Source organism: Sebastes umbrosus, chromosome 17 (assembly GCF_015220745.1).
Source record: "Sebastes umbrosus isolate fSebUmb1 chromosome 17, fSebUmb1.pri, whole genome shotgun sequence".
Taxonomy (NCBI): domain Eukaryota; kingdom Metazoa; phylum Chordata; class Actinopteri; order Perciformes; family Sebastidae; genus Sebastes; species Sebastes umbrosus.
In genome coordinates, this window is record NC_051285.1 from 16,442,983 (window position 1) to 16,500,879 (window position 57,897).

Here is a 57,897-nt window from a genome sequence, read left to right on the forward strand (position 1 = left end):
CCCTCAGAAGGCGCTTTAGACTACCACAAGCCACCAAAATTGTCTATAAGAAATCATTTGTCCCAAGCGCAGTTAAATAATTAAATCATCAACAGTCCTCCTTGGTGTGCAGTTGAAGCTGCATAATAGACATGAGCTGGAGCTCTCCAGGCCCTACAACCCACAAGGACAGCACCATTCTTTTTTTTTTTTTAAAAAGGAAAAAAATAAAAAATAAAAAGGGGGAAAGATAGCTGACTTAGATGAGCAAACCCCCTCCTGAGGGTCTGTGGGTTGCCACCTGCACCTCAGCTTGTAATTACACCCTAAAGGAACGACTGGAAAACATAACGCAAAACACAAATACAGAAACCATGGTCATTTGTTTGGTGCTGCACCTCGGGGTGGCAGACTGCAGCTCCTCTGTCAATACTTGCGTTTCTATTCCGCTCCCTTGTGGGTCCTGACCCCTATTTATTTATTTATTTGGTTGTTGTTTTGTTCCCCTGTGCTCTACACATAAAAGGAAGGATATCTGTATGTGTATGTATAGATATTTGTGCATATGTACAATATATATGTGTATTTAAGAGTAGATATTTGTCATATATTACCATCTAGCCTCATTCAATCCCAATAACACACCCGTTATCCACATCACACACATTCTTCAACCTGCTTTTGTCCACTTGTTTTGTTTTGTTTTGTTTTGTTTTGGTTTTGTTTTTGTACTTTGTTATATGTTTTTCTCTGTATAATATCTTTGGTCTTTTGTATATGTCTTTTTATATGTTAATATGTATATATATCTATGTATATATGTATATATAATATTTATGTATATAATATATGTGTATATATATGTATATATATATATATGTGTATATTTATATATATCTATATAGATATATTATATATATATATATATATATATGTGTGTGTGTGTATATATATATGTATATATATAAATATATATATTTGTGTGTGTGTGTGTGTGTGTGTGTGTCCCTGCACATGTCTTCACTTGTTTTGTAATCACTTCATAACACAATAAAAAAAAAAAATGATTACATCATTAAATACATTCTTAATCCCCCTCAACCCCACAATGCGCTGAATTTGCAATTTGTCTAATTATTGCGGAATTTTGCACATTGTACATTTGTAATAGGCCTTACGGAACTGTATTTGATAGCATATGATTGAAGTCCAAGCTCCTCCAATGTTTTTATTTTGTCTTAATATTGTCATATATGTAACTCATGTTGATTGTGGTGAAGCCAAAGACAATTTTCCACGTTGTGGACAATAAAGTTTCTAACTAACTAACTTACCGACTGCAAGTTAAAGTTTGGGAAAAATGAATTTCATTCATCAGGACTGATGATCCGATTTGACTTGTGGCAGCTTGGAAATATCAGCAGACAACCCCTCAACTCAACTGTCATCACATTTTGATTCAAATAATACTAAATCCTGATTGGTGCATAGAGATGCGTCACATCCCCATTTTCCAACTGAACACCACCCACCTCAAAAATGTTTACATAGGTCCCAATTGCTCACAGTAAGAAGCTAACTGTTTATGTGAGTTTTCAGGGCTTTCAAAGTTGACGACTAAAGGTAGTAGTATTGCTGCTAATAATGTGGACGGTGTACACAGACTGTGCCCTTGATCTTAGCAGTCAGAGGGTTGCTACTGTATAACTGCTTCGTTGCTGCTCACCAAGTTCAGAGAGCCTGTCTCACACTGCCTACATGTACCGGCATGCTTCGCACATCAGTGATGAGTCAGTTGTGAATAATCAAATTCTTTTGAAAGGCTGTTTGGTTACTAATAAAAGAAAAAGAGAGCTGTTAACATTGCTCAACATCTTTCAGGACACGTATACTTCTCACAAAGCGTCGGTGACGTGTTGAGCTGGGATCGTGAAAAGCCACTTCATCGTCATCTTGTCGAACTGTTTCGACTCTGACTAAAGAATACGTCTCACCATTATAGCTAGCCTAGCACTGCTTCTGCTGCCAGGTGGGGCATGAGTGGCAGCCCGAGCCTCATCTCCTCTTTGTTGCATTTTCTCAGCTGTGGATCCGCCGTTTTGACTCATGTTATACAATGGAAAATACCCATAATGTGCTCAAATAAACTGAGAAGTTGTCTGACCATCAGAAATGCTGCTCTGAAGTCAGACTGCACTGTGATACCACCCGGCGGAGAGAAAAATGAAACTCAAACCCTCCCTGTAGTCCTTGATACGTCAGCAGACGGTGGAAGTAAAACAGGCTGCTACAGAGAACACTGTAGAAGTGTTGTGGGTGTTATACAAATGCCAGCACTATGACTAATACATGCTGAAAAATCACTGAAAGGATCATTTAAGTTTCAAGTTCCTTGCTGATTACGTCCAGCATGTCAAATCCATTAATTACTAACAGAAAAAAAGATTATTATTCACCATTTGCAACCAGATAGACAGCTCAGTAAACAGACTGCTGCCTGTATACTGAGCTGTCTTTGTTGTTGCTCACTACTGCACACTATGATTAGCCTCCTCACCTCCACTTGTCAGTGCATGCTGACAGCCTGGTGAAAAGGTGATCCTAGACTCTGGGGAGCTCCAGGCAACAAAGCCCATTGAGGCCTTTTGTATGTGAACATTTATGTATATGAGAACGTTGAATGTATGACAGTTACAGGTAGCTAGCTGACTGTCCTAACTAACGGTATCCAGCTGTCATACGGTAGCTAGAAGGAGCACCCCAAAGGCGGTGCACTGCATAGTGCCTTTATGTGAGGTTTAAAGCCGTTTCTCACCAGTGTGATGCAAAAATGCGGTGGCGGGAATACGTAAAATCCATGGGAGAATTCTTCGCATGACAACTATGCACACCGTTTCTGGTGCGAATTATCCGCGTTGCCGTGTTTCCAATTGCGTTGTCTGGCAACAGCTTGGGTCCATGTTTACTTCCTGTCAGCTGATGTCATTCACATACACTGCAACCAGGAATAAACTGGGACACATTTAGAATGTTTACGTTTAAAAAAACGTTTAATGGTCTAAATATTGTGACATCACAAATGGACAGAAATCCTAACGGCTTGTTTCAAAAGCTCAGTTTCTGAATACGGGCTGTGTGTGTTTCTCTTTGGATTAAGCGTTTCGATACTTCACAGTATTTATATAGAACTTAAAACCTGCTTTATAATATAAAGCCATGAAAATGTCACTTTTTACAATATGGGACCTTTAAAGGTTTCATATCATGCTAATTTTCAGGTTCATACTTGTTTAGTGCATTTCAAACGGAATTGCAACAAAATTGTGTTGCCTGGCAACAGTTTGGGTCCATGTTTACTTCCTGTCAGCTGATGTCATTCACATACACTGCAACATTTTTCATCATTGAGGCCAAATTTGTTTCATCCTAAATAGAGAATGTCTTAGGGGATAACGTTAACTACACAATACATAACCAATCGTACCCGAAATTTGATGCTATGCTAATGTTAGCTGTTGTGCTAGCCCCGTTCCATGGCCAACATATAACGTTAACGTCATTGTATCCCAGCTGCTGAGCGATCTCAAGCCATACATTGTCCTCTATTTGGTTCAAGATTCAAGATTCAAGAGTTTTATTTGTCACGTACTCGTACAGGATGTGGCAGTGAAAAGCAAAGTGGCTGTGCTCACAAGATTGTACAAAACAAAATCAACTATACAAATATTTTTAAAATGTAATAAAAATGTTAGGGGGCAATGGCATTATTTACAGTGAGGGGTCCATATACAATATGAATATTGTATATATTCCATATACTACTGTTGTTGAAGTAGTAGTGTTTGTCCTACATTATTGGGTGTTGAGAAGGGGGCGGCCCATTGTTAATTCCGAAACACCAATTTTCCCCAAAAATTCCATTGGACCGGAAAAAAAGCCCATTTGTCTTACAGTCTGTTACCCCGAAAACAAACACCCATTGTTCCAAGGCCATTGCTCCAAAAATACACACTCTGTGCAACAAACAGAAGCACATGGCTAATTATTGTGCAGAATGACTGCGATGACCTGGAACAAAGGATTTCATTGGCCAAACATATATTCCAGTCCATCCAAATATTTTTCCTCCGCACGAATGTCCTGCAAGGGTTTTATAAGAACCAACAAAATCCTGAAATATCCCTGAAGATTCTTGGGACGAATATCCGGGCTTGGTGTGAAACGGCTTTTAAGTGGGTTTATAGTTGTCATTACAAAATGTGCCAATATGAGTTTCCCAAATTATTTTGGGCGGAGGGGGGGGTCCAAATATTTGCATGTTTTGCCTCTCCTGACGGTGCGCTCCTGCCTATCCCTGCTGATTATTTCCTGCAACGCACAGCTTGCTAATTATAAGCAGCTGGGGAATTCCAAGCTGCTAATCCATTCACTTGACCATTGCAGCATGTAATGATATAGCGCACATTCATCCTCCTGGCATATAAATCTGAGTAACAGAGCTGGTGGTAGGAGTTAACATGTTGTTTTCCAATTCTAAAGCCTTTAATTTTACGTGATAGTTCATGAAAATACAGTACATTTGGCAATATAAATCTGAATTGAATTATCTACCCTTGTGTAAGTATGTAAGCATTTAAATTGGTGTGGAAAGGTGGCATTAGGATTGCAAAGGAAATTTCTGGAAAACTTTCAAGAAAAGTTAAACTCTGTAATTTTGGGAATTTGGGATTTTTTTGCACAATTTCAAAATGAAAACTGTACCTTTCTAATAGTGAACTTATTTGGGGTACAATAAATAAAGGGAAAAGCCAATACGTAAAGCCAAGATCTGGTGTAGATTTGTTGCAAACGGGACATGAGATACCTTTGTATCAATACCTGAATCAAAAATACTTCTGAAGCAAGGATGAATGATCTGAGGGTAGGCTATATATGTTAAATTAAATAAATCTAATTTTAAGTTTTGGATTTGCTGTGGTGTAGATTAAATAACTGGACTTCTGCTCCAAAGTTGTGCGATATGACTAAAGAGCTAGAGATTATTATCTTTGGTTTTTGGGGGACTGGGTTTTTACTTTGAATATCAAACAACATGGAGACCCATTGCATCTGGAATGACTCTTAAAGCCGGACCAATCACTACTTTATTGCAACAGAGGATAAAAATGACAATGTCTAACATGAAATGGGCCACTCAAAGGGACAAACCCACAAGGAATTACAACAAATACAGAGTATTTAGCCTACTTCAGCTCATTGTTTTGGTTTTCCGGCCCAAAAACTCCAGCCTCATCGCCCTTGTTTCTAATAGTGGTAGGTAGCATTGACAAAGCTTTGTGGGGGTACACATAAAAAAACATACTAGGTCTAATAGCATGTTTTATGTATGTATGCCCATTTAATTCAATTGTAACCATGGACAACATTCAGGGGAATTCAGTAGGCTAGATACAATCCTCTGCATGCAGTGTATTCTCCTATCACATGTGCAGCCAACACTTCTGCACTGTCTGAGCCAAAGGACTACCTGCATGTCATGTAGTTTTGATTATATTACTGGAGTGAATAGGCTATTATTTTATAGCTTTATCATATTTCAGTTAACCAACAGATAGTAGCCTCAGTAAAGTACACCGTTTATAACTTGTTAACACCTTCTATTGTTACCATGTGGGATGTAGTTTTATTCAGCATGCTAATTGAGGAGTTTTAATTAATCTAAATTTTCTACTCATTCTTTATTGTAAAACATTTCTTTTATTAATCAGTGGTTCACTTGAAGTTTGCACACAGCCCACATTGTTGGCTGAAATTTTCAAAATATCTTTCCCCATTGGCTAACTTGCTAGCTAGCTAACTCACCACATGGCACATTTCACATTGTATGTAGCCTATTTGACAAATTAATGGATAAATTTGGCAAATGTATGGTGTTCATTCAAATTCGTTCTGTTTATGATATGTGATAGGTGTGTTTCTATCTCCATATGACATGGTATGGTAAACACAGCCTGAGCAATTAACCCCTATAATTCCATTTATTCCTGTTAATTCCCATAATTTCTTGTTGATTCCCATCTTGAATATTCCCAGATTTTTCAACCTTAGGTGGGACGGATGTGAGTGGTAAAATACATTTAGCATTTATGATGTGACATCCTTTCAGATAGATAGATAGATTTTAGAAAAAAAATGGCAGGCACAATTGAAGTTGGTCATAAATTGGATTATTACTATTAAACATACAGTAAACATTCAGATTATGTTTCTTGAGGACATGTGCCAGGAAGAGAGGGCCTTTTCCTCCCTGAGTGTTGACTGGAAGGCAGCCACCTCCTCCTTCGAGGCTGCCAGCAGTGGGCTAACAATCCTCACCTAGCCAACCGCACGCCACGTGGCAGCGTGCCTCTCTCATCTTCTCAGCCAAAGATAAATGTTACTCTCCACGCTTGGTTAAAGAGTTGTAAATCCTAACATTGGCTTTAGGTTAGTGTGTATTTAATATAAACATATATATATATATATATATATAAAATGCTATATTGTAAATTAACAGTAATTACATTGTTTCACTACATTGCATTAGTGTATAATACAATTTTTTTTTTTTCCAATTTCTTTAAAAAAAAAGAAATGAATCAATGCCCAGTAGGACCATTATTAGGACAACAGATTTTTTTCTACATTATTTAAGAAGCAAATCTTCTATTGTTCAAATATATTCAAATCTGATTGATTTATATACAAGTTTCAGTCTTATGCTGCTTGATTGAATGAAAATATTGCAGTAGTGTTTACATCCTTCCTTTGTCTTTTTCAATTAATTCAAGTAAAATCTATGATTGTTTCTTCTCCACTAAATAATATGATGTTTGTAGTTATACAACATATTCTTCATTGTTATACTTTTCAACTTACTCAAAATGAAAGTGAAAAAAAGACTCATTGTGTTGTGCTGTGGTTGATTTAAAAAGAAAGTCTGGTGTCTTATTATATGGAGTTGATCGCCATCTCCTGGTAAAAGACTGTATTACAAGAAATCAGCCTGAATTTTACATATGGCAAAACTAATGACAAATTTGCACATCATTTTTTAATTTCAAACTATCATGTTGACAAGACAAGACTACATGTATGGACAAACATTGCTGTGAGCGTGATTGTAGCATCAAATTATGGTAAATTTAAATATCAAAGAGGAATAGTCCTCACGGAAGACATTTTGACACATCACAGCAGGAAAAGCACAGATGTAAATAATTAAATGAATGATGGCTGAATTCCATTTAGCTGCTTCAGTTTCAGGGTCCTGGTATTGTGCATGCAGGATCACTGTCACACTGTCATGGCTTACTGGGACAATTAAATAGAAGAGATCCATCGTCCAATGTTACTGTACTTTTTCTACTATGAAACGTCAAAATGTTTGCTATGAGAAAGGCTTATTTACGGTACAATGTCAGTCTGTGATCCTGTGTGTAGATAAACCTTTACTTGGAGTTGTTTTTTTCAGCAATGTGGGATGTTTTGGATATGTACACCATTTCCTGCTGATGTATGTCAGATGGGTGCTGCCAGTGAACAGGGTTGTGCTGCAGGAATGAGTCCTAAAACCAGGAAATGAGTTACATTTTTGCACTTGCCTGTTCCCCGTTTTGAAGTCGAATGGGTTTGTTAGTTAGATGTCTGAAATAAGGTCTGTGTTAACACAAGCGTAAGAGATTTTAACATTTGTTCTACAACATAAGATACATTAATAAATACCCCACTCGTGAATTCTGAAGCTTTGAAACTAGTGGCTAAATGAGACTAGAAAACGCCATCACACTGACTCATCCACCTTTACAGCCTTGTTGTGTTTATACTCGCGTTCTTGCAACATTCTAACTCAAACCCTTTTTGTAGATTTACACTAGATGTCACGCTAAGAGGAAAGGCTTTTGTAGAAGAGGTAAACCCGCAAAATCAAATTACAAGTTGGAAGATGGTGGTGACGTTGAAGTCATGCGACCGTGGTATAGTTTGTGTATAGCCTAACGGTAGCTTTTGCTTCTGGCGATTGCATTTACGCTTCAAAAATCATGAAAGTCGTGTTCATTTGTGAAAATTACCTTTATTATCATAAACGTTTATTTGCAACAGAGCTTTTTTTCTGCAACAATTCAAAATCCAATGGAAAAATTCCATTGGCTTTTTGTCAAGGGAACCAGGGCGATGGTTGGCTTACAAAACTGCGTCATCCCTGCACCACTCTATTAAAGCAAGGCTTGTGGCTAAAGTGTCTGGAACTCATAACAAGTTGAAAACAATTGAAAGATCTTAAGTGAGAAAGAAAGAACAGTGAAACTAAACATGTACTGCAGAGGAAGAGCTGTTTGAAGACAGTCCGTGTTTTAACCGCAGAGCATCTGTTAGCTCTTTGCTTGTTCATCACAGATGCCAGTGTTATTCAGCCACAGGCTACTGGTGCCATTTCAAGGTATTCAACTCTTAAAATAACTGACAAGGATCAGGGCGTGAACTGTCAGAACTGAGGTGGAAGTTGCCGGAACTAATAATACACTTACTGCCTTAAAGGAACAGTGTGTAGCATTTCGGGGGATCTATTAGCAGAAATGGAATATAATATACATAACTATGTTTTCATTAGTGTATAATCACCTGAAACCAAGAATAGCGTTTTCGTTAGTTTATAATGAACCCTTCATATCTACATAGGGAGCAGGTCCTGTACACAGAGTCCGCCTTGTTACTCCGCTACAGTAGTCCAGAATGGATAAACCAAACCCTGGCTCTAAAGAGAGCCTTTTGCGTTTTACATCACCTGACGGCCACCATAGTTCTCCAACACGCTTCTGAAACTGTGGTAACATGAGCGGAAGAGTGCAAAACCGTGGTACCGCCAGCCACCGTCTGACTTCTGTTGCTTCTAAAGTAGAATTATAATGGTAAGGATGGCTGCTGGGCGAGGAGAATGGCACTACCATGGTTTTGCACTCAGTGACTCACATTACCGCAGTCTTGGAAAGGGAGGAGTGAGCGGAGGGGTACTCAGCTGGTTGCAATCTGCAGCCACACCACTAGATACCGCCAAATAATCATACACACTGTACTTTTTAAAAGAAAAAAATTGTACCTTCAGCACCAGAACAGAAGTGACACTGAGGCTAGTTAATGTATGAATACACTGGTGAAAGATGTGCTGGTGTGTTGTAAGCTCTAGCGCTGCTTAGGTTTACACTCCATCATCCAGGAGGCATCTCCATTGTACTCAATGAATGAGGCTGTTGAGTAATTTCAAGACGCTAATGGGGAGTTTAAACCTCCTGCTTCTGCCCATATAAAACAATTGCGGTCAAGTTTTGTAGTAGGACCGACCATGTGCAGAAATAGAAAGCAGTCTTCCCCTCAAAGCTCCCAGCCGTTGACAGCAGGACAAATGGGAGGATGTCAAAGTTCGGGCTTTGAATTGCTCTGACATTGCTTCTTGTGCCTGCTGCCACCTGCCACAGCTCCGACTGCCAACCAGTCACCTGTACGGTCATTCAAGGGTCTTGGCCAATCTTCTGACCGAGCAGTCATTGAAGGATGAATGTCCGTGCCTCCTAGGGAGAAGCAAAATTGCTCAGACACTTTTTCCGGGCAAACACCTGGAAATTTACTCACTTGAAGAACAGCCATGTCCAGCTGATGAGCTTCCCAAGGCCTTCGCAGGAGCCAACTGCAGCACTTATCATCATCAGGTCATCCATGAAAGCTCTACGGGGGCACGGTCAGGGGGGCTTATGGCGTTCCACTTACTGACATGATTTACATATTGATGGAAAGGGTGAAGACGATGACTCAAACGGTGTCTCCTGTGGAAAATCCTCTGCACCCACTTTAACTTCGTCCAGTAATAACTTTTGCACTTTAGCTTTTTTAATTCACAGGAACAACTGGTTAATGGCATCTTGTTAACATATAGGAATTAATTCAAATTAAAAACAGCCTCTTTAAAGCACCAAACGTGAGGTCGTTTTGTTTCAGGAAATAAAAGTAAAGGGAAAGTGCCTCCATTTTAAGACAACAAAATGCATTTTACATAGATTTGGAATAAAAGTTGAATTCTAATCAGGGGAGTGAAGTCATGTTCAGCATAATAGAAGGGTTACAGTATTCACCATCTAATCACTATTCTGATGCAGTATTTTGGTGCTTGTGGCAAACACAGGTGAGATGAAGTAGGAATCACAAGAGTTGAGGAAGAATCTGCGACAAGTTATTCTTATCTCGGCTACAAGGCTGACACAGACAAGTGAAGAAGCCTATTAATCATTTATACCACTTGGACCGTGTTTCCAGAAAGACAGCATTGCGATAACTCATTCATGTTACCTCGATTGTCTTTTCTAAAAGGGACAAGTGCAGTGCAGTGGTTTCGTTGAACTCTCGTCGTCCTTGTTTGAGACTATCTCAGGCTCAAGATGTCACGATCTTTTATTACATAAAGGAGGTTGTAGCGAGCTCAGTCTTAAAGCTAGAGTGAAGATACAGGTATCATATGAAACTAGAAAACCTAAGTAATGGTACCAACCATGCCATGTTAGCTTGTCGGGAAGAATGCTAAATAACGCTCCAAAGTTACGCTCAATTTTGGCGAGGAAGAACTGGCATGGCCATTTTCAAAGGCGTCCCTTGACCTCTGACCTCAAGATATGTGAATGAAAACTCTGAGATGAACAGAGCAAAAAACAGTCTCCTATTCGATAAAACATGTTGACAAACTACATAATTTGCAGTTGAAAAAAGGTAATAAATCACATTATATCGCGATACTTAGCTTATCGCAAAATGTTTAAAGTCGTGATAATATCGTATCGTGGGGCCTCTGGTGATTCCCACCCCTAGTAAATAAGACACAAACTTTGAAATATGTTTATAATATTGTCTTTTAGTGTAACCACGGATACATGTATCTATAAGTTGTTTTATGAGTACCCTCCAAAGATTTGCTTGTTTTGGAAAACGGGGATATTTTCAGCCCTGTGATGCATCAGTTCATTCTGTCCAAACATGTAAGTCTTGCCATACAGCATTGTGTAGTACAGCACCCTGGCTGTGTGTGTCTGTTGTTAGTACACAAATGATTCCTCGCTTTACTTGTTCTGTCAGAAGGCTGAAGCGCAAGCAGCACTCACAGTGTGTAGGTAAATTAAACCAGCAATGAGTGAAGCCTGACCAACAAGCAACTGATTTTGCAGGTTCTTCTTGTTCTTTGTTTTTTTTCCCGTCTCTAAAATCCTTAACCTCAGATGGCGCATGACTCACGGAACAGTTGGTGCGATTCTGTAAAGCGCAAGAAGAGCTACAGTGTTTGTCTCACCTCACACATGTAACACGACCTGGATAAAATGAGTAGTGTTACAGTTTCTGCAGTCTAACAACACCTTGGTAGAAACAGAGAGGAGTCCCAACCTAAAATGGAACAAAAACACATTTGTCAGTACGTGAAGAGGCCTATTTTCTGTCACGTCTGGCTCGTCTGTGATCATTTCTTGTGAGTTTCAATGAAACATGTAATACTAATGTTGTCACTGACATACTGAACAGCCACAAAACAGTTATTTTAGGCCCAATAATTGACAAATTAAGACCAAAGACCAAATAACCAAAAAGAAAAAGAGAGAGAGAGACGAATAGCTTACAAAGCAATGTTATTGTCTGTACTTGTCAACTATCTGCCTGCAGCCAGTTTTGAAGATGAGAGGCGAGTAGCTACTCTGCACTGCAAACTTACTGTGCATTACAAAATGTTGCAAAATGTTAGCAATTTTAATTTTAATGGCCATTCATTTAATCTCGCGCAAACATAAAACGTTACAAGGGACAAGACACAAGATGTTTTGTTTGCTGTTTCCTTATAACTGGAAATATGTGAAACGTGCAGTATGAGGGAGTGGAAAGATGGCATTGTTGTAGCTGTTGGCTGGCTCCTAAATGACCTCAACATGCATGCAAAATAATATATGCCCAGTACACTCGGGATATAGTTACATAGGGTTTGAATGAGGACACCCTTTATCAGATAGCAACAGCAACAATGAACTATATGATGGCATGTATGCACACAAATTGTATGTTTGCACAGTCAATCATTTTGAATCATCATACCGATTAAGTGCCAGACTATCAAACAGCAGGTATCAAGGTGTGTCAGGGTTAATTCATGCGTGGACGTTACACTGGAATGCACAGATGGGTTGTGGCTCTCGGTGGTGGCATCGTGGGAAGATGGTGCTGGAGTGTGGCATGATCTGGCTGACCGGTTTATCAAGCCTTGAGGCCTCTTTAGGTAAAGTATGCGTGACGCAGACTACGTTCCAAGTGACATTTTTTTCTTTTTACTTTCAGTACAGTGCCCTTACAAAGAATGCTCTGTTGCATGCAGTATGCATTCAATTGGGACATACTACATTGTCTAAACCACAGACTGTATATAAGAAATGGACATAGTCACCGTGACGTCGCCCATTGGTTTTGTGGACTGCCGTTTTGAAGCCTCGAGGTTCGGCATTTGGCCGTCGCCATCTTCGTTTTGTCCGTAGACATCTTGTTTTTTGCAACCAGAAGTGACATGAGAGGGTGCGCTAAATACAACCGAACGCTGAATAAGACACTTTTAGGGCGACCAAAATGTTACAATTAACTTTCATGAACTGAAAACACACTGTTGGTTAAAGTTGTAAGAAAACACGGACAACTCCCAGGCCGGACAACCTGTAGCAACCTGTCAATCACAAGCTAGCCACGCCCGAAAAACATCCCCTGCTTTATGGTCCATTTGACTCTAAATGGGACCATAATTTACTAAATAAACATCATGCTGTATTGAAGAAGACTTGAAACTAGTAATTGAGAGCATAAACTCATGTTTACAATGTTTACAGAGGTCATAAATCAAGTGAAAAGTAGGGTCATTTTCTCATAGATTTCACAGTTCACAATTACGTGGATTACATACAAATTGATTTCATGACGACCTTCACGAAAAAATTTGAAATTCATGTCTATATCTCAATACATTAAATGTCGTGATTATTTCACAAAGTGCTGTGCGACTGGGCTGCCACTGGTCATAACATTGCCCCTTGAACTTTGACCCTCTTGCTTATATATCCGCTGCGCAGAGGATTGTGGGTCAGAATAGCCAGAAAAGCGTGCTGGCTTACATACCGCAAAATGCGACTGGATGTAGTAGGACATCCTGGTATTTTTGGCATTCTGCAATTGATATACTATGTATTGGGACATACTAAATCTTTTTCTGGCATACTAAATAGTATGGTAGTATGGGTACTGGAACGCACAGACTGAAGAGGATCAACAGCCATCTTAACACATGACCAAATATAGAGCCACCTCATTGAACTAGTGGACTGTGGTCATTTTAATGTATTAGTTATTATTCCACAACACCTCTGTGTAAATGCTAGCTAATATCTATAGCTAACAGAAACTAAACTGTTCATTGTGCAACACCTTGAGGACATTTATTAGTATTTAAGTGATAATGAGAAGGAATGAATAGAGCAATCCTGTTCCTTTGCACACATTAACAGGTTTCTGCTAGGTGGGTTTAAAATAAAGCAGGCTTAGAAAGGTACATTTTGGACAGAAATAACATTTTTAATTGCACTGCAAATTGAATGAAAACTAATTCCACTCGCCCTAATCCAGTTTGCACGTTGTCAGTTGCCATCCGACCAGTAATGAGTTGTCTAGACTGTCTGTAAAATGAATAGGCCGCGGGCCATTCACTTAGTGGAATATATTAAAACAGAACAAGATACACAAGGACAAGACCTGCGCGTGGACTTGTACAATAATATTTTAGCTAATACAGAAGCTATATTGATTTATTTCCAAGTTGAAGGTAATAAATTGTCTATTTTTTAGCCTTAAATGGTAGCGTGCAAACTTCCATCTGAGGAAAACCTTTTTTTTGTGTTTGTATTAATAGATTTTGGAAAAAGAACCAATGTTAACACCGAATTCATCATCTAACTACATATTACTATGAAATACTAGACACCTCCAGACCCTCCGAGATCATTCGCAAATGAGGGAAAATCTAAAGCACACACTGTATTTGAATAGAGGACAGCATAGAGGCAGGATGAATGAATGAAAGGATAAACAAATAAATATATAAATGTCCATAAAGAGAAGTCATATTGCTGCCCTCTGTTGGTTACATATAAAGCTGAGTGAGACATGACTTGACCTGCCAATGTGAAATTACAGTCTCTTCCTGCTTTGCCATAGAGCACATTGTAGCTGTGGCATGAATTCAGTTTTCATGTAAAAAAAGAAAAAAATCTCTTTGGTTTGCAAAAGGTGAAGTTGATTATTAAATCAACATTTAATAAAGAATGTGTATTTTTTCTCTAAACTATGCAGGTTTTCATCGTTTCTATTTTTACTTTGTATTTATCAGTTGCAAAAGTAATGAGAAATTCATCAGTCCTGAATAAAGAACAGTAGGAGCTCGATACATGTATTTACCTCAGGCTGTGGCAATTTGGCATTTTATTCAAACCAAAAGACACAAAGTAAAATCTGCCATCGGATTTTTAGAAAATAATTATTTTACATATCTAGCAACATTTTAAGCACTGCATAATTATTATATTTTTTTTACTGAAATGTTAATAGGAAAAAACATTTAGGGATTTCAAATACAAAAAAAATGTTTTATTAGGGTTGACTACTGTCCAGGTTTGAGAACTTTATTATCCGTTTATCGGTGCTCCCAGCCAGTATTCAGGTCTGATTCATACTGGCACTTGAGTCATTAACTGTTGTGTTGCTGAGACTTTTTTGTTTTTAATTTTTAAGAATATATACATATTTTTGTTAACCAATTTGGAAACACAATACAAATATGTATATTTTTTAAATTATTTGAACGTATTATTATCTTGAATATAAGAAATTGTTTCACAGGCTGTTCGTAATCCTCAGGGAAAGGTGTTTTTTTCCCAATTATTATTTTTTCATTATTATTATTTTATCTTGCCATAGAGGCTGTCAAATTTGGAAGCTATTGAGAAGCTTAAAAGTTTAGATTAATTAATATCAATCATATCCAGTATGTTTTATTTGTATGACTTATTTTGTTGCATTTTTTTCATATTATTATTTTTTTGTAATTAATATGGTAACGGTTAGTGGAAATATGTGTGTAATTGTAATGTCATTTGTATTTTATGTTTATTTTTTATTGCATAATTAATATCAATCATATCCAGTATGTTTTATTTGTATGATTTATTTTTGTTGAATTTTTTCACATTATTATTTTTATTTGTAATTAATAAAGTACAGTTAGTGGAAATATGTGTGTAATTGTAATGTAATTTGTATTTTATTTTTATTTTTATTGCACTACATTTTTTTAAATAAAAACACATGTAGTGACACCCTTTGCAAAACATCTGTGACACTAGTCTATCAGTGAATATCCTATATGTTTTTGTATTTGCTCTATAAAAATAAATTTAATCTAATCATATATTTTTAGATTGCGTTTTGTTCTCATGGTGGCAACGACACGCTTCCATGCAGGCCAGGTCCAGTGCAACATGAAACCACTTCTATAGTGGCACCACTAAAAACAAAATGTTCCCTCCGTTCAATCCTCCCTACACGTGCTGCCGGTTGAGCCGTGTTAATCAAGCGGACTATCTGAAACACAGTTCCGGGAAGAGAAGAGAAGGCGGTGCGATTCGCGGATCCGACGCTCAGTTTATAATCCTAAAAAAAAAAAAAAAAGACATAATTCTGACTTTTAATGAATATTAAAAGCATTTTTGTTGAAACGTGCCTCATTGTCGGATTGCAAAAAGCGGCGCATTAAGGCCGCCGGTGGTGTTCCTACGCTGTTCCTGGTTAATGTAGGTCAAAGCAGTGACGGAAGGGTGTCCTCCGTTGAACCCACAGCATTAATCCACAGCACAGTCCTGCAGATGGCGCGCACAGTCAACCGAGTGCCCTGGGTGCTCACCACGGTGCTCACACACAACAAGAGACCCAGCGAGGACAGAGAGAGAGAGAGAGATGGCGATTGTCTGAAGCGACACCTCTGTCTGCCCCGTATATACAGCTGGAGGGGGGCTGTGAAAGTTCAAGAGTGCAGTTTTTCTCCTTAAAAAGAAAAGAGCTTTACGCGCTTTTTACGCAGCAGCAGCTCAGTTTAGGCAGCACGCGCTATCCGCCGGGCTGCTCGAGCGTAACCTTAGTTGACCTCTTTGTCAGTAAAAAAAGCTGCTCTTTCAAGATATGGAGAACATCCTACACACCTGTATACTAGAATCACACACATGAATATATAGTGAAAGTATCTATTATAGACATTAGTTCATTATTCTGATCTGAACTACAGACAGCGTGCGCACACACACACACGCACACCTGTCACTGTCTAGACAGGGAGGGGGCATTAAGGCGGTGGGTGTGTGTGTGTGTGTGGGGGGGGGGGATCCCACATGACCCATTAGGGGCTACTGCTTTATTCCATGCCAACCCACAATCTATCTCAAGGCGTTGGATAATTACACACCAAAAAAAAAAAAATCAACAACAACAAGAAGAGAAAAAAGCAAATCGCTCTACACAATCTGATTGGCCGGCTTGAACCGACACGAATTTTTTTTTCCTCCCTGCTCGCAAACTCGAGGTCAGCTCGGGACGTTAAAAATAAATAAATGGAGAAAATAGAAATGCGTAGAAAGTAGAAGACACGGCAGACAATCTAGCTTGTTGGTCGGTGTGGGGTGAGTGACGGCGGAGCGGACCAATCAGAGAGCGAGGCGCAGCTGGCTCACTGAACTGGCAGGGGCGGCGGCCAATGCAAAGTTCAGACGCATGATGGACACATAACGGACAATTCCCCCCGTCCTTTTTCATCCAGACTGGGGGACACATTTCAGTTCATTCACATTGTGATCGCCGATATGTTTGAACATGGAGCGTCGGAGCCTGCACTGATAATAAATACACTTTATAAATGGAAGTATAAACGGTGGGTTATGCGTAAAAGTGGGCCAACATCACTGCGAGTCTGTTTTTAAACCTCATCCATGCCACGTTTCGTTACCCACCATGACCTCCATTTATAACAACTGCTGTGTTGCTGCTCAGACAAGGAGCAGAAAACTTCAACACCTTCGATGAGTAGGATGAGCACTACTACTACAACTACTATTACTATAACTCCCCACCACTTCCACACAGAGCCATAATGGAGCCCCATGCTTTCACCGTCCCACTGTGCTCCTGCGATTGGGGCACAATAATGTTGACGGATTTCTGATCCAACCCAAGACAGTGCACTGTTCTTCCAATAGCAGCTTTAAGTGAAAAGGCGTGCCTGTATCTCCCCCCTCCCCCCTCCTCCTCCACTTCCTCCTCCTCCTCCTCTTCCTCCTCCTCCTCCTCCTCCTCCACCACCCCTCAAAGTACTCGATGTATAGTTAAAAAATGGGGAGGGCACACTTGAACCGAGCTGCTCTATGAAGGTCGGCTGCAGCGTGTGTTTATTGATGAGATGAAAAGAAGATGGAAGTGAGAAATGAAACAAAGTAAAGGAACATATTTAAAAAAAACACTAGACGCGCTTCGTCCTGGGGAAAACAGGGGAGAGCCGTGGAAAACGCTGTGGCCACTTTTTAAAACGAGCTTCGGAAGTGCAGGTAAGAAATTGAGAAAAAGTAGGAAAAAGGGATGGGTCTTTTTACAATATGTATAACGCTTATTATTACAAGGGGGAGAAATTAGAGGAGTTTCCTTTATACGAGAGGTGGAAACATGCTCGCTGACTTTAGGGGGGATGATGCATGAAATGCCCGCTGACTTCCATGTAGTTTGTGTCTGGCTTTTACCAAGCCAAATATTCAGCTTTAATCTGGAAACTTCATTGTTTTTAGAGGATCTCAGACATGCAATAAATGTGACGCCAGCGTAGGAAATGAATTGTCCCTCATGTTAGGGGGGTTCAGTTTTAGGCTGCCAGCGGTTTTTGTTGTCCATTTATGTTCGGCTACTAAAAAAACGCGCTGCCCTGGCATGACGCCAAGTTTCCCCATCTGTCATTATTATCAACATGCCCCTTTACCTTTAGCCTTTTACTTTCGGATTGTCCAGGGGGCACTTGAGAGCAATAGTCCGGACAAACTGTGTGTTCCACAGGTCTGTTTCTCTCTGAAGCAAGCGATGCTCGCAGGCTGCTTCTTCACATTTACACACACTGAGAGAGAGAGAGAGAGAGAGAGACCGGAACAACTGTGGCAGCCGACGTGCGCATTTTGGCTTTTAGGTCCAGTTATTTGAATCAGAGGAAACGCGTTTCCTTATTGCATTGAAGCAATATAAAAACAGTCTATTTGTGAAATACATTTTCAGTTTGTTGAACTTGCCGGAAAGATGGTTTTAGATGTGGTGAAATCTAATTTCTATAGCAGCGGTTCTCGTATACAGCGCTTCTACTCAGACAGATGTCTAGCCTACATTTTTTATGAATTAATATCAATACGGCGTGGCATTTATGAGATGGGGTTACATGAAGACAGGCTCGGTTGAGAGGGGGAGGCTGGTTTAATATGTGTCTGGAGGTAAAACAATACTGCAGGTTCAGTTGAGACAAATCACATCCAGTGGGACTCTCTGGTGGTCTGGATTTTTTTTTTATTTTTTTTTTGGTGCCATGTTTCTCCCCTCAAATGATCTCTTTTCATTGTCGCAACCCGCTTTTTTATTCACAGCATTTAACAGTTTGAGAAAATGTTTGCAAATGTGAGGGATGTTTTGGCAAAAGGCTGGCCTAGATATATGGGAGCCATGCGCTGCTGTAATTAAAGTTGCAAGAGACGCTTCCTGCGTGCCTTTTGAGACATTTTTGTTGCAAAATATTCATGATTCCTCTGCTCTTTTTTTATTACATAGCTGTATAGAGTCGCTTTGACCTCTTGAATAAAGTTAAAAATATGTATATATGTTCGGCTTTATATAGCGCGATAACAAAAAAATAAATAAATGGAGGCAGTGACTGGCCGAAATTCACACAAAAAAGGGCCATGTTGAAGGAGTTGAGCCGGAGCAAACATGTCAGTCTTGTTCTTTTTGGGCTCCATCTATATCCGTGCGCCATCGCGCGCGCGTGTCTGTGTGTGTGACTGTGAAAAGGGGACGGAGAGCGTGCGCGCGCGTGTGTGTGTGTGGCAAACAGATGTTGTCCCCAAAGCGCTTGGCTTTGTCAGATAAAGAGAGTAATACAGCATGTTCTTGTGTCTATTATAAGCGCCGCGGACGCTTTTTCTACAATACAACACGTTGTGTGTGTGTATGCGTGCGCGTGTGTGTGTGTGTGATTAATAGGCGCACGGTGCTCGCCTATAGCCTGGAAGTTGTGCTTATAGCAGGTATATAGATCTTTTGCGTCAACACATTAGTCATGTCAGAGGTTGCTTGTGGTGTGGTCACTGGAGCTGTTTACGCACAGAGGACGCAAGAAGGCCGGTCACCGGTTTGACACATGCATGGAGAGGCTGCACCGGAGAGCAGCACTGCGTCCTGCTCTGTGGGTGTGCACCTGTGTGTATGTGTGTATGTGTGTATGTGTGTGTGTGTGTGTGTGTGTGTGTAGGTTTTTTTTTACCGAATAATTGTGCGTCTTCACTTTTGTTGTGATCACTCCCTCTCCCCGCCTTCATTCACAATATGTTTCCACTACGTAAAATCCTATAGGCTCTGTGTTATGTAATTGATGTCTGCACTGGCTCCTCGTTTGTTTTCTGAATGGACACATTTGGAGAGAACACAGAGCTGCTGAGTGTGCAGCAGGAATCCAACATTTCACTTTGATGTATAAGCTTTTCAGCATGGGCATGCATGATTATTATAAATGTGTATATGAATTGGAGCATATTGATTGACAGGCTTGCAGTGTGGGTGAGTAATAAAGTAGAAATCATATTGTCACAAAAGCTGGATGGAATACCCTTCATGTGAAACAGAAAAACTCCACGTCAACTTAATACCTGTATTTTTGGACATTTTATTGTTTGATGAATTGGGAGAGGGTACTTGTGTCTTGTGTGTGTGTGTGTGGTGTGAGAGTGAGCTCTCACCACGGCTTGATGTCAAAAACTCTCGTTTTATCAGCACAGAGGTGTGCAGGAGCTGCTGAGAGAGAGGCAGCATTGGGAGTGTTTGTAGTCCAGAGTATCAGGTGCCCGGTTTCATCTCAGTTAAGTCACTAATGAGTATTTCTATGTATATATTCCACATGTACATTAATATTCACAGTGTTTGAGCCATCGCCATTTGCCAGCTTTCTGTGTCACGGCTAAAACCCACCCATGACTAATGAATATTTAAGAGCATGTCTGCAGACCAGGGAAACTCATTATTATATGGAGGAGACCCAGCAGATAAACTGTGTAGACCTCCTCAGATGAAGGCAAGGGTGTGTGTGTGTGTGGGGTGTGTGGGGTGTGTGGGGGGGGGGGGGGGGAGAGAAGGTGTTCAGTTAATCCACACTCAGCAATCAATCCCAATTTTCTTTTGGCTTCGCCATCCTTCACTCGTCCTCGGCAGCTCCCTCTCTCACATTTATTATTGACCAACAAAACTCACATAATGGGTCCGCAGCATTCAATTCTGAAATGTTTCGAGCTGATTTAGTCACTCTTCGCACATTTCTCCCAGCCTGATATTTGGGTTTACTCAAGTGAAAAAGGAAAAAAACATGCTGGACTAATGTAATGAGTGCTTCTTTGGAAGAGACGTATAACAATCATCTTGTACTGTACATGCACACAGATGGCAGGTCAGTATTCCAAATAATTTTCTAAGCGCAGCAAAGGCTCTGTTGGCCAAATAGGCAAGATAGAGACATCTCTCTGAAGCCTCCGCAATGCCACATTTCTGGTTATTCCTTCACCAGGCAGGCCTTTTACCAGGTAATCCTGGTGGCCCATGCTTAAATTTATAAATATGTATTCAATATGTTGTTTCAATATAACTCTCTTTAAAAGATTTTGAGGCATTGGTGGTGTATTGCACAGTACATAGTGGAAAAGGACAGGAGAGGTGGAAGAGAAATCCACTGTTTATTTTGCCATATATATTGTTAAATAAAAATTGTATTTTATTTAAGTGATAATTTAAAAAGTGTAAATGTGGTCACAAATGTGAGCATACTCTTACAATATTTTAATAAAATAATATAAATTATTGCATGCAGCAGCGGTGGACCTGAGGTAAAATTAATATTATAATCCATAATTCTAAATAGGGTGTTTTACCATATATAACAAAAGACTTAAAAAAGAAATATGCACTTGAGTCCATCTTGGCACTTTGTCTACCCCAGTTGAACATATTTGGCAGCCATTTTGGGAATGCAATAGAGATCCATCGATATAACGAGCCACTTTGTGGATAGCATCCAGAATGTCACAGTGCTTGTTAACTGCTTGGCCTTTTTGTCTCAGGCGGTGTTTATCCCCTTTTCCCTCCTTTTTTTTGTTCATGTATAATTCTTGTTAGAAGAATATTCCCCCATGGAGCAAAACTAATCTTATTGATGTGATTGCCAACTGAAGACCGTTTTCAGGTGCACATCTCCCAAGTTATTGTTAAGTCCGTGTATAATTAACGACAGAATAACCTGTAAGCCTTTTAATGGACTTTGATGTTAAAGGATTTTGGCTTTGTTTATTAGGGAGAACGCCTAAAGTTTTCTCACCTGATGTTAATTGCTAAGACTGCTGTTTTACAGCAACTGCAGCTTCAATACTGCATCACATGCATAACCAGCGCCGCTGCCAGGATAATTGGTCTCCCCACACCCAGCCATGCAGAGCCAAACAATAAGGCCATTGCACGCATTGCAACCTCAGTAGAACAGGACATCACACACCCACTCAACCAGCACCTTACCCTGCTGCCCTCTGGGCGCAGGTACGGGCCACTGAGGGGCACATGGGTAAAAACCTGATCCCTGCAGCCATAGAGGCCTTCGCTGAACACACCTGAGTGTGTACTGTTGTTGCTGTTGTATGTATTATCTGACGTGTACAGTGCTGTGGAGAGGAGTTTCCCCATGGGGACAATAAAGTCTATTTGAGTCCCCAGTTACCATGGCAACCTTAAAAATACTCAGATACCTCAAAATCTTCAGAGAAGCCTTATTATATATTATATACCTATTAATTTTCCTCATGATTATAGTAAAATATAATCTAATTAGTGACCACTAGCTAACTCCACCTTGTTAGCATACATGGGTTTTTTACAATATTAGAAATTATTGGCAGGCTAGCCGCCTCCTGGCTAACTGGCTTGGATCCGTCTATCCGCAAAGCACCTTTTTTCACACCTAACATGCTTCTCTTCACTTATATTATTTATTTTTTTATTCTTGAAAATACTAATAACACAATTGCAGAGCCTATTGAGAATCCGTACTTTATAATTAGGAGAGAATTTCCCCTTCAGCTGCATTATGCAACACAGAAATGCTGTTACGATGAGTTATGGTGGTTTCCTTCCAGCTATAAGGCAAGGCTGGGAAATAATATGAATTGTGGAGGGGAAATGTATCTTGTTTACTGATGATCATTTTGGCCTGGATAAAAATATTTTTGGAATAAACTTTGGCAACCATATAGCTTAAAACGGCTATATGTCACATTTGCGTAGACCGGCTCAATTTGTCAATTCATTGAGCAGGGATTTTCAAAATACTCCCTTTTTTAGGAAAATGGCAGTGAGAATCTGAAAGACTGGTCATGGAAATTACTTTTATAAAATTTAATTACACTCAAAACCCAATGACTTTCAGAGCATGCAGCATGCAGAAAACTGACAAACCAAAAATCATGTTTTTTTTTCAGTTTTCAAAGGACTTTTGTTTTGGAATCTCCCCTCCCTGCAGTATCACAGGAATGCGTAATGAAAGCACACATTGAGGCTGAATATGTATTTGCGAATGTGCCATGCTGTTGTCAGGAAGCTTTTGTTCGCTTCTAAAACTTTAGAAAGTCTTATGAAACACAGTTTATATCCTTTGTTCAATATTTCTAAATTATATATATAAATATAAAATGAACATGCCACATGGAACAGTTCAACACACACTTGCCCCAGGATAAGCCTGTTGTTGTTCTTGGTTTAATGTCTACACATAAATTTGATACAATTAATAGACTCTTGTATCATATAATTATTATAAAATGTTGTCCAGTAAATTACAGTACATACAGTACAAACACAATCCAGTCGTGGGTGTGACCATGTGTTTCCATTACCTTTGCTAAAATTGCTAACAGACTCTTGATTCATGCTTCTTTATATCTGCAGCGCTGCTTTTAAAGCTTTTCATTAAAAGTCATCTGTTCGAGAAGCTGTAATATAATACCCAAATATCATATAACTTGAACCAGAAGTCGTTTTACAACAAGTACAGAAGGGTTTTTCTTTTTTTTTTAAATCCATGCAACTTGTTGTAATAATGTATGTTTGAATCCTATATATATTTTGAATGACAGAAGCATTTAAACTTTATTTGTATTCCCTCTCGTTAAACACACACGCAGGCCCAGGCATTCAACTGATATGAAAAATGTATCCTGGATTCTAATAGCCAAGTTGTATGTTTGCCAAGGTGCATGTGTGTCCTCAGTTCACCCTGCTCTACCCATATGGTTTCCTACAAGTCATGGTGAGATCACTGCCTAGTTGTAAGTAGTAAGGGGGGGAAGTTTCTAAAGAGGGTTTAAGGAAATGTAAGAAAGTAAAAGTAAGAGTCTTGAGCAACTTTTTTTAACCTATTTTACAGAGAAAAAGTGGCGTGTCTTCTCTGCTTCTATCTTGGCTTCAGGAAGACTTTTTAAGCCTGGTGCCAGTAAACAGCACTCACAGCAGCCAAAATGTTAAGATTGTGCACAGTCTCACTCGAGGTACATCGGTATGCACTGTGCAATGGGTAAACTTAGGGGGAATTATTTACACAATAGTATTTGTGTTTGGTTTTATCACAAAATGAAGATTGCTGGAAGTATTTCCACAGAATCTAAAATTGTATTTTCCTTTTCTAAGTCATTAGCTTTTTTTTAAATACAGCTGCAGGAAATCACTGTCAGACATTTTGTCTTTTGAATTCTTTAACAAAGAATTTTCTTTTTAAATATTCATTTTCATGTTTTAAAAAAAAGAAAGGAATAGCTGCTCTGATACTGTCTACATTGTTTATTGCCCTGAAAATGACCTTGATAAAGACAGATTTCAAAATAGACTCCTTCACAAAGCAGGAAATCATTATTAATTCGACGAGCAGCTTATTGGTGAGAAATGAAGGTTTTGTGTTCTTAGACGGTTGCGGGTGATTTCTCGACAGTTGGTGACGCAGGACGAGCATGTGTAACCTGTTCAGCAACAAAAACAAAATGGCAAAGCAAATTTTCAGTTTTATCAAAGTGGCTGGGCTTGTCTCACAGATACGTTTGAGGGGAAAAGTAATTCTGGTAACATCGACTATAGTTCATAACACCTGCAATACATTTTCAGAACAGATGCACTCCATGTGTCTGGCTCCATGAAATGTTTAAGTGGTTAGTACACCGATATAATAGTTGTCAGTTGTGGCATTTAGAGTAAAATATCTTGAGGCAGTTGCTGTGCAAACTAACATTAAGCTTATTTTTCTTTTTATATTTTCTATGACTTTATTAACTGAATGCATTTTAGACAAAATGTCTTTTATGGCCTTTGACTCAAGTAGACTCTGCTTCTTGCTAGTATCTCAATGTTCATTCATTCACTCAATATTATTTAATTCATAGTCAGGTCACAGGGCGAACACACAGACAAACACAGGTCATTAAAGGTGCACTGTTAGATTTACTTAACATAAAACCCCCTGTTGCACAAAAGATGAGTGAAAAATCCTCTCAGTCTAACACTATAAATGACTTAGAAGTAGCACAGCCATGCGGCCTGATTTTTTATAGTAATGTTACCAGAAACGGCAGATGATCTCAGGTTACACTCTGGGGCTTATGAGGCTATAGCTTGTTACCATCAACGATAATAATGCTGCTACATTCAACGAGGCCACACTGACCAGCAATTCATGTGCATTAGCGAGGCCAAAAGGCCAGATGATTATCATAAACTGAGCTCATGGGTGGTCGTGTTATCTCGCCGCTTTGCGCTGCAAGTATACTCTGCTTTCTGTACATAGAACAGATCAGAGAAGACAACCTTACACCAACATTTAATCATAATAGGAAGTGTAGAAACTGAAAACAAGCAAGTATAGTAGCTTCCACTATGAATACACTGGAGGCTTTAAAAACACAGTATGTCTTTGCAGCAGAGAAAGGTATGTGTGCTCAGTGCTAATATGCAGTTATGTGTAAACAAAGTATAATATACTATAGAACTAGTATATCCACATTGCAACATAGTTTTGCTCTGCGGTCATTTATTGAGCTCGGTGGGTAATAAAAAGAGAAAACCTGCCTGTAACACTAATTTACAACCGAATTTTACACAACAAGGCACAGGCTTAAATTAAAAAAATAAGTCATTTTATTTTGAAAATATTGCTCAAATACTAATACACTAGCGCATAATAAACACTCTGACGGATTCAGTATTGATAAATGTGGCTCATACACAGTGTTGTAAGTTAGTGTTTACATTATTGTAACTTTACATATGTTCACTTCTTGTCATCAATGTTTAGGGCTGCTGTTGGTGAGGTATTACATAGTTTTCTCCAAAGATGTAGAATGAGTAAGAGTGGGTGTCTTACAGTATTCTATTGATATAGTTTTGCAAAATGACTCTACCTGTAATAAATGCCCTATGTTAGCTGATACTTTCTATAGATTACTGACCTTACTGTTCTTATTGAAACATTTCAATCAGCTCAAATTTCTAGATAATATCTTTTTGAGTTTGTCTTTACCAGAATGCCACTGACACAATACTAAAAGGGGTAAAAAAAAAAAAAAATGTTTTGGCCTTTCTCTCATTTCTTGTGAAATTCTGTAGTTGGCTTGCTTAACAAGTTTGTCTTGCAACACTGTCATTGTATGGATAAAGTTTCCTAGATTGCACCCACTCACCATTGGATTAACAGGAAACCTTGCCTTTGTGCCAACTTTTGTTAATTTCTAACTGCACTGCTGTAGTAGGTTTAAGTCAGTATATCTAACTTGTATTGCTCAGTTAGCCTGTAGCAGACTACTGGACCAGATTGTGTTAGCATTTGGTGAAAGTGTGTATAGGGCACTGGTGTGGCCAAATGTGTTGCAGTGTGTCAGCATTACACTTTTAGAAGGGTCAAATGACCCGATGAGACATATATAATCTGTATTTACCACACAACAGCTTGCCAAACTATAAATACACTAAAAAAGTGCTAACATCCATACGGCTCAAAATAAGCCCAAATATTTAGTATTAAGTCATCTGGATTTTATATCTTGTTCACATAATGAGCAAAATCTGTAGCTGAAGACACAGTATGTTAGTTTACCTGAATAATGACTCATTTTTATCTCAGCCTGATGGCATGTGTATTGTTGTTGCCGTAGCTACAGGCTGAAGAAGTACGTCATAAAAACCCTTTGCGATGTCCATTTTCACCGTTCCCTTTGCTTCCGCATCGTTAACAAGCAGCGTCATTTTGTGAGACTGGTGAACCCATTTAAAAGGCAAAAGTAGTGAGCTTGCCAGATGCTGGCAGCGAGAGGCTGGCTTGCTGACCCTTGAAGCGCACACCAGCTAACAAAAAGTGCAGCAGGGGTTGTGCTGAACTGCTCAGAGCACCCTCGTGCATTTTGTGAAAGTTCAGCTCTGTGCTTGGACCACCTCGTGCAGCTGCTGGTGAAACACATGGTGCAGAAGTTCACAATCATGTTCACTAATGGGGAAATAATGAAGCAGTTGGTGGTTTAATCCGATTTTTCTGATTTCAATTACTGGTTCATTTCATGTACAAAATGTAGATGGCAGGACAAGCTATATCATAAAATGTGGAGAAAAAATATTTTATTTAGAGTCCAATTATCATCACCTACATAACACATTACATCAGAGGGAATGTCATAACCACCTTGATTCTCTTATTTAACACACGTTGCTGCTTATTTAAGACACGTGGCTGTTTGACCTCACACACATATACTTATATATGAGAACACCTTGACTGTAACCCTATAACTGTTTATGAAACCTTTCATAAGGCGTGTGTGAACTCAATTTCTGAACTACTCCTAAATACTTGTGAGTGTGTGTTCATTCTGTTTTAATCTCTCTAGTGAGATACATAGCATAATCTACACTTAACCTAAACATATCCAGAGGCTTTGTTGTACACTGTATGCGGTGTATACAGTGTATTAACTGCATGCTTCTTAGCATCTATCCTCTCGTAATTCAGCACAAAGCATCTTTGTCCTGCTTTATCTCCCAAGGACATAAAGTCAGGAGACACTTTGTTTTCTCTCTGAGATATAAAGGTGCTACAGCCCGTCTATACCACACAGTTCACTTGTTGAGATCTTGCTTGCGTATGCACCGTCCAGGCATACAGTAAATAGACGAGTTGATATTTATCGTCGAACAGAATTAATATAACGGCCTTTTATCATGATACACTAGTAATAGACATCTCTGTAGGTTCAATAAAGATCTCTCGACGGCCCGCGAGGTCCTTTTTTTGGAGAGGCAAAATGTCCTCGACGTGTGTAGTAGCTGTAGAGAGGCAGTTGCTGTGGACACTTGTGCCTAAATGATAACTCTTGAATTTAGCATTATCTGCTTCGGGGGTTAGAGGTGTTTTGGAGACTATCATATGAGTAGTCAGATGGTTCTTTTTGGTCAAATGCTCATTAACAAAAGCACAGCCATTTGCCAGTTCTGAGATCATCCTTTAAAGCGTCCTTTTTCCACCACCAAAGTGAGATACTGTCTTTTATAATTTTAGTGGCCGCAATCCAACAGTGGCTGTTTGTTTTTTGGCCTCTATGATCTTTTTTGGAAACTTCCTAAAAATACAGTGTGGAACATTTACTGATAGCACTAATTCATGAATGTTTGTGTGCCTGGAAAAAAAAGTATATTAGAAGTAGATTATCCTCCCATCTGTAAATAAATAGACAAAGGATCTGCCATGGATAACGGGTGGCGGTGGCGGGTGTGTTTTTTGACAGAAAATGACGAAGTTGAACAAGCTGTCCTGTCAAAAAATATTTAAACTGTCCCTTACTTGTGTAGTGGTATTGTAGTCTGTGTTGTTGTTTGTTTGCCTGAGGAATTTATTTGAAAGCCGCACATCCTGTCACACTGAGATCCAGTTGGACTGAATGTGTTATCACATTGATCTGCCATGCTATTTGAGACATTTTAGTGGCAGTGGAACTAAACATGAACACTTAGATTAAATTTATGGGGGACTATAAAGAGTTAACAACAGCTCCAGTTAGTGTATGATGCACGGAAAAGAACATAATACAGTTATTGAAGCAATAGGGATTGAGCGGTGGCCATAACATTACACTGGCACTCTATAATTACTTCACAATGCTTCGACCAAGTAAGAGAGCATTGGAAAAAAAACGAGTTGTGAATTACTGGAATGCTATTTTACAGCGTTTGCATATTTTTTTAACTGTCCCTGGTGGCTTGAAATTGAAACTGTAGTTGTGAAGGAAGAATCACTGGTCTGTGTTGTAGGTGAAGAGCCAGTTCAAAGTACAGGAACAGGATGTTTCGTGCCGGACAACACCTGGTTGAAATGTAATTCATGCATTTTATAATGATCATCAGACATTTAGATATGACTGGTGATGTTGTGTTACAGCGTACAATTTCAGTCAAGGGAGAAAGAAGGGAAAAAAAATGTTGTGTAAAAATCTTGGCTCAACTTGTCAAACAGCCTACGTGCTTGTTGGTGATTTTCAGTGACTGCTATAAAGGCAAATCAATTAAATTGTGAGACTGGCGAGGTGTTTTTTTTTTTCTTTTTCTGCTGCGTCTCCTGAAGTGAGTGTGATTTAGGTGCATTAGTTACCTCACCTGTTAATTGCTTTTACAACGTTATAGACGAACACTTGAATGTAACAAGAGACGCAACGCTCTAAATTACTCACATTCAATCAGGCGGAGATGAATATTCAGTTACCTAAAAGAATAATTTTGAATTGTGCTGATCAAAACTAAGACACAATAGCATTAGCTGTTTTAATTCCATTTATTTTTGTTGAGAAAAGTTTGAGATGACTGATTACGGCGAGCCGTAGCTGTAAATTGTTTTGTCTGAGGAGCAAAATGAACGCGTCTTTATTGAACACACCTTGAATTATCACCCGTCAGATCAATTATCACCTCATCACCTGAACGCTGCTTAGAAATCCCCAGCGTACTCGCTACACATTTACATTGTGTGCTAAATTACATTAGATCACATATCCAAACCATACTATTAAAAAGCAGGATTTTCTGGTAGTTTGTATGCTAATGCACTCGGGCTAAATGGATGATTGAAATTAATAATTACAATGTTGGACGGCGACGGTTAAAGCAGCAAGAGATTTCAAACAAACTCATAAATTACTATTAATTAGACGTAGCACAAAACACTCTTGATAAATGTGCATCAGATTCATGGAGGTGCTGTATACGCGCATGCATGGACATGATGAGCTTTTCACAATGCCCCGTGGCCCTTTTGTCTCCACATTTAAATGTATCAAGGGCCTTCAATATATGCTTGTAGTGTGTGTTGTAAGCAGTATTTGCATATTCAGGATGTATATTATTCACATGGCTGATACTGCTGCTTTCATAAGCACGCCTCTTATGTCTGTTCTCAACCCCATCCCCCATCTTCACCATTTTATCCCCCCCCCCACCACCCCAACAGCCCCCCTTGATTAACTAATGTCCAATTCGATGCAGCGTATTTCATGAGCTTGTCACCTAATACAGGCAGCTGATTAACCTGGAGTCTGCCTGGTTGAAGTTGCAACCCTCCTCTCCCTCGTCTTCATTTTTTTTTCTTCTTTTCCCCCCCCCTTTCTCTCTTCCCCCACCCCTCCCTCTGTCTTTGTTGTGGCGGCAGCAGCAGAGCATGCATTGCATTGGCGGTCTGAAGCATTGTGTCTGATTTCCAGCAGACAAACTGACCTCTGGGGATTTATTGACAGCAAACTCCACAGAGGCAGACACAGAGAGCTGGGAGCATGGAGAGGCAGCCAGAGAGGGGCGGAGGGTGTTGGGGAAGGTTCGTAGGGAGGGAGGGAGGAAGAGGAGGGGGGGGGCACAGACGGGGAGACAGACAGATGGAAGAAAAGACGGCGAGAGAGTTTTGACGTGATGAAACAGGAAACAGGTAGAGGCGCACAGATAGGGATCAACACGAGGAGGGGAAAAATACACACCCCGATTTTAGTTTAATTCAAAAAAAATTGTTTTTTGAGGTGGAGCGTTAGGAAGTGAAAGAAAATGGCTGCCTCCTGCAAGGATCTAATTAATTTTGAAGGATCATCAGCCCCTTTAGTCCAAGGCAGGGTACAGGAGGGAGGGAGGGGAGGGAGGGAGACAGACCCCTGGGCTGATTAGAATTCACTGCAGGTAGGCGCTGGCTGCTGCTCACCCACTGTGTCACGGCTAAAATGGAATCACTGTTGTGAGTGGCAGTCTGGGCAACTGAAGCCTGCTTCCCTTGGCCTGCTCCTTTGTTGCCAACATTCACCTCACTTTACCCCTTAGGCAGGTGGATTTACATGTCTGGGTGGCGAGGGGAAGCCGGGAGAGGGAACATACATGTTTGCATTGTCTAACAGAAGCCACGAAAAAAAGAAGAAAAAAAAGGGCCCATGGCATCAGAATACAGTAACCTCTCAAGCTAACTGCTGCTGGATGGAAAAAAAAAGGTCAAATATTTGCCACTGTTATGGATTCAAGCATTTTGGCTCATGTTTGTGTGCACTACTTTCAAAAAAGGAAGGCTTTAACATGATATTTTTGTTGGTTTACACTTTCACTAAGTCAATTATGAATTATCTGAGTGGCAGCGGTTAGGTTAAGTCAAGGGTTACACCTTACGGTTGGATCTAGTTTTAAAGTTCGGTATTAGAACAATGTCTGGGCTTGTATTGAGGTAATAAAAGAGCTGAAGGTTACAGTTAGAGTTACGTTTAATTTTAGATTTAAGGGTTAAGGATTTCACCGTAGAATATATTTTCTTTCCTCTGACCAAGACGGAAGGACTAACCAGTGTGTGTGTGTGTGTGTGTGTGTGTGTGTGTGTTTTAGTGCCAAAGAATGATCCGTCTCAGTATCGAGTGATCACCCTCTGTTGCTAAACACGCTATTACTTGTCTATATCTAATCAGCAGATTTGTTAGTTGACAAGGACGTTTGGAGAAGCGCACGTCTCGCTGCCCGCAGTGCTTCTCAAAGTGGGGCCTGTGGACACAAAGCAGCCTGTGAACACACAGCTATTTCAGTTTTTACACTTTAACCCCTCCACTCTGGTTTTATCCCACATATTCTGTTTCTCTCCAACCATAAATAAAATCATCATCTTATTTCACCCTTTTAGAGGTCTAATGTGTATCTGTTACCTTGACACCTATGTGTAAAAAAAAAAACAGAGGTCACTTGCTTAAAATCGCATACTTTTCATCTGTACAGTGCCTCAAAGCGGGAAGGTGTGCTCTCTGAAAGGGCTCTGGATTTGTAAAAGAATAATATGTGTCAACATTAACGTACAGGTCTGGTCAAATCCTAGCCTCACTCTGTTCATTCAGCAGCACACTGTTGTTACTGGCATTTCACAGAGAGCACTTGATGTTCGTGTTGTAGCCAGCTTACGAATTTTTTTTTTACCTTGTTAACAAAAAAACATTTAAGAGTGTCAGATCACACTTCTAATTACGATCCAACCTTCGGTGAATGATAAATATTCACATCCCAACACGCAGAGTAATTTCCACATACTTTTAAAGCTTTTGTTGGGTTGAAATATTTGAAGGCACTTTGACCAGGGTGGGAATAATAAGAGAGAAACTGCGAGGGCATTTTTCATTGGTTCAATGCATTTTTCTTCACCCCGCCTGACCTTAAATGATACCATGATGTGGTCTGGTTTTGTTTCCACTTTTGAGGTCAATCCTTTGCATAATAATGAGTGAGGCTTTCTAAGCTTTACCAAACCAGCTCATCACATGCTTAACGTTTGTTGAATGCCTGTCTTGTGTTTTTCAATGAATGCTTTGTGTGTTTAATATGTGACTTTTTTTCCTATTATTACAACTTCTAATGCTCCACATCTTTATTGGATATTGTCTTGTTTAATTTGTGGATTTTAAAATGAAAAAGAACACACACATGTCCACACACACTTTGGTGGGCGAGACCTTTTCTGAAATATTTAATTAGTGTAAATTTCCAATGAATTTAGATCATTTTTCCTTGGTATGGGTGGGGTTTTGTTGCCCAGCGGCACTGATAACTGCTTAGAGAAGAACTGGCTCTTACACCAATATTATTTCCAACCTTGATTTGTAATTGGTGGTCACACACATAGAAACGTCCCTTCGTCTCGCTTTGAAAACTCTTCACACATCTGTTGCAGCGTGTCGCTGGAAGATATTTTGTGTTAACTGTGGCTCCCGGTTCATTAAGGGAGTGGCAATATCGACGAGGCAGTATGTGGCATTAAGATTTGTCTTTGTCTTTTCTCTCCCTCCTCCAAACACTGTGGCAGAGCAACACATGATTTGGACAGAGAGGACTGACAGCCTTGCCTAGCACCCGGCCTCTGATCAGCCATCTCCACCAGCAAACTGAAGCTTGACCCGCACTTCATCACCAGCCACACAAGCATCTTCGGAACAAAACGTCATCTAACTGTGAGTACCCGACTGCTTCGCTTTTTATTTTTTCCCCTTTACGTGTGTAAGTTAGAAATAACTTAGCTGGAAACAAGCGTTAATACTTTGTGCGAACGCTATTACACTACTTCTGTAGTACATTTTAGCTAAATTCTACTTCATTTGGATAAACACATCTGTTACTATCAAACATGGTTTTATTGTTAGTACCACTGTTCAATTTATTTCTATTTATAACTGCATCCCAAATTATAATGATTTCTCCTCTCGTTTTCTTTCTATATATACAGCAGTTAAGTTACGTGTTGACTCTGACATTTCATCACCAGTGTGTTTCCATAAATATTTCATATTCATTGACAGACATAGTGTAAACGAATTATCTACAACATTTTTGACATGGATTTGTTCAGTTTCCAAGATCAAAATGAGGACATTTATCTTAGTTTAATAACTGTTCAAATAAGGTCAACTGCTTTAATTAAATTAAACTTAAGCATGTTTATATGCAAAAGAAATTAATTTTACAGCCATTATGGAAATCCACACAATTTGCATAATTCTTATACTTACTACCTCTCTAATTTAGATTTAGATTTTCATTCTTTTTCCCCTTTAACAGGGAAGAAAATCATCTTAAATTATCTTCCACACTGATCAGCCAGGTCACATCTAGTGTATTCCTAGGATAGTTAGGAAGCGCCATCACACTGAACACATGGCTAACAAAAGAGGCCTGTAGTCATGTAAGCCCAGTGCACCACCTAATGGCGGTTGGAGGAATTTCAGGAGAAAGAGAGAGAAACTTGTAATAATTAGATGGGAACCATCTTAATTGTCTTTCAGCTCGTCAATGTGGGATTTTTTTAAACCATGATTCAAGAGACAAATTTAGCTCAGATGTTAAAATGATTTGTTCCTAAAATTATGAGACTGGAGCGAGGGAAAAAAAAGAATTACCATATCTGTTTTATCATTTTAACTCGTGTCTGTTTATTATAAGCATAACTACTACTTATGATATATTTAATTGATTGTAGTACTGTGATCTGGTTGTGTTTTCTAACATACAGCCAAAAATGTCCTTACATACAAGAGATCTTCTTTTTCTGATGCATTTGCTTGTAACTATTCTATTACATAGTATATATTTAATTATTCAATTACACAGTTGTATTACTCCTGATATATCAGTAATACTGTAAACCAACAATGTAAACATATTAGGGCTGTCAATCAATTAAAATATTTAATCGCGATTAATCGCATGATTGTTCATGGTTAATCCTGATTAATCACAAATTAATCACACATTTTTTATCTGTTCAAAATGTACCTTAAAGGGAGATTTGTCAAGTATTTAATACTTTTATCAACATGGTAGTGGGCAAATATGCTTACTTTATGCAAATGTATGTATATATTTATTATTGGAAATCCATTAACAACATAAAACAATGACAAATATTGTCCAGAAACCCTCACAGATACTGCATTTAGCATTAAAAATATGCTCAAATCATAACATGGCAAACTCAAACCCAACAACAACAGCTGTCAGTGTGTCAGTGTGCTGACTTGACTATGACTTGCCCCAAACTGAATATGATTATCATAAAGTGGGCATGTCTGTAAAGGGGAGACTGGTGGGTACACATAGAACACATTTTCATTCACATATCTGGAGGTCAGAGGTCAAAGAACCCCTTATTTCATCGCCAACATTTAGCAGAAGTGTGGAGCGTTATTTAGCCTCCTTCACGACAAGTTAGTATGACATAATTCTTTAGGTTATCTAGTTTCATATGACAGCAGGAACTTCATTCTAGCTTTAAAACTGAGCCCACTAACATCCGAAACATCGATTGCATTTATGTGTTAAAATGAGTGATGTTAAAACGAATTTGTGTTAATGCGTTATTATTGCTTTAAATTTGACAGCCCTACTCCTAATATATCAGTAATAATGTAAACTATCAATGTAAATATATTGTTGTTATATGTGGGGAAAAAAAGTTGCTACGTTTTTGTCAAATTCTTCATTTTAGGTATAGGGGTGTGTTTAATCCAGTTGAATAATGCACAGTAGTGATTGTGTGTATGTCAGAGTTTTTAAACCAGGTGTGTTGCTTCCTGCCTGCAGGTGACATCAGTTGCAAGGGGATGACCGAGCGCATTCATAACATCAATCTCCACAACTTCAGCAATTCTGTACTTGAGACCCTCAATGAGCAGCGCAACCGTGGGCACTTCTGTGACGTGACTGTTCGGATCCATGGAAGTATGCTGCGAGCTCACCGGTGCGTGCTGGCCGCTGGAAGCCCCTTCTTTCAGGACAAGCTGCTCTTGGGCTACAGCGACATTGAGATCCCTTCTGTGGTCTCGGTGCAGTCCATCCAAAAGCTGATTGACTTTATGTACAGCGGGATCCTGCGGGTGTCTCAGTCGGAGGCCCTGCAGATCCTCACTGCTGCCAGCATCCTGCAGATCAAGACCGTCATAGATGAGTGCACCCGCATCGTGTCCCAGAATGTGGGCCTGGCCGGGCCGGGGGGGTTCTCTGTTATACCAGGAGACTCTGGTCAGGAGACGCCCCGTGGCACGCCGGAGTCTGGCACCTCTGGACCCAGCAGCGACGCAGAGTCGGGTTATATGCAAGCAACATCAGACCGTGCATACACATCACTGTATTCCTACCCCGGCCTCACTCTGCAGAACGGCACCCGCGAGCGCCCCGTGTACATTAACCCTATGTCGACGAATTACGATCCGACTCTCAGCACTCAGAAGGACCCGCAATCTCAAGATCCGCCCTGGATGAACCGCATCCACGAGAGATCGCAGCCGGTCGACCGCTTCATCTCCGTGGCAGAGTCCACCCACTGCCGCAAGCAGCCCCGACCGGTACGCATACAAACAGGAGGGATGCACATAAAGCAGGAGGCCGAAGACGAGTACAGCTGCTACGGCAATTTGGACTGCCAAGACGACACTGACCATAATGAGGGCGTGGAGAGTGAATCCAAGGTTGAAAGTTTTGACTCAGGGGTGAGCTCCTCCATCAGCACTGAGCCGGATGCTATGGAGCAGCAGCCGTACCTGACGAGCTTCAGAGACAGCAGCGACGGTCAGCAAGGAGAAGGAGGTCCAGTGCATATAGAGGTCAATGACTCATCCCCGGAGCAAGTGCAAGACGCAGAGGACGGGGACACATCCCACAGCACTAGTGACAGTAGCATGATGCAGACCCTGCCAAACCCAGTCATGTCCCGGTCCCTGCCAAGTGCCCCGCACTACATGCGCCAGGCAGAATCACTCACCAGCAATCTGAGGATGCCGCTCACCGTGACCAGCAATTCCCAAGTGATGGGCACTCCTGGAAGCACCTTCCTGCCCGGACTCTTTCCCACACAGCCGGTTAGAGACAACAAGCCTTTCCTTTACCTTCCCGGCCAGCAGCAACCCCAGTATGTGGCCGTGCCGTCCCCTGCGATGCCACCATTCTCGAACCCCATGTCGGTACAGCAAGATCCAGCCCAGCAGCAACCGGCCCTAGGAGTACTCGGTCCGGGGGAAAAGAAGCCCTATGAATGCACTCTCTGCAGTAAAACCTTTACTGCCAAACAGAACTACGTCAAACACATGTTTGTCCATACTGGTAAGTCCAAATGTCTTATTTGTTTAGCAAGCTCAGTTAAATGATTGCACTATTCGTAGTTAATGTAGGTTGTAGTTGCAGAAATACTATAGAAATATGTTTTGGTTAGTGGATGTCGGACTGTAACATCAGAGGTCTTATTTTAATTATGATATGAATTGAAATGATTATTAATGCTATTATTGCAATGACAACATACTAAAGCACTAGTGCTGTGTCCTTTTAACACAATACATACGATGTGTACCCAGCAGGGTTTGTGGTTGCAGTTTGTTCACACTGAGAAAGTGACTAAATGAATACCAACTGTAAAACAGTATACTATGAAGATTAGTACATAAAACATACAGTGTATAGTATTCATATGTTAGCCGTGTTTCTTTACTGGAAAAGTATGAAAACACAGCCTCAAATATGACATTCACTGTGCACTGCTTTCCTTGAGCACTGCCGGCCTTATCAATCATAAACTGTAGAAATCATCATCACAGATGTATAGAATTAGATATCATATAATTAGAAGATTGCCTACTCAAGTAGTCATTATTATTCATGAGACTCCATTGCTTGTCCAGAGCCACCTGTGACGGCTATTTCAAACCAAATTTCCCATTTTTACTCACACAATCAGGCCGAGCAGAGCGACGACATATTGAGAAGAAAAGTCACTGATTGATCGGTCCCGTGAGACGAGATCTGAACGTCTCATGACAATCAATGACGGATTACCTTTAAAAATATTATTCAAAAACAAACATGATATCAATATGATTTAGCATAATATTGTATCGTTGTCCCTATGTGATTACCATACATATACAACATAAATAGTTTTTATTTTGGAAAAAAGAGGTACTTTGGCAAAGGTAATATATTACATTTTCGCAAGGCAACTCGATGCGAGATGAAGGTGAGGAAAAACTCCAACAGTCATTACAAAAGAATGGAAACTCCTAAAAATATGAATTTGTACAATACACCCCCAAAATAGCTAAAAGACAGTGGACAGACCAATACATCACACACATGTGCAGCAGGGGTAATTGGCTGCAATCAAAAAAGAGACAAAACCGATGGCTTTTCAGTTGTACGAGATATTGTATTACATATATAATAGCAAAAAAAGCAGTATATATACCTGTTATATATATGCAAGCTCCACACTGCTGATCTGTAACTGATCTGAGCAGCAAAACAGAGAGAAAGAAAAAAAAAAAGTGATAAAGTAAAAGTATAAATTATTGGCTTCATTAAATCCAAACAGGTAGCTACACATTAATTCAGTCGCTGCAGCAAACAGTAGATACACAGGACTTCATTAACTTCCATGATACAAATTACCTATTCGCAGTTTTGTCAGTCTCTTCCTCTACCTGTTAGATTTATGTAATTAATAATATGTTAATATTTTACAGCCAAGAATGTCACAATTATGTAAAATGAGCTTATGTCTGAACAAACCAAATAGATGCATAAATCATATGGAGATTAACATTATTGTGTTTTTCAAATTCCTCCAATTTTTCCAATAACTGCATCAGAGCTACATTATAGGAAACCTTTTCTCACTATGCATACAGCGCATAGTGGAACAAGCTAATACAGGTTTGAATAATTCCTGTTCTGTACTGGAAAAGTAACACTGGTAGAGTCAAATATTGCTGCGCAAGTTCTTCCATATTTCGTAAACCTAATCCTCAAAATGTGTCTCTTCTTTTTTTTTTCTCCCTTTGCTAATAATGCTTTTGTCTTGCATGTACATGCAGGTGAGAAGCCTCATCAGTGCAGCATCTGCTGGCGCTCGTTCTCCCTGAAGGATTACTTAATCAAACACATGGTGACACACACAGGGGTGCGGGCCTACCAGTGCAGCATCTGCAACAAGCGCTTCACCCAGAAGAGCTCTCTCAACGTCCACATGCGGCTGCACCGTGGAGAGAAGTCCTATGAGTGCTACATCTGCAAGAAGAAGTTCTCGCACAAGACCCTGCTGGAGAGGCACATGGCCCTGCACAACACAGGCAGCGCCATCACGGGGCTGTCGGGGAGCGCGGGCCCCCCGGGCCCGGTCTCCATTCCCATGCCCATGGCCGTCCCAGAGCCTGGTGCCGGAGTGGTGGCCCTCGCCATGCCGGTGAGCGGCGGTGCCGGAGTAGGGGCCGGGGTTGGAACAGGAGTGGGTGTAGCTGCAGAAGCGAGCTGCCAAGAAGGGACCACCTACGTGTGCTCCGTCTGCCCTGCCAAGTTCGACCAAATGGAGCACTTCAATGACCACATGCGAATGCATGTCTCCGATGGATAAGTACTAATAGATAAACTTCTTTCAAAAAGAATGACAAATAAAAATGGCACTAGATTTTCCTTTTCTTATTTTGAGGTATGAAGAGTAATGAGTATAGACACTGGCACATTAAGTTTCCCAAAAAAAAAAGATTATTATTTTTTTTTCTTTCTGTTATTCTAAAAGAAAAAAAAGATGGTGGCCTTAAGGCTTAGTAGTTTGATATTGATCTACTGGATGGATCCTAACTACAGGCCTCTAAATGTATGCTTTCCTAAAATACTGATTTATGTGTTGAACACTACCGAAAGGCCTACGAAAGAAACACATACACACAGACACACCTTTAGTGTAGATACGTCTGAATGAATATACATGTGCATATATGTTTGAGCGTCTGTGGATTTGCATGTGTCTGTTTGTTCGCCCAAGTGTGTGTGTGTGTGTGTGTGTGTGTGTGTGTGTGTCTGCGTGTGCGTGTGTGTGTGTGTGCGTGTGTGTGTGTGTGTGTGTGTGTGTGTGTACATTGCCATGAAACATAAATCATGGTAGTTGTGAACCCATACTGACCAGTTTGGAAACTATAGATGTCCAAGCTTACTGTGGTATAATTTACAACAACAATAACAAAAAAAAAAATCACCTGGGGTTGGGCTACATATTCCCTCTAAAAAATATACTGATGGTCACAAGATTGCCTTCTTATGTAAAATTAAAAAAAGGAGAGTAGTTAATTTGACACTGGGTTTTATTTATTCCTATGGTATTAAGGGATTATAATGCAGCTGTTGTCACGGTACCAATTTCAATCATTTTACTGAAATGTTGACTTCCTGTCGCCGTTGGCGGCGGCGGGGGTAAATATTTCTCACATGTTTTGTAATTGTCGTCCATGCATTTTGACGGTTGAGTTTACTAAAAAAATTAGGGTGTGTTGACGAGACAGTATTTGAGCAAAAATATGTTTCTTTTTTTCTGAAGTTTGGAGTTTAACTCATTTGCATACACTGCCACTAATATCCTACTAAACGACTGTTAAGGCTAGTAGACCTCTTCCATTTCAAAACATGAGAAAAAAAGAAAGATTCTTTTGCTGATGGTTGTTTTTTATTTTAGCCTTCTGACGTTCACAGTTATGGCAGGCTGGCATATGCGACTAAACTCTCTCCTTCATAATTGCTGCTCCTTAACTCGCACCTGACTGTTATGGGATGTAGATTGAAATTGTCACTTGAACTATTGTTATTGAGTAGCCTACATGGTTGTAAATTGATAATTATAATATAAGGGTGGGGGGTGGGAGGGTAGGCTTGTTGTTGATTGGATCGGTGTTAAAGAGGGAGGGATTTAATTGGAATCAATCGGAAACAAATGCCATCCTGATCCGAGAGCCTCTGTATAACCCGTTCATTACTATTGCAAAGCTATTTCAGCAAGTGGGAGCTAAATGCATTTATGTGTTGGCTCTCCCTGAAGGCTCCTGCAACGTTTTGAAAGGAAATACAGTCTCGAAGCAAAACAAGTAGCTCCATTGAAACCATTCGTGATATACCACAAGTTGCAGACGGACTTTCTAGACGATAGTATACATTCCTGATTTTTCTAAAAATAAAAACCTAGACACAGCATGTACAGAATAGATTTTGGAAGCTAGTGTGCGCAAGTTGTCATCCATGCATCACATCACGTAAATGCTCATTTCTGATATTTGAATTGTTTTGTATTGCTTTTTATTCGAAATAGGACACACACACACATACACACACACACACGTACAACTGCCTGCAACTGCAATCTGAAGGATTTGCTCCTTTATGTGAGCAAACACTTTTCGTAGTTGTATCGTTAAAAGAATAACTAACTGCATTACAGTACAGTCTTAAAAAGACCTGCTGTAGATTTAAAAAAAACAAAAAACAACAAAGTGCTACTTTGCACATTTTCTTAAAAATGCCTGTGCTTAATATTTAATCATTTTTCCTTAAATGAACTTCTATGATTTTTCTTTTATTCAATTTCAAAGGAAAAAAAAAAACATTTTTTTAAATCTTGATAAGTGGACTGCATTATTTTCTTGCATATATGTTGCACTGCTTAAACCAATAAGTGCACTACTGTTAACAGAGATATTATAGTTTTAGAAAAGAGGATTTTTTTTTTTTTTTTAAATCTAACATTTGGTTGTAGAGTTCACATGTTAATAGAATAGCTTTGTTTCAATTTATTCATTAAGTAATTCAGCGGTTCTTGGCTTTTGTTATCGCTTGCAGTTACCTACAGTATATCCTCGTGCCGTGTTGATGCAAGCATTTATTTTTATTTAAATATGTACCATTACGTGTGCTCATCTACGTTTTAACCTTTTGGATTCATTCTTTTTATGGAGTCAGCTCCCTATAACAGTTAATCAATCTCTTTAGAAACAGACAGAATTTTCCTACGAGAACATCCAAGCCAAACAACATTAACAGTGAAACAGTAATAATAAACGCAACTCCCGTCCGTTGGCGGAGGTAATAATAATAATAACTATTATTATCTTATTAATAATACATTTATAATGTGTGTGTGTAACATAAATGATACGTGTGTCCTAGAACAACTTTGTGTGGTTAAAGGTGTGGGGAGGTGATGGAATGCAGCTTCTTTGATATCTTGTCTGTCGGTTGTACACAGTCGTGTCCCTTCCTTAGTGTTCGTATGTCTGTGAGTGTCTGTGTGGTTATAAAGCCTAATCAAACTGTTAATAAGTGGAATATCTGAACTGTAGGGCTTCCTTTGCAATATGCAGAGCAGGTACTATGTATGAGAAGCAGCTCTCCAAACCCTTTTGGGCTAATACGCCACCTGTTGTTCGGAGATTTGACGGCGGAGTCAAGTACTGTTGTACTTCCGTTTGGAGAAGTTCTATCCAGCATTTTGAATTTTCATATAATTGCTACTAGATTTCTGATCCCTGTGGTGAAGTGAAGTCAAGTGATGAACATGTGAGAGATTCTGGTTTCTCCAAAAAAAAAAAAAAGGTTAGGTGAGGTCAGTCCTCAGTAAAAGTAGCACATTATTTAACATTTGATTGGGCCTGTCTCCTTATGGTGCGCATTATAAGCCTAAATTGTTCCCTGTTTGTAGCTGTCGTTGCCGGGATGGCGATATTGCTGCATGCTAGTGCTATATTTGTCTCTACACAGCACGTGGAGGGTAATCTCATGCCTTAACGGACAATGCACTAAATAGAATATGTAAGCAACTGCCGAGATCTCTTTTCCAACAGTACTGCCACATGTTATGGCGCACAGCTCACAACGTTGGTGTTGTTGTCTGTTCAAGTTAAACACTGCCAAACTAACACCGTCACTTCTTCGAAGGCAGAGAATTGTTTCAGTGTAACGTGTGTGTGTGTGTTCGGTAATCTAGCATTCCTTCATGGCACCTAAATTTTTACATATTTTGTGTAAACACATATATCAAATGCACTATTGACTGTAGCTAGATGAGTACAACCAGCTTTGTGGTATCATTGGTCTAAATAGTAGGTTAAGTAGCTCAATGTTTGAAATATTTGATTTCAGAATTACACTATCGATTGTTTCTCTATCTTCTTCTCTCTTATTTTTTTTTTGGAATAACAAAAGTAGCCAATCTCAACGTTATCCGGATGAGGGCTAATAACTCGTCCCATCGTCAGTTCTTGTATCATACGGTGTTTTGATAGCAGACCAGGCTCGTAAAGGGGAAAAACCTTCTCTCCAGTGTGTCATAACGTGCTATAGCATACCCTAACCCTCCCCTGTTGCATTAGCATCACACGCTCTCCACTGTCCATAGTTATATATTCCTTATACTGCTTCAGCTACTCGTAGTGGTGCTTATTAATTCTCTTTTCTCTCAGTGTTGCGAAAAAGTCGGTTAAAAATCGTTGAAAAGTTGCAACATTATCCAGAAAATAAGTCCTTATCTCAATCGTGCTTCTTCTAGTTGTTAGTTTGAAAAAAAGAAAGAAAAAAAAACAGAAAAAAAAGTCTTTATGTTTGCAAAGTGTTCGCATATTTTCCAGAACAAAAACATATTGAAAAGTAGATACTAGCCTTGAGCCTGCAGCTGTTTGTATTGTGTTTCAAATATATTACTGTTCATGTTTTGTTTATCTAGCGTAGAGACACAGGGTCTACAGTACATTGTTGTCCTTCTTGCAGTATGTTTAATTCATCGTTATACTTCTTTATTTCAGACTTCCTCCTGCTTTTGTTTTTGTTTTTAATGGTGATCATAGTGGTGTTGTTTATACATACATAGCTTTCACGCAACTGGATAAAGGATAGTCAGTTATTGAGTCATATTTCACAGTGTACTATATATATGCTTATATGCTTTGCATTGAAAACAAGGAAATGGAAGATAGTAATGGTGAGGGTCATGTTGAGTAAGGAACAGGTTTGTTTTATTCTGATAAGCATGCGTCTGTCTTCCTGTTTGTCTTTCAGTCTGTCTCCACACATTTTTTTTTTTTAAAGTCAGATCTTTTTTATTTAAGCTTGAATGAAGTCACAAAGTGAAGAGTAGAATACAGAAAACACATCCAGATAATTTTTCTTTTTTGGGCCTTCAACAGTACACATAAGAATGAAATAGATAACTTCTTACAAATATATATACGATATATATTTAAGTATCACCATCTCCACACAGATGAAGATTACATTTACAATTTAAAGACATACTTGCAGCTAGAGTATACAGTATACAGTACCATGTGGGATTTAGGGGATATGCCTATCAAGTGCCTATCAGTACATACAGCAACTATACAGAATATTCATAGTTTTTCTCTCCTACATTGCACAGATACAGTATATACACAATGGTCTATTAAAACAAATACTATTTATACTACTACTGCTAAGACCTACATCCTAAGAGAACCCTTTAAAAATGTTCTATTTCATATACAGTAAAAGCTACATCTGCAAGTTTTATTTTTTATCCTACATCTATACGGTCTGGAGGATTCAAAGATATAAAATGCAATCACATTTTTTTAAATGAAATATACAAATAGGTTGAGTAGAAAAATATTATGTAATCTTAAAATTGAATGACCTTTTTTTTCTTTCACGTTGCTCTCTCTCTCTCATTGCTGTTTGGCATTTTACACAATGCCAGTTTTAGTTTCAGTTTTTCGCCATTTGCAAACAAGCCATATACTGTACTGTATGTTTGTGGGGGGGGGGGAAGGGTAGTGGCACTTTGTGAACAGCAGAGGGAGCCACACATCAACTGGTGAAGTTAACACTGCCTGCCACAATGAACAAAATATCGAAATATCGAATATTTGGATTTTTTTGATTCAGTTGTTGGTAAATATTGCCATTCTTCAGATTGGAATAGCATCTATAAGCATGGCAGTAGTTACCCACAATGGCACTTTGTGTCCTTTGCCCTTGATGACTCTATAACATGCAAGCCACTGCCCAGTTCCCCCACAACGACCATTAAAGTTTTATCTTATCTGACGGCCTTGTTGTTTACGTGCAGCTTGAAATTGTAAAGGGCAAGCAACGAGCAGCGTGAAAAAAAAAAAAAAAAAAGAAACTGGTCATTTAGATATTTATCCACTCCAGTACTTGGATGCAAAATGAGATTACAAATTTAGATAAGATAAAATAAGATTTATTAGTCCCACATCGGGGAAATTCGCAAATTAAAAATTACATTCAATTAAATTGAAAGTTTTGGCAACAGCGGACACACACAAAGAGCATTCAAACGTCTTTAAGTGGTTGGTTTAACAACGTGAAAACAAAACTAAAAGAAAATCTAGTAGAATAAAAAGCAAGTTTCAGGACCGAGTGGCTGCGAGATAAAAGGTTTTGGGATGGCTTATTATTCTGTCCCCTGTGGACTAATTAGTTTTCTCTGTAACCTTCTCCAGCCTAGTTACTGTGCCAAATTTAGGAGGGGAAAAAAAACAAATTGCACCACTATTGTTGAATTAGATGTGAGAACAAAAGCAGACAAAAATCTTTTTTTAAATAAGAAATTTCTGCAAAACCTATAACATAATATATTACATCAAATTAAAATGCATCATACCAAAAGCAAGTGATTGCCTTTATTTTGAATCTTTAAATCCTCCATAATACATAGTTTTCAAGTAAATAGGAGAAAACAGCTATGATAAACAAATGCACATTTTGAAGGCTTAGTTTCATAGACATTTAACGTTAAAATGAAGCATAATAATAATAATAATAATAATAATATAGGCAATGTGATATAGCTAGTCCCTGTCATCCAGCCGTCACACTGTGACGCAAACACAAACAGCATCTATTACAGTCAAACATCCAGATTTTGATTTTGAGCTTCACACACACTCAGTGAAGCAGATTTTTAAAGTACGACGCAGCTAAACTAAGCTATAACATCTACATTATATTCACTATGACGCTTTCTCCGAACATGCAGTTATTACACTACCCTGATGAGGTTTTTAATAAACATCACCATCAGGTTAACTACCATCCATCAGTCCAAATGAAGCATGCAGTCCTGTCTACACAGCTTCTTTCTTTCCTGTAGGGGAGTTCTTTGTTTTTGATGGAGCACGAGCTATATTTTGAGTGTCCCTCGATAACAGGCTTTCTGTATCTTTTTTATCACAGTGATGAGGAGACTTGGGCGTGATTTAGCCTCTGAAGACTAAACATTGAGCCTCTTTGTGTTCTCACTCGTCTTTTTTTTTGTTGTTGTTTTTTGGCTTAGTCCAGCTTCGACGAGACGATTAAACTAAAAACATGCATTCCTGTTCAAGTCCAGATCATTCCAACTCCTAGTCTGGCATTCGTTTTTCCACGCTTAACTAACCTTTTACACATCTGTTGGATATTTGGTCATGTAGTAGCAAACATTGCCCATTACATCAAAAGTTTAGTATATTTCCCTCAAATAGATCACTTTTTTAATCTCATAATTCAAAAATTTTGCCACAAACCTCATGAGCTTATGCTTGTGTGGGCCGGTTTCTATAACCAACATGCACTATGCTATCACTCTGTTTCTCTATGTAGATCTCTCTTTCATAGTGCAGAGAAATAAAATACAAAAAAAGCAGCAAAAAGATCACTGTCTCAGCCAGCACATAGTCCGCCAGAATGGACATGCAGATCCAAACTTTTAGCACTGTAATGTACCTAAAGGAGGCCGGTGGAGGTCATTTGTAAAGCGGGGCCATGCTAATCATTAGAAGTCAAATGATAAAAAAAAAAAAACTGTACTAGACAATGTTTGTTTTCATAAACCAAAGAATGGTTAAGTTAATTTAAGTTTTACGGAGAAAATAACATTTCTTTTTTCTATGTGTGTGGGGTTCCTGTACGATTAGGGTTAGATCGCTACAGTTGTTTTTCTTTGTTTTTCTTCTCATTGCCGGGTGCTTGTGAAAATGCATCTGTGTGTTTTTTGTCACTTGATCGGTTGTTTATAGTTTTGTGGTTGTGTTCATTTGTAGACCAAAATAGACCTTTTTTTTTATAAGAAATGCAACAAAACATAAAAATGAATCTGACACAGTAGCTGTGATGTAAAGTATTGCATGTTAAAACATGTATAAGATTGTAAATGTTGCATCGTTCCTCTGAGAAAACACACAATAATCACCGGTCTTCTATACACACATTTAGCAAATCAGTGTAGACCTGTTCACCTTCACATTGGATTAAATAGTTTTGTGATAGCGGTTTGTCTTCGAATATTGGCGCCGTCTAATATTTCAAAGCTGTCCCTAAAATACTAATCTGACCTTGTGACTTTGAATAGCCATTTATACTTGAGATGGACCAAGATGTTAAGTTTGCACATATTTGTAGGTTGTTTATTAAGCCAAAAAAAGGAATAATGATACTTTCAGTCTCAGCAATTCAAGCCAATTCAAGCTGAGGTGTTCACGGTCTCTAAATATGACAGTCTTTCATGTTCACTGAAAAGAAAAAAGCATCAGCAATCACTACACGATGAAAATAAATTAAAAACCAAACTGTAACACCAATTTAAATATCACAACGTGGTCCAAATATTTATGAAACATATATTTTTGTAACGACACATCATCTGCGCGCGGAATGTAAACCATTTGGCTAAATTTGAGGATATTTTATTACTGTATTAAGGTCTAATTCAAGGTGAATCTGCTGTATATTTTTCATCCTGTGTGTTCAAAATAGGAATTACTGTAATTCGGGCGATGTTTTGTACCAGAATTTCTCAAACATTGGCATTACAAATCAGAAACGACGTGTGCCCTAATAAAAGCAGCTTTTTTCTTTCATCTGGCTTTCAGGCTTTTTGCTGCCATATCTTGTATGTAGATGCTTTTTGTAAACATGCACTTGAGTTGAACTATGAGCTTATAAATATGTGTATATTTTGTTAGGCCTATACGTTAGCTTGATATTTTATTATTTCCCTAAAAAAACTTCTCCTATATAGTTCTAAACTTGGCAGAAGTGGAGCTGTTGTAGTAAAAAGGTAGTTAACATCATAACTAAGCAACCCTGAAATATATGCTGCAGTAATGTGTTTTCAGTTTGTTTTTTTTTGATAATTTATGCTCCAAGTTGGTTTGTATTTTATTATTATTGTTCTGAAACAAGCTTGTTTGAAATGTATCGACTGCTGTTTTGAAAGATGGGATAAAAGTTTGTTGTGTTTTTTTAAAAAATGTATGTGCAAGGACGATTTTTATAATATGATTTGTCAAACACTGGACTGGAGCGAGTTTTCCAACATTTCCAAGTTGAGAGATTTGTATTTGACAGACATAACTGCACAGACGACACCCGGTTAGCACAGACGCGAGCTGACAGACAAGCACATCCTCCCGGCTGTACAGGGAAGGGTGACTAACATGGCCGCCATCCTCCCGTTCAAAATAGGAGTCAGTTAGATGTAAGAAGTTATGACATTTCCTTTGTGCTGGTTAATTGCATCCGTTGGGTGATGGGTTATATATATAATAGGAAGTATTTATTAGGGTTTTCCTTCCAAATTGCTGCGCGGCATCCACTGGTGACAGATTATTTTTTTGTTCTTTTCTGAAAAAGAGAGCGCTCTCTTAGATATTCAGAAAAATTGTAAAGGGATACCACTTGACAGCTATCCAGTTATCAGAATCACCTGGTATGTTCCTGCTATGGTAGAGCAGATATGAGTCTCATTATCCCAAACCACCACTTCTCAAACCAGAAAAGAGATTTGCACTAGACTTATTTTGGTCTTCTTCTATCAAAAGCAATATAATTCACTCAACACATTTTGAACCATAGTTGTCGCCCATGCTGAGTAAATGGTGATATTTGATTTGTTTTTGTATTCAAAGGTACAGAAATCGGACGCTTTTTTGAAATGCACATCCACATATTGTTGTTTGTAGAAGTTTTTTTTTTTATTTTCCCGGTAGTACCCCCGGAGTATTAGTGTCCAGATTTGAGGGGCATTAAAACTTGTTGTTTCCTCCTGTGATTGTTTTGGACAAATCAAGCAGCTCTGAAAGCGAGAGACGGGATGTATGAGGGAAGGAATCATTTCCCATCAGTCTTCATCACACATTTTGAAGATAAATACCAAAAGTTAAACCCAGCTGTCCACTGTCGTGCACACCTTTCCCTTAAAAAACACTCGTCTTCTCTGCATATTTGGTCACTTTGAGTGCTTTATTTTCTGGGATGTTACAAAAAAAATGCTTTAAAGTGAAATAATACTTATTAGAGGGGCGGGGGGGGGGAATTCCAAATGCACCTTTTTTGTCGTATAAACACAGCATCATTGGCTACGTATGTAGAGAATCTGTGTCCACCATCCTTTTTCCAACAAGGTCACTCACAGCAGCAGTAATTACTGACCTTGACGTCATTGTTTTGTTGATGGATAAGTGTAAATTTTTGAATAATTCACAAACAGCGAAACTTCACCATTTTATCTGGATGTAGTAGCTTTTCCTGTTTTCACCGCTTCGTGGTGTTGTTGAAAGATGTTGCGGTTTGTCTAAATATGTTGAGTGTTAGAGGAAGCATAAGTATGTGCCTTCTTGTAATCTCCTTGGTGAGCTTGTTATTATTGAGAAGCTGAAGCCAGCCAATTGTGTTTGCACTAAAACCAAATTGCTTTTTGTGATGTGGACTATTTAAGCAAGCTTGTTGCGTCACTTTAACCGTACAGTATGCATGAGGGTGAAATTGGTAAGTCTAGGGCTAGAGCTCTCATCTGTTGACCTGTAAACCAGTGCAGCTTAGAGGATCTTGTGAATATATCTTGGCTTAGTTTCGCATTCAGTTTTTCAATTCCATCTCCTTACTCATCAAGTTTGTCACAGTTTCAAAAAAATAAAATAAAAATAGGAAAAAAAAAACAGCAAATAACACATACCATGAATACAATACAGCTTTTACTTTCACATGCCACAGTTAGAGAGTTACACAACTGCAGTAGAGATGTCCATTTCTCTGAATCCATGGGAATGCATGAGTATACGAGGTCGCCTCAAGACTATTGGTTAAATTAATTTAGGTTGTTTTTGAGAACTTGTATTTATTACACATTTTGTCGACATCTAAGAAAGGCCTACATGCTTTGAGTCTTACAAATGCACCTTATTCATGTAAGTCCATGTGGGGAAAAAAAAAAGGCTGGCAATGTAATATCTCTGATTTAGCACCTTACTACACAGCATGTTTTCACTTTATGCCAGTTTAGCTATTCTTCCATATGTATGATTTCGAAAATAAAATCTCATATTTTGTGAAAATTGTTTCATGGGATGTGCCAAAGTTTGGAGGCGATCTCCCAAGTGTTTATGCTTATCATTTTCTTTTTCCTCCTCCTTCGGTTATAGCAATGGTATGTCAAAAACTTTCCTATAACAGTGTGTGGAATCAATTTATCTCAGCAAACAGTATCATTACTTGCCATTTTACAATAAGCCCTGTATTTCACATATATTTACCAGTGATGTGTATTTGTTATTATAAAGAAAATAGCCGTAAAAGCTTCATTATGTTACATAATATTGTGACTTTTTTCGAAAAACTGTGAAGACTTATCTTGCATATACTTTATACAGAAGTATTAAGCCTTAATACAAAAGACTAAAAAAAGTGTGGAAGAATAAACTGATTGTTGCTAAGTAAGGATGATTTTTGTAAATGTTACCAGCACTTTTTTTGTAATTTTCACTCTCTGAGGTATTGTACAAGTTCAAGCTGTTTGTGAAGTTTGATTATGAAGGAATAAAAACTAGTACTTTCCTGTACTTCACAGAAAGTCTTGTTGCCGTTTTATTTTTCTGCTCTTTCTCCTGGTGGTCTCCTTGTGAATATACCCCTAATGTGTTATTTTCGCCTATTCTAAAATGATTTGTATTTTAATATTTCTGCATACTGGGGTCCCTAAACAGTTCTTGATAAATTGAGTATCACTGTAAAGTTGAGACTCCTGTGAATCCAATGAGCCCAATTGTATTGTGATGATGTTGATGATAAGACCCCATAGTAGCCATTTGATATAGTGAGACTATTTTTTAAATTTGACCTCACTGTATAAAATGACCTGTGGTGACCTCTAGGATAATCACAGCCTCATGAAACTTTATAGCCACAAACTAGAGACCTAGAGCATTCAGAGGATGGATAGCTTTCCTAGGTAGATTGACAATAATGGGGTTTGAGCAGTTTCCAGAACAGAAGTGCTCGTCATCCTATTGCCGAAAAATAAAATTCTTGCAGAAATCTCCAAATGTCAAAGGTTTTTGATTCCAAAATCACAGCATGACTTTTTCTTTGGTGTTCCTCAAGGTGTTGGTGTCTTAATGTGGTATTTTGGAGGGGTTATTGATCATTTTTATCAATTCTTGAGTGGTGAAAAATGGTTAAATTTAGCACCAAATCTGTGTAACAAATGGTATCAACCCCAAAATTGCTGCAACAACTTATTAGACATAATAGAGCATGGGGATGGCTATCACATATTTCTATCATAATGTTTTAAACCCTTATACACTTTCACAATTTTTTTTTCATTAATCAATTCATGTTTATTTCTGAATTATGACTAGAACAACTTGACACACGGTGCTGAGCTGCATCTTGAATTAATCTTCAGGTTCCCAGCTTTCAGATGATGTACACCACTTCTATATGTGACATCTACTGTTGACCTGCTATCTCCCCCTAAACACACCCTGTGCCCCCCTAAAGAAGAAGACAAAAACGGGTCTACTTTGGGTCTCAGAGGCTTCAAATTGTAAAAGTTTGATAGGTGGATAGATGGATGTTATTTTTGAAGTCAATATAATCAAATAAAGGAGCTGCATTAGCTAAAATTAAGTTCATAGATAATATTAGCCCGCTGGTGTGTTGATTCCAAATACAGTTGGAAGTGACAAGAACAGGCTGGACTGTATCCCAGAATGCACTGGGCAGAAGGCAGGAAACACCCTGGACAAGCTGCCAGTCCATTACAAATCTAACAATGATTAATAAACAATCACAGTCACACTTCAATTCACACCTACAGGCAATTCAAGCGCGCGGTCCACTTCAATCACAAGTGTTTGGACTGTGGGAGGAAACTGATGCAGCCAACGAGTAAACTCTGCTCAGAAAAGACTTTCCAGGAACCAAAAGCAGTTTGTCCTGCTGCGAGTTGTCTGTGTGTTAACCTCTGAGCTGCTGCGCGGCGATACGCACAGTATATACAGTATGTTTGTATAGCCCATAGATGGTTTTCACACTGATTACTGCATGTGGACTGTGTCTTATCTAACAGAACACAGTCAATATTAGCTTCTGCTGATACTCAGATTGAGAGTGCGTGCTGTAAGATTACCCAGCCACTGAGTGTTTAATTGTACTGTTACTCCTACTAATACAAAAAATAATGATCATGACAAAAAGAGATAAAATGAGAATGTACTAAAAGTCATAATGCATATCCAAGTCAAACTAATTTCTGATAATAACCACTTTTAAAAATGGCACACGATTGAGAATAAATTAATATCCTACAGTGTCGGCTAGACTGAGTATTTAACATAGTCCGTTTTTATTTCTTTTTTTTTCTGTAATAATTTATCAGGAGTAACAACAGGTGTACAGAAACATACAAATAGAGCAGAAATGTAAATTATTGTAACTCCATATTTTGGTATTTTTTCCCCAGAGCCCCCTCCCACCCAACCCTCACCCATTGCCGATGCAAAAAGGATAAAGAATTTTAAAAAAGTTAAATTTAATTTAAAAAAGAAAAAATTAATTAAAATAAAACAAATTAAAAAGAAATAAAGCACAGAATGACAATAATGATAATTATTGGATGAATCACAAACTACAAATAAAATAGGCTGAGAAACTTTACCATGTACAAATGGACAATTTAACTGTTAGTGGTTATTTCTGTTTGCATAAATCAACCTTTATGATGTCATACAATTTAGCTGATGGAGAGAAATACAGTTAATATGCTATAAGTTTATTAATAATAATAATAATAATAATAATAATAATAATGATATATCAAATATATAAATATATAGTACTATAAGGAAAATAAACTGATGTCCATGTGAAAACTATGTCCAAATGAAATTTTTTTTTAAATCTGTTTTTAATATTAAATAGTTTGTGTTAATGTCACAGTTATGGCCCTTCATACTTTGTAATCTGGAAAAAACATTGCAGAACAAAAAGGGAGATGGGAAGCAGATAAAGAAGATGCATTGTATTATAATAGTGGATTCAGGTTGTATTGAAATATTGGTTTGAAAGATTTATTTGCTGCGATAAATTATAAATTTACTTATGAATTCAGAATGAGCTTGTCTGAGGAAAAAAAGATGGCTTTTTATTTCCTGATTATTTATTTTACTCTGGAGGAGCATTTCATTTTTTTAGCTTTATGACTAAAAACACACTGTCGACATAAATGAAAAATACAGTGGCAGCCTAATTAACAAAATGATTTATGATTTAGATATAATACATAGGCCTATTAATTATACACATTTCTGTAAACTTAATCACAGTTTTTGTACCTGATCATTAATTGGGGCCTAAAAAGAATGCTCCTTGAGTAATGTCCGTGACACACAAATCAACAGAGTTTGAGGTTAAAAGACACACGGCTGAATTATATATATATTATTCTGTACCCATGTACTTTATTAGCTGCTTTACGGCTACTTTAACAACCAGACTGTGTGTTTGCTTATTTATTCATGCTAGGGCTGTCAAACTTAACGCGATAAAACGCATTAATGCAAATTTGTTTTAACGCTACTAATTTCTTTAACGCATTAACGCAACTTGTGATTTTTTTGGTTGCACCGGGCTCAGTTTTAAAGCTAGAGTGAAGATACTGGTATCAAATGAAACTAGAAAAACCTAAGCTAAACCCCATACTAGCTTGTCATGAAGGCTAAATACCGCTCCAAACTTGCACTAAATTTTGGCGAGGAAAAACTGGCATGGCCATTTTCAAAGGGGTCCCTTGACCTCTGACCTCAAGATATGTGAATGAAAATGGGTTCTATGGGTACCCACGAGTCTCCCCTTTACAGACATGCCCACTTTATGATAATCACATGCAGTTTGGGGCAAGTCATAGTGAAGTCAGCACACTGACACACTGACAGCTGTTGTTGCCTGTTGGGCGCGAGTTTGTTATGTTATGATTTGAGCATATATTTGTATGCTAAATGCAGTACCTGTGAGGGTTTCTGGACAATATGCGTCATTGTTTGTGTTGTTAATTGATTTCTAATAATAAATATATCCATACATTTGCATAAAGCAAGCATATTTGTCTACTCCTATGTTGATAAGAGTATCAAATACTTGACAAATCTCCCTTTAAGGTACATTTTGATGAACAGATACAAAATGTATATATATATATATATATATATATATATATATATATATATATATATATAATATTTTGTCTTTATATTATATATATATATATATATATATATATAATATAAAGACAAAATATTATAACACAACTCATCCCCCCACCCCACCCCCTCTCTCTCTTTCCCGCCTTTTTCTTTCTCCTCTTTAAATACAAACAAACAAACACCCTACACCCCCCATACTGCATACACACAAACGCATACAACTGTATACACACACTAGAACCTTACACAACAGACTGCCCTGCACTGTCAATAACAACCCCCTCCCTCCACCAACATCCGTTACTTATTTGTCTCATTTTGTTCGTTTTGTTAGAATTGCCCTATCCCGTTAATGCTGTCATGTCACCCGATTTCTTTTATTTATTTATTTTTCTCTTTTGTTTGTTTCTGTTTGTCTTGTCAAATTTCACCTGTTTTGTCTTGCTTCACTAAATACAAATAAATAAATAAAAAAAAACAGAAAAAATGTGTGATTAATTTGCGATTTATCACAATTAACTATGGACAATCATACCATTAATCACAATTAAATATTTTAATCGATTGACAGCCCTTACTCATGCACATGATGACTATTCTGCCTTTATCTTTTGATGATATATTGCATTATACTGTATAGTGTTGTGCTATTTTGTACATGAAAACAGCACATTATAACTTAAAATACAGACTAATGCAATTCACCACCAACATCTCTAAACTATAATTCATAAAGGCAGCAGTTCTTGCAGTATTTAAGTGTACTTTGTTGCATTTTACTGTACAGGCGATGGTACTGCGTTCACTTCCATACACTTGCACATGCTGTGGCCTTGTCACAGTATCCTGATAAGGAAATAAATCAGCTGTGACACTCCTCATTGAGAAACACAGGCACGCGCAGAGAGGCTACGGGAACGCGGAAGGTTCACTCTTGTTTGCCACAGGCGCCGCCTGCTGTCAGTCCTCAGTATCTTAGGCCCAGTAGAGGATTAAAGCCAAACTTCCGCCTGTGTGGTGTCACACCTAAAATGTTTTCTCCAACTGTCTTCTCTCCTTCAGCTGACATTGCAGGATTTTTTATGTTATTTTCTATCACTAAACTAAACTGTGTATAAGGCCTGCAGGAAGAACAGCTGTGTTCCCGTGATGCAGAAGCTGTTTATCTACATGATATCCAATAACGTCTGCTAATAGTACAAAGTACAAATCTAGATGTTTTAATCAAAGAATGTCTTCATTGTAATATCACTAGCTCCAGATATGACTGGTAAAAGTAGTATTTATCTTGCCAAACCTTCACTAGTCATATCTCAACACACCTTGAAATCATATTTGTTCCAACATGTTTGAAGTCAACTGAGGACACACGGCTAAGTTCATTCATGCACTGTGTTGGCAAAGATTCATACAGCATTTACTATCTAATAATTACTGCTGGCAAAATAACTAATCATGCACATCAGCTTCTACATGTAATGTAGTTCATTTCAATGTAAAAGCCCACTTTTTTGTTAAGACATTAAAGGGGAACACCACCTAAATTAAGAAATCCAATATGTTATTTCCATGGCCTAGCAAAGTTCAACAGTATGTGTGAATGTGAGCTCCTCTCTCTCAAAGCCAAAAACTAGAGAAGTAAGTCTGAAACTTGTGATGTCATAGGGCAGGAGTTCTCAAACTTTTTGGGGCCAGGGACCTCTTAAAGGGGAGAAAATCTTCAAAGGACCTCCTCATAATTGTTACACCGATTAAGCATAATGCTTACTACTATTTGTGCTCTTAGATGCCATTGGAGCTATTTATATTCTAAAATGTTTCAACCTAAATACTTCAGACCTGTTTGATAGTGACAAACAGAGACCCATTTCAATTTGAATCCTGTTAACACCTCTTTGTTTTGCCCTGATAATCCGGTGCTTTGTAATCATATGTCGCTTCAGCTTGGCCGGCTTCATTTGCTAGCACCTGAATACACATTTTGGTCTCCCGTCACTGTCGCTCGATATATGGTGCCTTCAAATGGGGTCGTGTTTACCGTGTCCACGAGAAGAATCCATATGACCGCCCCCCTCTTATGGTATTCACAACCTCATAAGTGGAAAGTTTCTGAAAGCTCAGAGTTCACGAGTTGTGACGTGTCTGTTGACGTTGGCGGAAATGGTGGCGGCCTTGGAAGTTAATTTTTTGGTGCATAATAAGTTAATATATTGTAATTTTAGTCATATATCGTTTTTCTTCGTAATTTTATAATATGTCTGAGGAAAATGCTGATATTCCTCATCTTTTTCCTGCATTATGTTACCCACTTGCTAGCTTGCTAAATTGTTAGCCTCCGAGACTGATTTTGTGGACCCACAGAATGTTTATTTTCTTTTTTAAACCCAAATGAGCTTTATTCTGTTGTAGTCTTCTCAGTTGTGAAACAGAAAATGTTCCCATATACTCAGAACATTCCTCTGGGGGCTCTCAGTGTCATCTAGAACATCTCTCCCTATTCATTGTCTATGGAGCAGCTCCTCACTTTATACCCGATGACATCACACGTTTGAGTTTTAGCTCTCTAGTTTTTGGATTTGGGAAAGAGTTGTTCATGTTTACTAATATTTCTGGACTGTCTTAGACCATAGGAATAAAATGTATGAATTTTGAAAATGGCTGTTCCTCTTTAAAATGTTACAACCATACTTGCACAAGGACTTATGAAGACCCATCTTTTCAATACATGTGCTGAAACACAATGTTTATAACAGTTTATAACAGCGATACTCGTATATCAATATTTTTTTGCACCCCGAGATTACATACAGACAGCTCTGTGTCTCATCTGAGATTCTGAACAAGATGGGATAGCGTGTGTATGTCTACACTGTTCTGAGTTAAACAGCCAAAGATTAGAAACAACCAGCGGAACTGGCTGCTGTTATCAACGTTTACACTTTTACTACAGACAATGATTCTGCTGCAAGCAGCAGATGCTTCAAACAAAGCTGGTTGTTTTGGGTGTTAATAAGAGACACAGGTACTTAATTCATTTGTTACCCACACCCGTCTTTTTGTTTTGTCAAGTGAACCGGTGGGGGGAAGTAAACTGATATCATCACCATAGTAATACTTGCCAGCATCTGCATGTGACTTGGCCTAATTGTTTACACCTCTCCGCCCACGGGGGGCAGGAAGAAAGCTTTTATTTGGACAAAGCAGGTGAAACTACAGGGTGTCAAATTGGGGATGGGCTGCTTGTTTCGGTTGCAAATTTGCCACCCACTTTTAGAATTTGAATGCATTTCTACATTACACCTTTTGTGCCTTGAAGTCTGTGACTATTCCATCTCACTCGTGTTTTTTCCTCCTCACCATTATGAGAAGTTTGCTTGGGGAATATGTATTTAACAACAGTATAGTGTGAGTTGCAATGTATAAGTATGCTGCTGTTGCCAAATATTAGCTTCAGTTAGAGATCTTGTCTCTGTATAAACATTACGGTATCAATATATGACTGCTTCTCCAATGTAATCCGCCTAAGGGGTTCATAAAGAACCCCCAAAACTGTGTGCAATAACAATACTTTCAGCATTATCATTTCCATTTCTCATTAAATGGAAAGTAGGCCTTACAGGTAGTGTGCGTATTGTTCGACAGTAAAGGAATCATGGGGGTGTTATTAAACTTTCTATAGTAAAATTTTATTGGGTTGAATCGTAAGAACTTATCCAAGCTGCCATGGAAGCATGTGCTGAAAACTTTCAAATGTCTTTACACTATCTTTTGAATGGATGTCTCCTTGAAAGCCCTTGTATGTATTCAAGCATTTGTTAGCTGTAAATTGTCACACCCAGGTGTGACACGGGTTAAAAGGGTACTCTAAAGAAAATATTTGGTGTTTTCACACAACTGCTTTGTTACTGAATGTGGCCCTGCAGGAAATACCAGTTCACTGTGAATAAGGTCTGTTTGTTTGATGTTCACAGCAGATAGAAGAGCTTGTATGGCACAGTGACACCAGAGCAGTTCAAAGGTACCTTAAAGGGATAGTATGAGGTACTTTCAAAGCCAGCAACAGTATAGATAA

At 38.7% G+C, this 57,897-nt stretch overlaps 1 protein-coding gene and 1 long non-coding RNA gene across 2 annotated transcripts; both read left to right on the plus strand.

The window, feature by feature from the left end:
* Window positions 1–17,508: 17,508 nt before the first annotated feature.
* Window positions 17,509–39,517, plus strand: zbtb20 (zinc finger and BTB domain containing 20). Its single transcript, XM_037749745.1, has 4 exons — window positions 17,509–17,714; window positions 32,813–32,957; window positions 35,083–36,597; window positions 38,364–39,517. The coding sequence occupies exons 3-4, from the start codon at window positions 35,103–35,105 to the stop codon at window positions 38,897–38,899; spliced, it is 2,031 nt and encodes a 676-aa protein (XP_037605673.1). The 5' UTR covers window positions 17,509–17,714; window positions 32,813–32,957; window positions 35,083–35,102; the 3' UTR covers window positions 38,900–39,517.
* LOC119476327 lies at window positions 19,514–46,146 on the plus strand. Its single transcript, XR_005203995.1, has 2 exons — window positions 19,514–20,127; window positions 39,311–46,146. It is a non-coding gene; the product is annotated as an uncharacterized LOC119476327 (long non-coding RNA).
* The last annotated feature ends 11,751 nt before the right edge of the window (window positions 46,147–57,897 follow it).

Excerpts from the sequence above, each read along its gene's own strand:
- zbtb20 (XM_037749745.1), top strand. The coding sequence starts at position 35,103 with ATGACCGAGCGCATTCATAACATCAATCTCCACAACTTCAGCAATTCT. Across the intron at positions 36,598-38,363 it reads ACACATGTTTGTCCATACTG|GTGAGAAGCCTCATCAGTGC; the intron begins GTAAGTCCAAAT and ends ATGTACATGCAG.